This window comes from Cricetulus griseus, unplaced genomic scaffold, assembly GCF_003668045.3.
Source record: "Cricetulus griseus strain 17A/GY unplaced genomic scaffold, alternate assembly CriGri-PICRH-1.0 unplaced_scaffold_38, whole genome shotgun sequence".
In the NCBI taxonomy this organism is placed as follows: Eukaryota; Metazoa; Chordata; class Mammalia; order Rodentia; family Cricetidae; genus Cricetulus; species Cricetulus griseus.
Window position 1 is genome coordinate 49,502 of NW_023277119.1, and position 57,259 is coordinate 106,760.

The window sequence follows — 57,259 nt, forward strand, 5'->3', positions numbered from 1 at the left end:
AGAAGTAAAATAACATCTTTTTGCAAGTGTTACAGGTATGGAAGGAAAGGTTTCCCAACTGTCATAAGTCAGTCTATATCTACAGCTTTGATGGAAAGATGTCCAGGATACATGCAGCTCTGGAGAGAAAGGTATCCTGACTGTTGGGAAGTCATGCTATTCCTGAAACTTTGCAGGCAATATTTCCTGGATACCTAAGGCCCTGAAGAAAAATGTAACCTAAGTGTCCAATGTCAGGTACATTTGCCTCTGAGGAGGCAAGGTATCCTGTAATCACACACATGTGAGAAAAAAGGTATCCTGACTGTAAGAAAGTCAGGTTACTCATGAAGTAATTTGTGTTACAGTGGGGAGTGTTCTCCATGCAGGATGAAGCACTCCTGCTTCTTCAGAGAGAGAGAATTGTTAAAACAGATTTGCCCCACTATGCTAAGAGAGTTTACCACCAGATGTGTCCATTGCCTCTCTCCCTCTCTCCAATAGGAAGTTTCCAAGCAATGATAACCATTTCTTCTAAGCTGTTGCCCAAATTGTCACTTCATTGCTTCATGCAACTATGAGGGAAACAGCTCCAGAAATGTAGCAGTCTGCTACAGCACAAGTGAAAATATTTTTCTTTTGCTTCTCTGCTCCACTTCACTTTGGAGTTTTATCTTCCCTTTGCCATTGTATATCATTGTATATCATTGTATATCATTGAACAGAATTATTTGGGAGTGAGGAATCCAGGAAAATGGCAGCCACTACGAGTGTGGAAAATGCCAGCTGACAACTGAACAAGCATAGGGTTTATATATGTCTTCTTAGGAGGATAGGTTATTTTCAGGGAAAAATTTTCAGCCTGTTAATTGGTAAAATTTCAATCACCAAGATTGAAAATCCTTTGAGATTGACTGGATTCCTGCTTGGGGATTGGTTGATTTTGAGCTCAGGTATTGGTTGGATTTTTCCCCAGGTGCTCAGGGATACAGTTTGTTTCTTTGCCTTTGGTTTCAGGGCCAAAGTGTGTTTCTTTCACTGGCTCTTTTTTAACCATTTTGCTCTTATTTCGGAGTGTGTTTCTTAGGCTAAGGTTTCAGGGACACATCTTGTTTCTTTCACTGGATCTGCTTCCTGGGTCAGGGTGTGTTTATTTTCTGGCCCTTTTACACTACACATAAGGTTTCATAAGTTTATAAATTCCTTTTTTCCATGAGTGTGCTGGACCAACAATATAAAAATGGACATCACAATGCTTGAATATATTGTTGTCACTATCAATTTTCTTCTTCAAAATAATTACTATTGTATAACTGATTGGGAGTGTGATGGCTAAAGATCCGACCAAATACTTGATCATGAGAAGCCCTCATTATCTTTATCAGGTACTGAAAAATGATTGTAACTTGTAAAGGCTTGAACAGATTGATAGTGCACAGTTTTCTCTTTTAAAAGGTGTAAAATTAAACCAAACTGACTGCATTTATAGTTTCAATGCTTAATGGTTTTTGTAATGATTCCAAAAACTCCTGATACACACAAAAGCTTTACCTTACTGATTACATTAAAACACTTTGTCACAAGTATGTATTCTTTTATGTGTTTGAAGAATAATTTGACTTGCAAAAGCCTTTCCACACTGATTACATTCATAGGGTTTCTTTCCGGTATGTGTTGGTTCATGCATTTGAAGATGACTGCTGAGCAAATGCTTTACCACACTGATTATATTCATAGGGTTTCTCTCCAGTATGAATTATTTTATGTCTTTGAAGATGACTAGGCTGTGCAAATGCTTTACCACACCAATTACATTCATAAGGTTTCTCTCCACTATGTGTTCTTTTATGGCATTTAAGATGACTGTGACACATGAAGGCTTTACCACACTGAGTACATTCATAGGGTTTCTCTCCAGTATGTGTTCTTTTATGCACATGAAGGGCACCAGAATCAGCAAAGCCTTTACCACAGTAATTGCATTCATATGGTTTCTCCCCAGTATGTCTTCTTTTGTGTCTTTGAAGATGACTGTGCTGTGCAAAAGCTTTACCACACTGATTACATTCATAGGGTTTCTCTCCACTATGTGTTCTTTTATGCACACGAAGGGAACTGAGATCAGCAAAGCCTTTACCACACTGATTACATTTATAAGGTTTCTCTCCTGTATGTGTTCTTTTATGGCTTTGAAGATGACTGTGACTCATGAAAGCTTTACCACACTGAGTACATTCATAGGGTTTCTCTCCAGTATGTATTCTTTTATGTCTTTGAAGATGACTGTGCTGTGCAAAAGCTTTACCACACTGATTACATTCATAGGGTTTCTCTCCAGTATGTGTTCTTTTATGTCTTTGAAGATGATTGTGAAACATGAACGCTTTATCACACTGATTACATTCATAGGGTTTCTCTCCAGTATGTGTTATTTTATGTCTTTGAAGATGACTGTGCTGAGTAAAGGTTTTCCCACATTGGCTACATTCATAGGGTTTCTCTCCAGTATGTGTTATTTTATGTCTTTGAAGATGAATGTGCTGAGCAAAGGCTTTACCACACTGATTACATTCATAGGGTTTCTCTCCAGTATGTGTTCTTTTATGTACACGAAGGGTGCTTGGATCAGCAAAGCCTTTACCACAGTGATTGCATTCATATGGTTTCTCCCCAGTATGTGTTATTTTGTGCCTTAGAAGACAGCTGTGATATGTAAAGGCTTTACCACACTGATTACATTCATAGGGTTTCTCTCCAGTATGTGTTTTTTTATGCATATGAAGAGAACTAGCATCAGCAAAGCCTTTATCACACTGCATACATTCATGGGGTTTCTCTCCAGTATGTGTTCTTTTACAGCCTTCAATTTGAATGTGCTTAGTAAAGATTTTACCACATTGAATACTTTCATAGTTTTTCTCCCCAGTATGTGGTCTTTTATGTTTTTGAAAATTACTGTGTGTAGCTAAGACTTTACAACAGTGAATACATTCATAGGGTTTCTCTCCAGTGCATATTTGTTTATGCCTTTGAAGATTACTATTATATGCAAAGGATTTAACATATTCTGTATATACAGAAGACTTCTCTTCAATTTGGTTGGTTTCATGCCTGAAAGGAAAATGGGCATATGTAAATGCTTTAACCATATTCAACATGATGTTGAATCTTGGTCCCTGTGTGAAGTATTATCACATTTTTTCAATTGTAAAGAAGAATCAGATATTACAATCTTATCATTGTGTATACACTCAAGTTTTCCCCCACTTTAAGGGTTGTTTTGTGTCTTTGAAGATACTTGTGAAGGTTTAATCTTTTATTGTATGGTTCTCATTTTCAGAACCTTTTTTCTACAGGAGATTTTTCACATTTTGAAGAGAACTGGAAAAATTCAGAGCTTTATCACATTGTATATTTTAATTTTCCTACACTTTGAGTCATACAATATTTGATAATAAACTAGAAAAAAACAGAAGTATTTACACAGTCATAGAGTCATACGGCTTTTCTGCAGAGTGAGCTTGGTGTCTTATGAATGAAGTTGGAACACAAATTACTTGTACACTTGAATCAAATTCCACAAGTATGATCAAAATGGGGACTACTACATGACTTTGAAATATTCTGCAAGAGAGGTATACAATGTTCTACATATACTTTTGCTAATATGGCTTGTATCCTGCCTAATACATCATACACCTAATAATGTAAAGACTACAAAGAAGAGTCTTCCTCATTTAATTCAGTTTGACTTTCTGTTCCTTATAGACATGTATTAGTGACTTTAGGATTTCCCTGCAATAACTGCCCCTTGACTGCTGACAATTATTGCCCCTGTCACTAAACTTACAAAAGTAACAGCAAGTACATGAGTAAAACTATCTTTTCTGTGAAGTATTTGCCTAATGGAAGGTTTAGAGATATGCTTATCACATCAACCATGTATATACCTTTAGTAATATAGGTCGTATTAGCATAGCTCTCATGGTGTAATGATTCAACTAGTAGTTTCTTTTAAGTCATTGTTTCCTTGTCACCTTTCTTAAAATATTGTCTTGCAAATACAATTCACCTACATGAAATTGTGTTATATTGTCTTCTGAGAATTTAATAATCATCAATACAATTTAAGCTGTTCTTAACTATATTATTGTTTCTGTTTCAAACTTCAGGGAACATTTCAATTTCTTCAGAGACACATTTCTATGAGTTGAAAATGAAAATTACCTTTCATGTCTTTTAGAACTTGCACCATGTTCTTCAATAGTATGGTCTTCCCAAATGTAACCTAAAAATTAGTGAAAGAAAATGGATGTTATATTATTGAAAATGTGCAAAAATTATGTTACTGTATTCAGTGAATTTAGAACTTTGATTTATTTACCACATTCTTTTTGTATCTCAATCAAATTAAAGAAGAACACCAATAACCAAGGAACAGCTGTCCTATAATTTTTAAATGGGAAGGAAAATTAACTCTTACCTATATCATTGAGGTTCTTGTAGGTCTCCAGCATCACATCTTTGTAGAGATTCTTCTGAGAAGTATCCAGCAAAGTCCACTCTTCACAAGTGAAGTCGATATGCATATCATCATAGGTCAGGACATTCTGAAATATCACATATATGTGTTGAACTGAATGCATGATACTGATAATATTGTAAATGTATATTTCTGTAGAACATTAATTTAAAATGTATTAATTTTATGCTATAAAATATTTGTTTAATGAAGTACCTGTATGTTGCTTTTGTTTATGTTGTATTATTTTAATTCTATGAAGATGTGATTCTTGGCCTGAATACAACACCTGATGTTCTGATGAAGAGGTGTTTATCCAGTAGTGAATTAGGAGCAAGGATAGGCTGTGGTATCAGGAAGAAAGTATGCATAGAAGAATAAATCTGGAAGCAATGATGAAGGAGCAGGAGAAGAAGAGGAGGTTGGTAAGGGTCAGCTATCCAGCAACTCAGCAAGTCATGAAGTTTGAGGGAAAGTAAGATATACATAAATGGAGAAAGGTAAAAGTCCAGAGCAAAAGGCAGATGGGATCATTTAAGTTAAGAAAAATTGGCTAGATATAAGCCAAGAACAGGACATGCCTCTTTATATCAATTTATGACCCGGGAAGTGCCCTCACCAAAAGGTCGATAACTAAAATGCTAAAGGAGTAATACACTAAGCAAATCGTTTGTACCCAACATGGGGCCATATTTCTATGTAAGGAATGAGAAAGCTGAAAAAAATTGTCCCCTTAATGAGCTTCTGCCTACTGTTGATCGCTTGAACAGCCAATAGCCTAAGTAGTAATGATGACAACAGTTAAAATGATTGCCACAGCACAATCATGAGAATTCTAGAGCTCTAGGAAGGCACTGTGTAGTTCTTGGTGACCTACCTCTGACTGGGCTCTGAGTTTTAGACTTTGCTTTCATGAACTCAGAAGCAGACATAGACAACTTAGACAGCATGAAGAAGATCCATGTGTAGCTTAGCTGTCTAATGTTTGCTTTGGCAGTAAAAAGGTTAAAATTCATAGAGTAAAATAGGTCCAGATGTAAATGGAATTGAAAGAGGCACTGTTGATGTAAAGGAGTCCATATAGTTTATGAATGCCTTAACTATTAAAAAGTCAAAAATCTTGTCAAATGAAAATCAAAAATGCTTTGTAGAAGCAATTTTGCTTCTGTTTCCCCAGGAAACAAGAGACCATAGATTTGTTCCAGGTTGACATAGATATGTGTTGAGCATGGGAGACTATTGAGACTTGACAGACAATATATATCAAATAAAGTTTCTGATGGTCTTCACAGGACTTGACTATGATCTCAAATTTTCTCAGGGACCGCTAAAGGTTGCCTTCATCCACAAAAATCAGGAAGCATCTGGAGAACACAACTTCTACATTCCCAAAAGTTGGGGGCCGGGAGTCTTTTGATGATTTATTGAATTGTTTATGAATGTTTGTATTTAGGGTAATACAGAAATGAAAAAGGGTAGATTAATGAATATACTATAACATAAAATAATTACTAATCTCAAATATTTTGTGTATTAATAGAAATTTAAGTTAATTTCTGCTACAACACACTGTGTATATGTTTCTACACTTCCTTAAAGAATTTTTGTATATTGATACAAATTTAAGTTGGTTGTTAAAACATATTGTAATTGTTTCCACTCGTGGTTTTTTCGAGTGCTAAAATGAATTGCTAATTTTCATAAAGATAATTGATGGTTATCTCTGAGAAAAATATATATTCCATTCTGAACTGCAACAAAGCAATGATTTCTAAGTTTCCTGCTTTTCAAACAATAATGACCGTAACAATAGTGGCCTGTGAAAATAGAATGGTGAACTTTGGAGTCATGGTGTTGTGCTCCTTCTGCAGAAAAATATTAACAGAGCAGCCCATTCTAGGATAGTCATTGGATGCTTCTATATATTGTCACAGAAAATATTTTGTGATATGTGTATCTCCATCACTCAATGAAAAATCTCATCTTCAAAGACTCTCAGATTTCTTTTATATGATCTGAACTAGTTCAATGAAGTTGTCTTGAAGATTTTTGCTAACTTCTATGTTAACATAGTCATATGTTAATTAAAGTTCCACTATCCTCTTCAAAGACAGAAGAGTCTGCAAGACAACCCTGAATTTTGAAGAGTATGTGTTTACTCATTTTTATTATTATGCATAACATTTTTATAGAGGGTATATAAAAAGTTCATAAAGCTATCTGACAGCTTTAAATAACATTACATGTTCATACACTTTTTCTGAAGTTAGACACCACATTTAAATTACCCACTCAATTGCTGAACATAAAAATTATGTAACCACTGCACATTAATTTTAATTTTAAACAATTATCTGTCTATTTATATATGTGTGTGTATACACAAGTGTGTGTGTGTGTGTGTGTGTGTGTGTGTGTGTGTGTTTGTCATTCAGATGACAACACTGTTTCTCTTTGCCCCAACACGGTCCTACAGATTCAAATTAAGGTAGGAAGATATGGGAGCAACAAACTTTATCCACTCATCCATTTCACACACTTTTTAATATTAGCTTGCGAAAAGGGTTAAATTTAACAGAATAAAAATTAACAGGTCAGACCAGTGGTTCTCAATCTGTGGTTTAAAAATTACAATAATTAAATAGCAATGAAAATAATTTATGTTTAGGCATCAAAACAACATGAAGGTTTATAACTATTGCTCTATGAAAATTGCCCATCAGTTTATCCTTACTTTCCATTGCTAAACCAAAACCCCTTCAGTTTAATCCCTCTTTTAGTTGAAAATACTGATAATTTTTCCAAATTATTTTACCTAGTTGTTTTTGATTTATTTGTTGTTATGCACTATTCATAAGTATCTAAGATATAGACATTGGAATTTGAGCCTTACCCCTATCAGTCCACAAATTTAATGTTTGTGAAGATAATCTCCATTGTGCAGCTTAAATTTAGTTGCAGTATACTCTTCATAATTTAATACAAAATGCATATCTAACATATCTAAGAGTTGAGTAATATATAAATGTAACAAATGCACCCTTTATTTTAATTTACCTCACATTAATTTCACAGCTCTATTTTCCTTTTAAGGATGAGGTCAGAGTCTCCTGTTTGTAATCTTTATATGTGTTTTCAATTTCAGAATATGATATTTTCTTATTATCTTCATTTTTCAAATATTAAGGTCTAGATGTGAGCACAGCTGACATAGTATGGAAGGTTTGTGATAGAACCTATAGGTGATCAAGAGCGGTTACAAAGAATTTCTGAAGGTAAATTACTTCTTCAGACCTCTAGTCCTGGTGAACATAAGGGTTCTACATTACGACGAATAAGATCTTTTCTGTTTCTAATTTTTAAAATTTAAATTAGAAACATTGTTACATAATATACCAGTGCCAATACCATGCCCCTCCCATCTGCCCTTATAAAATATCAAACCTCATCCCATCCCTCTTCAGCTCAATAGTAAAGGGGAGGCTTTCCATGGAGGATTATCAATGTCATAGTTTGTTGCAGGGCCTAGTCCCTCCCCATGTGTCCTGGCTGAGAGTATACACTTCTATAAGGTATGGGCTCCCAATGTCCACTCGTACACTAGTGATAAATACTGTTACACCAATAGAGACCCCATAGACTTCCCAACTCTCCTAACTGACTCCCACGTTCATCGGACCTAATTCTGTCCTATGCTGGTTCTGAACTCTCAGTCTGAATTCCCCCTTGTTCAGGTCACCTGTTTCATACATTGCTCATCACACCTCACTCTCTACACCTGGATTTTAGGCATTCAGCTCACTGCTTAGCTGTGGGTGTCTATTTCTTCTTCCATCAGCTGCTTGACAAAGGCTCTAGGATGGCATACAAGGTAGTTATCAATATCATTATAAGGAAAGGGCATTTAGGATATCCTCTTCACTATTGCTTAGAATCTTATTTGGTGTCACCCTTGTATTTCTCTGGACATTTTTCCAATGCCAGAAAACAGAACATGTCACACAGAATGAACATAATAAGGCTTACAGGGGCTCAGAGAAAGTGAAGCAGCTATCATGGGCACTACACCTCACTGTGGCAGGAACTCTGCAAACATGCTTTGGTTGATTGGCTTGGTTTGTTTGTGGGATTCCACCAGTAGCTATTGTGGTGTCTCTGACTCTAATTCCTGCTCTTGGGACACTTCCTTCTACTGAGTTACCATGGTCTGCTCTGTATGGGGGTTTGTGCATAGTCTTATTGCACCTTGTCATGGTATGTTTGGTAGATATTCCTGGGAAGACTTCTCTTTTCTGAAGGGAAACAGAGTAGAAGTGGATTTGGGAAATAAATATTGGGGAATGGGATGGAAGGAGTAGAGGTACAGGAAGCCATGCATTTTCTCCTCATACCCTGTAACAAACCAAAAAGCTCAAATTTCCAATTTCTCTTCTGATACTCAAGACAATGTCTTGACTGTCATGTTTTGTTTAATCAAGAAACTAATTGGCGCTTTCCAATATACCCAGCAACAGGACATTTTCCCATTCAGGTTAAGAGGAATATGGTTATATTCAAGCACAAACTCAGGCAGACATCCCTGTCTCATATGCCTGTCACACCAGCCAGAATAACATGTAAGGTGGGTCAGCAGCTCATGAAGATTCCACAGTACCTATATTCCCAGAGAGAGTCCTCCAATATCTCATTAGCTGCCACCCCTAAAGCCATGTCACCACCAAAAATTGGATTAATATCCTCTGCTCAAGTGCAGTCCACACAAGTCAGAAGAATAGATAGGCAAACTGAAGCAAAGACACCCTTCTGGACCAGAGTTCATGTCAGCAATCCAAAATACTCATTGGTTCCTCTCCGGTGGATCTTCTGCATTATTTCAATAACCCCCAACACTATTTACAATCCAATTCCCTCCTCATCTCTATATTGTAGCATACAACTTTAAAGGAATCTCTATGCTCAAGCAAAGAATACACTATCTGTCAGAAGTCCATACGGGTCACCTGACCACAGAACTCTACCAGTCTCTCCATGCCCTCTCAACACTATCAACAGGCTCTCTCCTCCCTTCCATTATTACAGCTTCAAACGTTGGCAGATACTCCCTGCTGGAACAAAGACCACACCTACAGCAAGATTTCCCATCCACAAATTAGGGTGAGAAGTCCTATTCAAACATAAACCCTCAGATAAGAAGATCAAAGAGCAAATAGAAGCCAAGGAAAAAACAACATCCTTCCAACAAAGAAAAATTGAGATAGAATCACCTAGACTCACAATCACCTCAAAGCAAGATAACTGGACAGCAGCATAAAAACACAACCAACACACATTATAGCAATAAGTCACTACCAGGTTCAAGAGAATCTACTACAGGCAAGTCATGAATATTCCAACACTGTCGAAGCACAATGAAGAAAAACATTATTAAGAAGACAAAAGTCCTTAAAGGTGAAGTGAATTAATCCCTTAAAGAATTCAGGAAAAGGACACTTGAAATATTAGAGAAAATTTCTAAATCCCTTAAGGAAAGTTAAAAAAGAAACTAATAAACTGCTGATGAAATGAATGAATCCGTTCAAGATCTGATGCCAAAATAGAAGCAGTAAAACAAAATGACAATTTAGGAACTCGGGATATGAAAATCTATGTAATCCAACATCACCTACAGAGGCAAGCCTCACCAAAATTGTACAAGACATAAAACAGAGAATTTCAGGCTTGGCAGGAAAACAAAATAAACCTCACTAAATGAATTTCCCACAAATATAGCACTTTTTGGCATGTACCGCAACTATTTCAAAATAGAACCCACAATGCATTGACCTCCAACATCAGTTCCCACTTTCTGCCTCATTCCACGGCTTAAGGATATGAGTTCTTAGACCCCTGATTTAGGTGCCATGCAAATTTTCATGATGCTCCTGTATCACTCTGGAAACAAGGGCCAAATTAAATCATTTATCAGGTGGCATAGATATATAACAAACAGAAGAGAAAAATAATACAAAATGATTTATGAAATGGACATCCAGGACATCTGCAACTATATGAAAACATCAAACCTAAGAATGACAGGAATAGAATGAGAATGAACTCAGTTCGAAGTCTCAGAAAGTACTTTCAAAAAATGCATAGTCAAGATTTTTCTCAACTAAAGAAGCATATATGAGAACACAGACAACAGAATCATAGAGGCTCACGAGGTTTTGCACCAGGTTTGATGGGGGTGTCCTTCTGTATACATGCTTCTATTATTGGAGGATGAATAAAACACTGTTTGACCAAAGAGGCAGGAAGATATGCAGGACTAGGAGAGGAGGAGAATTTTGGAAATGGTAGACAGAGAGAGCCCACCTGAGACAGACATGATGTAGCTGCAAATTATCAACAGGTCTGGGCATTCTCCAGTATGCCAAGTTCATGTGGAAATACATAGATTTATAGAAATGGGTTAACACTTAAGACAGAGCTAGCCAATAAGTAGCCCTAGCCATCAGCCAACAGTTTAATAACTAATATAGCATTTATGTGCTTGTTGGGTAATGAGAAGGGCAGCAGTACCTGGCGGGACAAGAAAATCCAGCAGCACATAACTTCTGTTATTGTTGATATCTTGGTGTTTTTTGTAACTACTGAAAGTAGAAGTGTGTGTGTGCTCTCTCTTGCCTGCTCTTGGAATCCTTTTCCTCCTGCTTGTTTGTCTCATACAGCTTTGATAGGAATGTTCACATCTTGTCAAATTGCAATACATTATGCAGAGTTTTGGTGATATCTTTGGATAGGTTATTTACTCGCAAGGTAAATAGAGGAGGACCTGGTGGAGAGTGGGGCAGGGGACAGGACTGAGATGAGTGGAGATAGGGGAAACTACAGATGGGATGTATTTTATGAGAGAAGAATAAATTTAAAAAATAAAGAAGGGAATATGTGCACAGCAAGAGAAGATTGAACTAAGGCATTAAAACTCTTCAGGACAAACAACATAATCCTGGAGCTCTGCCATACGCAGGTGGGGTATCACTCTTTTAGGGATAGTTCTATCCCTAAAAATTGTCATATATGTTTATCCTTTGCTATTTACACTCCTGTGTTGAACTTTCCATGTAAGATGCCCATAGTTTGGGTATCTCAACATCCTATTATCTCAAAATTCAACATTGGCTTCATCTTGAAAACTTCATGTAATGAACTCTCACTGCATCTTCACTGGTTTTTTAAATCTACCACCTTTCAACAGTGTTGAACTGAAACCACAAAGGAAGAATCCGTGACCTATAAGTTTTGCAAGTTTCTTTATTCCAGAACAAGTAAAACATGGATCATACAATAAATTTGGATTCTAAGTTGTGATGGACTCTACCACAATTGGACTAGAGTTACAGCATGTTCTGTTTGAAGTTCCTTCTTCAAATTAGGAATCAAGTGGCCTATTCCTTCTGTAAATTGAAGGCCTTCATTCGGGAAGACTTACCATTAAGGAACCTTCCTAATTAAGTGATATATCAAATACCAATGAACCATGATACCAAAAGTGTAAAACATTTTGTGTATGGATTTGCTCCTTTCTCAGATGATTTTTTCTTTACTTTTTCGAGTCAGGGTATCTCTATGGCTTTTGAACTTGTCCTTGAACTAGCTCTTGTAGACCAGGATGGTCTCTCACTTACAGAGTTCCACCTGCCTCAACCTACCAAGTGCTGGGATTAAAGGCATGTGCCACCAACACATGGTCACCTTTCTCAGATGTAAGCAGGAATTTTCTGAGGATTACTTGGCAAAACTGTGAAACTCATGTAGAGTAAGGCATAGTGCTAAAGTCTTCTGACCCATGTTTATACATTATTAAATCAGAATCCCAGTAGTGTCTAAGCAGTAACTGACCTAAGAACATGTTACCCAACAGAGAAATACATAGAGAGACAGAGAACTAATAGATGTATACATTGAGACATACACACACAGAGAGAGAGAGAGAGAGAGAGAGAGAGAGAGAGAGAGGATTCCCTATGTATCCGTTGAAATATAATTTACCAAGGCACCAAAATTGTCATAAGTTTTTGTACTAATACTTAAGTAGGGTTTGCGCCCACAAGATCACACTTTCCCAACATTCATTCTTTCTAGTAATATCTGTACTAAAACTATGATAAAATCTCTTTTTGCTAATGTGTTTTCACATGAGACAGAACAGGTGATCTCTGTAAGTTCCAGGCATAGCATATGTATTACATAATGAGTTCCAGGACAGACAGTGTTAGAAAGAGACTATGTCTCAAAATACTCATTCCATAAATTTCTAAATAATAGAATTTGGAACTGTGAAAATGGTCTAAGAGATAAAGTACTCATCTTACAACTATCCCATCATTTTGCATTCTAAAGAGAGTTGGTATTGTACATGCCTATAGTCCAATGCTTCTGATGACTGATAAAGTGTAGACAGAAAAATCTTGCCCAGGATAAGTACTTGGAATGGCAACCTAAAGACATTGTCTCCAATATGCTAAGTTTAAAAGACAAACACACAAAAGTTTTCTTTGATATTTACACCCAAACCATGACAAACATGCACAACTTCCACACAAAAATAATCACATACATAAAAAGGATATAAGAAAAAAATAATAAAATCATAATAGTATGGTTTGGCATACACCCTTTATTCCAATACCTGGACAACAGAGAAAAGAAAATTCTGTGAATTTGTAGCCAACCTAATCTGCATTCTGTGTTCAAAAACAGCCAAAGATCTGTAGAGAATTCCTGTCTAACTCAGATTATCATTGACTCATTCTGAAATTATTTTCCAAAATGCATTGAAGTGTTCCAGTTTAATCTCACCAGAAGGCCCAAGGTATGAAACATTATGTCTTACATCATATTTGGTGTATGCCAGTGGAGCGTATAAAATTATTGTCAGATACAAATATAGCTGAGTATGGTATCAGAGATAGGCAGATCTTCTTGAATTTAAGCCAATTTGTACTATATATTGAATTTGATAGTAAGACATTTCTCAATTACATAGACACACAAACACACATACACATACACACATTCACGAATATAGTTGAATATAATTTTGCCCTGTTGATTGACAGAAGATCTCATAAGAAAATTATACCTAGGCCTGGTTTTGGTGGAGAAAGCCTTTAATCCCAGAACATAAAAGGCAGAGGCAGGTGGATCTCTGTGAGTTTGAGACCAGGCTGTTATACAAGAGCTATTTCCATGACAGCCTCCAGAGACACAGTGAAACCCTGTCTCAAAAAAAAGGTCTAGCTAGCCTAAAACTCATGCTGTATACTTTAATGAATAATATGTATTCAATATTTTTAAAATACATTCTAGTGAACATGTCATTCTATGCTGAATATTCAAAGCATGACAGTTTTCTACACAAGAGGGACCTTCCAAACAATTGTCTGCATATTTCTTTAAATGTCAAGGACACTGAAAGTGGGAGAAATTTTGCATTGTTGATATTCCTAAGTGGTTTTTGCTCTACCATATCATTCTATGAAACCAGTGTCAATGCTTTCTTCAACACTTTTCTAATTTAGATTTAGGTAGTTATCTCTAAATTGCGGTATTTGCACATTTTGTTTAATACCGTGCCTCCAAATCTGGAAGCTGAAATAATTCCTATTAAAGTAATTTTACAGCTACAAGTAACCCAGTAGATTTTTAACAATGTTTTTTATTAATAGTTATAAATATTTCAAGTATGCTGTTGAAAATTTTGTAATATGACTTCTTTTTAATTTTACATGGGTGAAAAAAAATAAAAGATAGTATTTGATACATGATCATAATATTAATTTGTTGTGCTATCAACACATTGAGTTAAAAAGCTGTCATTGTATGATACATGAAATAAAATGACTATAATTGAATACTAGATTTTGTGTTAATAACACATGATGAGCAAGTACATAAGCCTATGTAAAATATGATCTTCTCAAAAGTAAATTTGTCAGGGTTTCTCTTATTTCCTCTATAAAGGGTAGTGAATCATGTACTGACTTAGGGTTTCTAGAACTTTGAAGAGATACCTAATCTTTTAAAGGAAAAACATTTAATTGGGTGGCTTATATTTTCAGAGGATTTATAAAGTATCACCATGGTGTAAAATGGTAGAATGCAGGCAGACATGCTGCTGTAGAAGGAGCTAGGCATTGTACATCTTGAGCACTGGCAAGGGGATGTGGTCTGTGACATTGTTCATTGCTTGAACATATATAAGATCTCAGTGAACACCTCTGCTTTGACACAATTGTACCCACAAGGTCATATCTACAGCAACAAAGCCACAGGGCCTAAGAATGCCATTTACTATGGGCTTATTTGGGAAAATTACATACAGACTACCACAAGTACAACAAATTAAGTTTCACAAGGAAGAATGATATGTCATTTTGTGAGAGTTAACAATGGACCCATCCAAATGAGAAAGACTAAAAGTATAAGTTTGTTTTCACACCAGAATTTAGTAGACCATGAAATATCTGGTGGGGCACACATAAGGCCCCACAATAAATTACATGAAGTATTCAGCTGCATTTATCTCAGTGTGGGAATAATTAAAAAGGTTGTTCATTATCCTCAAATTGAACAGGGAAGCTAGTGAGGAACTTCTTTATCACCAGTTATATTTTTGAGACTTGGGTTTTAACAACTTTGCTTCCAATAACTTTGACATGTTAAACTTCTATGTTGCCCATTTGTTCATGTGCCTAAATATAATTCACTATTAATTTCAAAGCATTCAGGTACATTTTTGTTATTAATTATCAAACATATATGAGAATCAGAAACCTAATTGTAATGAGAATAGTAAATAAATGTCTTTTAGAGATGTAAAACCAGCTAGTCGGTACCACTGCCACATCCAAAAGTGTCCCAGGAAAGCAGAACCCAGTGACATCACTCACAGGCAGACACAATCCTAGAACCACATGACTCCAGTGGTCTTTACATTCCTTTTTTGGAGGTTTATAGGATTTTGTAAAAATAAAACCCTTTCTCAACATATCTTTGCAGAGTTATATTTTTGGCAAGTTATATTTATCCAAGGAAAAACATCTGTTAGTCTCATGAATTAGTTTAGATTGAATGGTAATGCCATTTGATTAACTATTGTCAATTTTAATGAAGAAATCTTTTTTGTTTGTATATAATCTATATCATTTTTGACGGTTACTGTATTTCCCGCCCTGTGGAAAACAAAGAAAATATCTTAAATGATGTAACAAATATCTTGGTTTTTTTCATTTTGAGTTCTACGTATCTCTAAAGTACACAATTTTAATTTAGCAGCGTATTTTTCATCTAATATCTTCCAATGCTGTTGATTCCTTTTCAGTAGCATTTAAAAATAAAATTAATAATATATTCTTTCATCTATCTCTGGCTGACTTAATTATCCTTTCTTTTTATTAAGCATGTCTTTTAAGGTAACTCATAATGTGTTCATAGAAGTAATCTTCATCAAGAAAAGTATCAGAAGTGAGATATGTGGGTAAGAACCTGAAAGATCAGGGAACCATTTTAGCCACCATCAGTGACTTTTACCTCTTCCATTCCTCAATCTAAAAATGAGCTAGATCCTCTCAGCCCCACCTTACTACTACCAGTCTCCAATCTCTCCATGGTCCATCTTTATTGTTTCCATAATCAGTAAAACATAGGTGATTCTGCCATAATTTGATGGACCCTACCAAGCCTGGATCAAGTTTGCTACAGTTTTTGCATAATATTGTTCCTGAGATAAGTATTTACATTGGATAGTCCTTCAATAACTTAAAGGCTTATCTGGATCGTGTCTTACAGTTGGGCTACCTACCTAGACTTTAAATGCATGACTGGGAATTTTCTTTTATGGTGTTAAAAAGCTTGAAAATTGTGGTCTCTTTTCCATCACTGGACTGCCATCTGAAACTATCTAATGTTATTTTTCCTAACCAGAGACTTTTGATTTGTTCTTACCTTTGACTTTTTCACTGTAGACTTGAAGGACACAACAGTAATCACCATCTAATAGAAGCAGTATTTTGTCTAATACATCAGGCCATTATGCTCAAACTCAGCCTTTCTCATATTTTGGGACATTTAAAGATTAATAAAATTCAGAGCCAAAGTATCACACAAATGAACTTTAGCTAATTTTTTTCAAGAAATGTTCTAAGCACCTGTGCTTACTTAACACAGCAACATCATAATAGAATCAAAAAGGATTGAAGCCAGGCTTGGACTGGATATCCACAGCAAGAAAAAATATGACTGTTTTATTGAGAGGAATAAGATGTTTTATATCTCTAACAGAAACATAAGATAGAGGCAATTTCCAGGATCAAAACAGTTGTAGTTGCCAGGACAACATGAAAATGGTGAGGCACACAAGGTATATGAGGTCAATGTTTAATAACAATTGTCTTGTTATGTTTACATACTACTGTGAATACTGAAGAATCATAGAGACAAATACAAATTGGCCTGAACTTCACTGCCTGATGGAGTGCAACTCTATATCAGGAACTGGAAGGTACAATGTGCCCTAGGGTCCAGGTGATTTAACCTGAATTTCTGTGACAAATGTCTCTCAAGGCAGGTAGGTCAAACCAATTCCATGGCGCCCTGCAAGCCTTTTCGCACTAAAATCCTGACCATGACCTCCACTGGCTGATATTACCCTCAACATTCCTGTCTTTCAAGTCTTACACAAACAGACAATTATTCAATATGGAGAAATTTTATGGCTCTTTCCAACTGAAGTCTCGATATCTTCAACAGTCTTCTAAAAGTCAGCATTCCCGTGTCCATTATGGCAAAAAATTCACCTTTGACATATGATTTATTGTTCCCACTTTCTTTGCTTTTGCTGTGATTACATTTTCTAAGTAAAAGCAACTCTAGTAATGAATGGATTTGGTTGTTAAACCTAGCCCAGTGTCTATTATTGTGGGAAATTAGGAGAAAAATTCAAGCTAGTCACTGAAGATAAACCATGTGGAACCATGGTTTCTTGATTGTCTCTTTAGCTTTGTCACTGCCTTGTGCTCAGCTAGCTCTCTTAAGCAGCCCAGGCCCATTTGTTCGGAGACATTGCCAACTCAGTGGAAGTCATCTTCCCACATCAATAATTAGTCAACACAATCTTTTTCAGGCAGAAATCAGACATTCTGATCTAAGAATACACTCAATTGATGTTTGCTCAGATGATCCTTGATTTTGTCATTTGACACCAAACACTAGTTAGGAGACAGAGACAATAATATATGAGAAGGTTTTAAAATCCAAAGACAATGTCTTAATCATGTAAATCACTTCAGCAATAAAGACAAAATCATAAAGATAGCAACAACTGGAAAACACAGATATACCAGTAGACAAGAAAATGGGAGAGGCGTCAGGTGTTGGTGGCGCACGCCTTTAATCCCAGCACTTGGGAGGCAGAGGCAGGCAGATCTCTGTGAGTTCGAGGCCAGCCTGGTCTCCAAAGCGAGTGCCAGGATAGGCTCCAAAGCTACACAGAGAAACCCTGTCTCGAAAAACCAAAAAAAAGAAAAAAAAAAGAAAATGGGAAGAGGGAAGCATCTAAGACAAAGATGAAAAACACTAAAACTGTTTCTCCAGAGCAAATTCTCCCAAAAACAAAACCTCCAGGAACTGATAATCTATGAAAATTTATGAAGACACATTGGTAAACTCCATCATTAAAAAAAAACAATTATAATTAGGTTACCATTATACATTACAGAAAATCAATACACAGATTCACATAAAATGAGGACTATACTTGTGACACAGATACAATAATCAGAAATATATAAAATATTTTTCAAAAAATTAACAGGTTTTTTAGAAAATGCCAAGAAATAAGGCAGGAAAAATATTGTCAACTTTAAATCAAAAGATCAAAGAAAACATAGGAAAGAAAAGGGTGATGTTGACCAATGTTTCCCAGCTCGATATATGTGTATAAAAGTTAAATAAACACAAACTTCACAACTTTCCCAAAATTACATCAATGTGACCCTTGAAGTTTTGTTTCAGATCCTGGAGATACAAATTTAAAACTGATGAAAAACTGAAGCACAATATTCTAGAGTTTTCACCAGAAGAGAAGCTATCTCTTGATATGGATACACAGATGCTTATACTTCAGTTTGTTTCAGGTAAATACAGCCCCACAGATTCTCTTTCACAAAACAACAAAGAAAATAATTCAAAAGACAGTTATACAATGGAATCAAGTTGAAAAACATTATATGGATGAACACACCTATGAAAACCCGATTTTTGACAATGAAGCTAAAATTATTCAATGGAAAGAAGAAAGCATCTTCAAAGTGTGGTGGCATCCTGGATGCTGACCTGTAGAAGACTACAGATAGATCATTAAGTTGGATCGAAGACCTCAACATAAATTCAGCGACCCTGAAACTCTTAGAAGAGAAATTAGGATGTACTCTCTAACAATTGGTATAGAGGACACCTTCCTGAACATAACACCAGTAGCACAGACCCAGAGATGCACAATTAATAAATAGGAACTCCTGAAACTGAGAAGCTTCTGTAAGGCAAAGAATGAGTCAACAAGACAAAATGGCAGCCCAAAGAATGGCAAAAGATGTTCACCAACCCCATATCTAACAGAGGCCTGGTTAACAAAATATACAAAGAACCTAAGAGGCTAATCACCAAAACATCAAAAAATCCACTAAAAAGTGTGTAACAGAATTAAATAGACAGTATTCAATAGAGGAATCTAGAATGACCAAAAGACACCTGCGAGAGTGCTCAACATACTTAGCCATGAGAGAAATTCAAATCAAGACAACTCTGAGATACCATCTTGCTCCTGCCAGAATGGTTAAAATCATAACCACAATGACAGCTTATGATGGAGAGGCTGTGGAGAAAGGGGAACAGTCCTCTACTGCTGGTGGAAGTGAAAACATATAAAGCCACTTTGAAAATCAATAAGGCAGTTCTTCAGAAAAATAGGAATTAGTCTACCTCAAGATTCAACATTTCCACTCTTAGGCATATACCCAATTGATGCAAACTCATACAACAAAGGCATCTGTTCAACTATGTTCAAAATAGCATTATTTGTAAGAGCCAGAAACTGGAAGCATACTAGATGCCCTTCAACTGAAGAATGTATAAAGAAAATGTGATACATTTACAAAATGGAGTACTACTCAGCAAAATAACAATGGAATCTTAAAATTCACAGGCAAATGGATGGAACTAGAAGAAAACATCATGAGTTTGATAACCCAGTCACAAAAATACAAACATGCTTTGTACTCACTCATATAGTGGTTTTAGATATGGATCAGGGGATGGCTACCCAATAATCCACACTAAAACAGAAAATAGGAAACACGGAGGACCCAAAGAGAGACGTACACCGTACTCCAGAGATTGGAAAAGGGACAAGATCTCTTGAGTTAATTAGAAGCATGAGGGAAAGAGAGGGAGTTATGAAAAAGAGAATGTGAGAAAAGGAGGGGAGAGGAGGACATTAAGGAGCAAAAAGATTGAATCAGGGGAAGAATAGAGGAGAGAAAGAAAAGAGATACCATAATAGAGGGAGCCATTATAGTTTAAAGAGAAATCTAGCACTAAGGAAATGTCCAGAGATCTACAAGGATGACACCAACTAACAATCGAAGCAATAGTGGAGAGGCTACCTCAAATGACATTCTCAGATAATGAATTTGATGACTACCTTATATGCCATCTAAGAGTCTTCCTCCAGTACTTGATGGAAGCAGAAGCAGACACCCACAGCTAAACATTGAGGCAAAATGCTGGAATCTAGATTCAGATAGGTAGGAGTGATGACCAAATGGATCATGACCAGGCTGGAGAAACCCACAAAAACAGTTGACCTGGACAAGGGGGAGCTCATGGACCTCAAAATGATTGGTGGGAAATGACCCTATGACTGATCCAGGTTCCCTGAATGTGGTTGTCAGCTAGGAGGCCTGGGAAATCTATGGGGCCCTAGAACATGAATGGATTTGGGAATCCGTGCTGAATAAAGGACACTTTCTCAGTGTAGGCACACAGGGGAGGGCTTAGGCCCTGCTCCAAATGATGACAGACTTTGAAGATCCTCACCCTCATGAAAGACCTCAACCTTCGTGGGGAGCAGAAAGTGTGTGGAATAGGCGGTTGGTGAGGAACAGGGGAGGGGGGAGGGAAACAGAATTATAATTAAATGTAAAATAAGCATGTTTCCAATTTAAAATAACAATAAATTAATTAATTGATTAATTAATTAATGCTCTGAGAATTAAAAACAAAAGAAAACAAAAAATAATTTTAAAAATGCTTCCATGGATTATGGCAGAAAACATGGGTTCTGCTTTATCTACTTGCTCAACACCATTCACACTTGAGTTATCTCTGCACATAAGGGGCTGCTTCTCTCCCCTGTAACTAAACTTCACTGAATTCAACACTGTTCTTAGTTGCAGCAAAAAGTTACAAGTATTCTAAACATGTATTGGTGAAAGATGACCCACTTCACTATTTTTCTACAAGTTCCTAATCTATTTGCTTTATTTGTCAGACAAACCTGAAAATGGAATGCAAGAATCAAAAGTTCCAGAAAACAGAACTTAAGTTTTATAATCTGACCTCCAACTGCAAACAAAAGCAATGCCTATATGTGAGCACTGGACAGTGACACTGCGATTATTATATCCTCCCATGACAGGGCTGCAGTGTTTCCCATTACCCAGTAAATCCATACTGAGAGGCACAGAGGACAATGGCTGCTGCCCAGGTCACTACATGAATCAACAAAACATCAGTCTTGTTCATCATCCATCTGAATCCATCTGAATCCAACAGAATTGAAACCTCACTGGGTGGTGGTGTTAGTACATGCCTTTAATCCCAGCACATGGCAGTCAAGGGCAGCAAGATTTCTGAGAGTTCAAGACCAGCCTGTTCTACAAGACAGAATAACCCTGTCTTGAAAATGAAACAAACAGACACACAATAATACTATAAATTAATTAATTAATTAGTTAATTAATTAAATGATAGCTGAAGAGAACTGCTCTGAATATCATACACTTACCATTGTACAGTTTGTGATCTTCCTTACAACTCATTTCAGCAAAGGCAGAAGAGAACCACAGAAAGAAGCCACAAAATACCTGCCACTAGTTATCCTGACAACTGACTCCCCAGAACTCCACATGCACCCAGTTGTGACTCACATTAGCAACTTCCTTACTGGATGATCAGAGATCAAATGAATCAGACAGGTCAGACCTTCCAACTCTGCACTTTCAGCCCAGTAGACAGAGACCTAGTCTAGAAAGACTGTGTTTTACTAGACATTCTTCCCCTCATAGACCACATCCTGTTCCTCATCCAAAGCACAGGGTCTTTGTGTGCACAGTCCATTATACAATCAATGTTCCGTGCAGCAAAACCATTGTCACAGAGGTGGGAAACTCTGCAACCAAACACAGGTCATATTCACACAGTAACTGTTGTTACTGTGTAACTGGGATAAAGAAAATCAGGCCAAAGATTATAAAGCAATGGGGTAATGATAGGGCTTGGAGGAAGAAAAGATAAGGTGAATATGATGCATTTATAATCTCAAAAATTATTTTGAAAACTTGAAACAGGCTTTATGGCCAAGTGCTCCAGAGACTTAGAGACTTGTATTAGAGCACATTAAAATTTTTTATACCTTTCCTCTAAAGATGAAAACCATTAACAGAAAAAATACCAGTTTTAGAAGTGGATAGTAGCAGTTAAGTAAAATATAATCACACAGCAAGGATATTCTTAAAATAACTTCTTACAGCAAGGATATTCCTAAAATAACTTCTGAAGTAGACCATTGACTTGAAACAACAGATCACTCATCATCGAGAGGGTCCTGAGGTGAAGGTCATGGGGATATGAAAAATAGGACAAGTAGACAGTGGAAGAAGATAAATGATTGGTTGGGGAGGTATTGCAGAGGACACGTCCAAGACTAACTAAGCTTCTTAAGAATAGCATCTTGTATACTACGTAACTGGGTTGGGAGGATAGAAGGAAATGGGAGAATGATATGAAGCCATCAAAAACTTTTATATAATGAGAGAAATTCAGTAGGAGGCTAATCAAACAGTGCCACGTGAGGGAAACAGTGTATCTCAAGAACATTACTGAATAAAGACTCAGTGCCCTTAGGACACACAATAATAGGTCCATATGGTGAGAAGGGTTGGGTTCTCAGGATTTGAAGCAACCCTTCCAAAAGTCCCTGGCCCTAGACCAATACCAGCTCTCCCCAACATATTGCCGGTTTTAGAGAAGGAGCCCCCGTTTATTGTCAATCCATCAGGCCCTTGGGGATAGATCTGAAGTCCTAGGCCCCAGGCTGTTACTAAATCCTCCCGGCCTGAGAGGGTAAATGAAAGCCTTGTTTGATGATGTGAGTTTTTAATAAAACTGTGTTTTATTTTCAAATACTTGTTACCTGGTATCATATTGCCCACATGACAAAACTATGTTTATTTTCAAAAAAAGAAAAGTTTGATACCAGGGTTTAAGTTTTGGTGTGATCCTGTAATGCCTCCTTAAGCAGCTTGGCAGAGGCCTGTTTTTTGATACAGGGAATGGTCCTAGTGGCTTCCTGTAAATCAGGGATGACATTTTGGAATGGTTTTTGCCAAATGTGCGTACAATCATGGAGAACAAATGTGTATCCTAGCATTCAAAAAAGGCAGAATACCATATACAAAACTTTTGGGTGTTTTCAGGTGCAGTCTTTCTTCAGGTCAATTCTATATTGGTAGACATACTTCTTAAGCATGGGTAAACCCTTTATATCACCAATTCTACTCTCCTACATTAAGACATAATAAGAGACTACTAGCCAACACATGAGATGACTCTGGGCAACCTGCACAAAATTAACAATAAATTATATTACATGTAAATGTTAAATATACAATGTTGAATGTCAAGGAGGTACTGAAAAACTAGGACTCTCTGAGTTAGGCAAGCTGCTTTCCATATATACATCAAGGACGTTCAAGTTCACAAAAACCAGGCTCCTACACAGAGTTCCCTCCTTCCAATGCTCTGATCAGATTAGGTACACAGAACAAAGTTATTGAGAGATCTCACCTTAGGGAAAAGAATTTACATGGATGGCATAGGACTTCACAAGATAGCAGTATTCCCCAGATAGAAGGAAGACCCACCATACTGTGTGCCACACCTTCCCATCTGCAGACAGCATAACCTAGCTCAGCATTTTATGGTTTCCCAGATCACTTAAAGATCTCAGCTCATCTTCCTTTACCAACAACTGCACCACAGCACACAAAACCACTGGCTACTCTTCAAAGTCAAGCCTGAATCATGTTGACAGAAAGAGCCCAGCACTGCTTCTGACTGGCAGGTCACATGGAGGGCCTGATTGGATGGTGAGGCTTGAATGATAAGGGCACCTCCCATAAGGTTAAAGTGTGCTTAAAACACAGGATTAGGGTTCATGGCCATGCCTCCCACACAAGAAAAAAATCTTTCATAAATCTGCAAAAATATGCATTTCAATAGTGAGGAATCAATATTTAAACTTAATAAAAGTTTGAAAACTTATGCCCTGAAAAGGGAACATTTAATGGTAGGGGAAAATTTAACTCCATAAATCAGGAGTACCATGGAAGGCAACTGATCCCCAGCTCTCACTCCTGTTAAAATTGCTTTACTAATTGCTGGTTGTAAATGTGCACTGCTGGTTGTAAAATTCCCCACCCCAGGGGATAATTGACAGATCCTGTGAGCCCCTGTAATCCCTGCAACCCCAAGCCCTGTCTTATCTTACTCAAATGTATCTCACTAAAAATATATAGCTACTGCTTTATTCTGTATGTTGGATGGCCTGAAGTAAGCATGGAAACTCTCTAATTTGTGGCATTCAACCTTATGATCTACCCCTTTAAAAGCTTCACTTATTCACTGGTTGGCATTTCATTTGCCCAGCATGCAGTGGTATCCTAGATTGCCAGATTGAAATTAAAAGAAACCTTTTGCCTTTGAATCAGTGTATTGACTCCATGTGTTAGTCTGTGGAGTACAGAATGATTTCCAGGGCTACTCACATGGACAATTTCTTGAAAACCCACACACAAAGACAACAACAACAATAAAAGTAAACAACCAAACAGAGAGTATGATGTACTTACAACCTGGATCTCACTTTCTGCCAGAGCCAATGTATATAAACAATATTAAACAAAGAAGCTGTGACACTGTGAAAAAGAGATTGTCAATCTTGATGTTTACTCTAAAAGACAAGTGTGCCGAAATAGAACACAAAAACTTGAAGGAAAACTGACCTAATAGCACTGTGTACTCTCCTCTTTGATGAACGATTTTGAGGATTCCTATTAACCTCAGATGAATGCTGCATTTTGCTCTAAGCAGGCTGGCTAGGCAGATAACATCAGCTGTATCCATTGAAGTCCTGAAAGTGTTCATCTTTACTATTCCTGGCTGTTATCTGTCTCAAGCCTGTGATATCACTGTAATGAATTGCATTATTTTCTCTTTTTTAAAGTTTTGTCAAGGCATGGTTACTCTGTGGCTTTGGATGCTGTCTTGGAACTAGCTCTTGTAGAACAGGCTGGTGTCAAACTCACGGAGATCCACATGCCTCTGCCTCACAAGTGCTGGGATTAAAGTTGTGGGCTACCACTACTCCATATTAACCTGCACACAAAAAACGATATAATTTTCTTTGTCAACAGAGAAAATCTTCCTAATTTAGTGATATCTCAAAGGCCAATCAGCCATGTTGGATATCAAAAATATAAAAGCATCTGGGTCCGGATTTACTGGTTTCCCAAATGTAAGCAGCAATTTTCTGCGGGTTACATGGACAGAATTGTGAACCTCATGTAGAGTAACTCATACAGAAGTCTTCTGACCCAAGGTTTTACCTTATTAAATCAGAATCCCAGGCAAGTCTCAGCAGGAACTGACCTACAATCTTTTTACCAAAGACAAGAAGAGAAACAGAAAGATGGACAGAGACAAATAGATGTAGACAGGGAGAAATACACATCAGGAATGAGACACACCCAGACATAAAGAAAGAAAGAGAGAGAGAGAGAGAGAGAGAGAGACAGACAGACAGAGACAGAGACAGAGACAGAGACAGAGACAGAGACAGAGACAGAAAGAGAGGAATTCCTAAGAACACAGTGAAATGTAACTTACAATGTTACCAAAATTGTCACGTCTCTGGATCAATTCTTAAGTGTGGTTCACTCTTTCAAAATCACCCTCTCCCAAAATTCAGTGTTTTTAGTAATATCTGTACTAAATCCATGATAAAAATATTTTTTACTGAGGTGTTTTCATGTGAGGCAGAACCAGTGATCTTTGTAAATTCTAGACCTATTACATAATGAGTTCCAGGTCAGACAAGGTTTAGAAAAAGTCTGTATCTCAAAACACATTCACTCCAAAAATTTCTACTTAATAAACTTATGAACTGTGACAATGTTTAGCAGATAAAGTAAATACCTTACAACTCTCCCTTCACAGCCGGGAGTGGTGGCATATGCCTTTAATCCCAGCACTCAGGAGGCAGAGGGTGGTGGATTTCTGCAAGTTTGGGACCACCCTGTTCTACAAGAGCTAGTTCTAGGACTGCCTCCAAAGACACAGAGAAACCCTGTCTTGACAAAACAAAAAGTAAAATAATCAAACAAAGAAACCAACTATGTCTTCACGTTTGCATTCTCAAGACAGTTGCTACAGTATATGCCTATAATTCAATGCTTTTGATGACAGATAAAATGGAGACAAAAGAAATCCTGCCAAGTCTATTTATGTGGCAGGGCAACCTAGAGACCCTGTCTCAAACATGCTATCTGTAAAAGACAAACACTCAAAAGTGTTGTCTAATATTTACACCAAAACCATGACACATATGCCCTACTTCCACACATAAAGAATCACATAAATACACACAGACATAAGTAAATAACTAATAAATTTATAATAGGATGCTTTGGCGCACACCCTATATTACAATAACTACGCAGCAGAGACAAGCAAATGTCTGTGAATTCATCTTCGTTGTGAGTTCAAAGACAGCATAACATAAGGAGAGAAACCCTGTCTCAACATAAAATTCCAACTCTGATTATCATTGACTCATCCTGAAATCCTTTTCCAAAATACACTGAAGTGGTCCAGCTTAATCTCACCACAGGACCCAGGTAAAGGACAATATATCTTAAAGTCATTTTTGATGTCTGCTAGTGGTCGCTGTCAAAGTATTTTCAGAAATGAATATAGCTGTGTATGGTAGCAGGGAAAGGCAGATCTCCGTCAATTCAAGCTAACTCAGACTACATAGTGAATATGATAGTAAGACTTTTTTTCAATCACACACACACACACACACACACACACACACACACACAAATATACTGATAGCAACAGAGCCAGAGCTCCAAAGAGTGTCATTCCCCATGAACTTATGGAACCAATTACACTAATATTACCAACATTCTTCTCTTTTGTTGTGATAAAATTATTTAAATAAAAGCTAGCCTGTAATGAACAGAGTTGTTTGATACACCTAGGCCAGTGTCTAAAATTGTTTGAATTTAGGAGAGAAACTCAAGTCAGTCACTGAAGGGAAAACATGTGGAATGATTGTGTCTTGATTTTCTCTTTTGCTTTACCACTATCACCTGAGCTAGCTCTCTTAACAAGCCCAGGCCCACTTGCTCACAGACATTGCAACCTCAGAGGATGTCTTCTTCCCATATAAAGCATCAGTCAACACAATCTTTTCCAGGCAGAAATCAGACATTCTGATCTAACAAAACACACTCAATTGGTATCCTCTCAGATGATCTCAGGTTTTTTCATGTTGATACCTGAGCCTATTTAGGAGACAGAGAAAATAATATATGATAAGGTTTTAAAAATCCAAATCCAATGTATTAATCATATCCATCATTTACAAGGCAAAGACTCAAAACATGAAGACAGCACCAACTGGAGAACACAGATATTCCAGTATGTCAGAAAATAGGAAGAGGCAAGCATCTAAGATAAACATGAAAAAAAAGCTAAAACTGTCTCTCCACAGCAACTTTTCCCAGAAACAAAACCTTCAGGAACTGATAACACAAGAAATTTTATGACGACAAATTGGATAAGGTCCAAAATTTTTAAGTAAATGGATATAACTAGGTTAGCATTATACATTACAGAAAATTAGTACACAGATTCACATAATATGAGGCCTAAACTTGTCACAAAGATACAACAATCAAAAATATATAAAATATTTTGGAAAGAGTGAAGGCATTGGTAAGAAAAAGCCAAGAAATAAGGCAGGAAAAAATGTCAACTTTTAAACAAAAGAACAGAGAAAACATAGGAAAGGAAATGGGTAATCTTGACCAACGTTTCCCAGATACCTATAACTCTATGTGTATAAAAATTAAATAAACACAGACTTCACAACTTTCACAAAATTACCTCAAAATGACCCTTGAACTGTTGTTTCTAACCCTTAAGCTAATGACATTAATTCCAACACATAAGCACGATGCTCTGGAGCTCCCACCAGAAGTGGAGTTGACATCTTGCAATAGATCAGCAGCTCTTTATAATTCATTTTGTTTCAGGTAAATACAACCCCACTGATGCTCAATCACAAAACAACATAGAAAGATAATTTGAAAGACAGGTAGACCTTGAAGGGGAGGAGGGGATGGAGAGGGAACTGGGATTGACATGTAAAACAATCTTGTTTCTAATTACAATAAAATAAATTGAGAAAAAAGAGAGCTATACCAATGAAATCAAATTGAACACCATGATATGGACCCACATGCCTACGAACACCTGATGTTGGACAATGAAGATAAAATTATACAATGGATTTGAGAAAGCATCTTCAACAAATAGTGCTGGTGCAACTGGATGCTGGAATATAAAAGACTGCAGACATATACATAACTATCACCATGCACACAACGTAAGTTGAAATGGATCAAAAAGCTGGGTGTTGGTGGTGTGCCCATTTAATCCCAGCACTCTGGAGGCAGAAGCAGGGGGATACCTTCGAGTTCAAAAATAGCCTAGACTACAAGACAGGCTTCAAAGCAATACAGAGAAACCCTGTCTAAAATACCAAACAAAAAACCCCAGCAAAACAATCAAACAAAAAACCAAACCAAAACAAATGGATCTAAGACTTCAACATAAATCCTGCCACACTGAACCTCTTAGAAGAGTAAGTAGGAGGTACCCTCTAGAATTTGTACAGTATACTACTTCCTGAACATAAAAACAGTCGCACTAACACTGAGAGCCACAATTAATAAATGGCACCTCCTGCAACTGAGAAGTTTCTGTAAGGCAAATGACACAGGCAACAAGAGTAAAAGGCAGCCACACAGAATGGGAAAATAAGTTCTTCAACCTTACATTTGATAGAAAGCTGATTTCCAAAATATAGAAAAGAACTCAAAAGCTCATCACTAAAACACCAAAGAACCCAATTAAAAATTTGGGATAAGGAGTTAAATAGAGGCTTCTCAATAGAGGAATCTAAAATGGCTAAAATACTTAAGAAAGTGGTCATTATACTTAGCAATCAAGGAAATGCAAATCAAAACAACTCTGAGGTAGCATACTGCTCTTGTCAGAATAGCTAAAATCAAAAACACCAAAAAAATAAAAAAATACCAGTAACAGTTTATGCTTGAGAGGATTGGGGAAAGGAGAACACTTGTCCACTGCTGATGGGAGTGCAAATTGTACAGACACTTTGATAATAAGTACTCTGGTTCCTCAGGAGAATTGGACTCAGTCTACCACAAGATCCAGCAATTCCAGTCTTAGGCATATAGCCAAATATGAACATTAATACGAAAAGGACATCTGTTCAACTATGTCCATAGCATCACTATTTTTAGACAGAAACTTAGAGCATCCTAGATGTCCCTAAACTAAATGATGGATAGAGAAAATATGGTATATTTACAAAATGGAGTACTATTCAGTGAAAAAAGACAATGGAATATTAAAATTCACAGGCAAATGGATGGAAGAAGAAAGCATTCTGAGTGAGGTAAGCCAGTAACAAAAATACAAACACCGTAGGTATTCACTTATATATGGGATTCTACATGGAACAAAGGATTACCAGCCTACAATCAAAACCACCAGAGAAGCTAGGAAACAAGGAAACTCCTAAGAGAGATATACATAGTCACCCAGAGTACTGGAAAGAGACAAGATCTCCTGAGCTAAGTGGGAGCATGGGGAGAGGGGAGAGGGAGTTAGGAGAAGAAAAGGGAATAAGAGGAGAGGAGAAAAGACATGAGGGAGCAGGAAGATGGAGTTAGGGGAAGAATAGAGGAAAACAAGGAAAAAGATACAATAATAGACAGAACCATTAGGATTCAAGATAAATCTGGGAGTAAGGAAATGTCCAAACATCTACACGGATGACACCATGTAACAATCTAAGCAATAGTTGAGTAGTTAAATGCCCTTCCCCAATAATGAGATTGATGACTGCCTTATATGCCATCCTAGACCCTTCACCTAGTAGCTGATGGAAGCAGAAGCAGGTACACAACAATAAACACTTAGCTGTACTCCTGTAATCTAGTTTCAGTTAGGGAGGACTCATAAGCAAATGGGTCAAGACCAAGCTGGAGAAACACACAGAAACAGCTGACCTGAACAAGGCGGAGCTCATGTACCCCAGCCTTGTAGCTGGGAAACCAGCATAGGATTGATCTGTGCCCCCTGGAATGAGTGTCAGTTAGGAGGCCTGGGCAATCTTTGGAGCCTTTGGTAGTAGGTTAGTAGTTATCACTCATATATGAATGGACTTTTGGAACCCATTACACATAAAGCAACTCTCAGCTTAGAAACACAAAGATGGGCCTAGGACATTCACCACAAGATATGATAGACTTTGAAGATCACTAACAATCCCTTGGGAGCAGAAAGGGGGTCGGTGAGGAGCAGGGGAGGAGCAGGGGGAGGGGGGTGGAAACTGTGATTGACATGTAAACCAAGCTTTTTTTCTAATTTAATTCAAAAAGAAAGAAATGCTCGCCCAAACAACAAAAAAGCAAAGTAAAAGAAAAATGATTTTAAATATGATTTCATGGCCTATGGCACCTAACATGGAATCTGTCCAATCTACCTGGTCAGCACCATGTACACTTGAGAAATCTCTACACACCAGAAACTCCTTTTTTCCCCTGGAACTAAACTTTACTTAATGACATCACTGTGGTTAGTTGAACCACCAAGTTGCAAGGAATTTAATGATCTATTAATGAACGACAATCCACATCACCATTTTTCTACAAGTTCCTAACATATTTGACATATTTATAATACAAAATGAAAATCAAATGCAATATTCAGAACTACTAGAAATCAGACATTCAGTTTTCTAATCTGTCCACCCACTGCAAACAAAAGCAGTTCCCACATGTGACCACTGGACAATGGTAATGCAAGAAATATATCCTCACATGACAGGGCTGCAGAGTCTCCCATTACCCAGGAAATCCATCCTGGGAAGCACAGAGGATAAAAGCCACTGCCCAGATTATCACATGTACCAACAGAACTATACTCTGGCTCATGTTCCATTCAAATCTCAACAGAATTGAAAGCTCCCTAGGTGGTGGTGGCACTTGCCTTTAATACCAGCACTTGGGAGACAGACACAGGCGGATCTCTGTGAGATCAATGCCAGGCTGGTCAACAGAGTGAGTACCAGGATAGCCTCCAAAGCTACACAGAGAAACCCTGTCTCCAAAAATCCAAAAAGAAAAAAGAAAAAAATCAACATTGTTTAAGTTGACTATAAACTTGCTCCTATATCCAGTTCGCTGCTCACAATACTCTGGCCAAATTAAGCCCATAGAGCAAAGATAGTGAGAGACCTCCCCCTATGTCTAATAATTTAAGTGGGCAGAAAGGGATTTCTCAAGACAGGGAATCTGAATACACTCTCCCCATAGATAAAGGGAGGACTCACCACACTGTCTGCCACACCTCACCTCTGTAGACAGCATCCCTTAGCTCACCATTTTGTGGTTTCCCGGATCAAAGAAGCTCTCAGCTCAGCTCCCTGCAGCAGCAACTGCACCACAGCAAACAAAACCGCTGTCTCCTCTTCAAAGTCAAGCCTGGAGCCTGGTGACAGGAAGAGCCCTGTACCTATTCTGACTGGCAGGTTGCATGGAGGACGTGAATGCTTGGTGAGCCTTGAGTGACAAGAGCAACTTCCATAGATTTAGAGTGTGCTTAAGTCACAGTATTGTGGTTCCTGACCACGCCTCCCACACAAGAAAAGAATCTTTACTACCTCTACAGTGATTTGCATTCCAATAGCACTGGCCCCTGGCTCAGATTGCAGAGCCTGATAGCTTCCTAGTCTCCATAGCAACTTCCCCTTGTCCTCCAGGATATAACTGAAAAGTTTCTACAAACCAAAGCCTCTCTGAGGATGCAGCAATCTAAATCAGACCAAATCAAAATGAATTATGAAAAGCTCAAGTGGGAGACACAGCACAGGGATGGAGATTCACAGCCACCCTTTCATCATTACACTATCCTCCCCTCCCTTCCCTCCCCATGTCTTCAATCCCGGGAAAACAATCACAAGAAAGAATCATAACAGTGTCCTAAGGCTTCTAACATCCCATGACGGAATCCAAGAGGTTGGCAGCCAAAAGTGGTGGGGCGGGAGAGCAGGGCAGGCTGGGAAATGCAGTCCCAAGCAAGTTCTCTGTGGGGAGTGGGAAAAGTCTCTAGGAACTGTTGACTGACCCAGCAGGCTTTGCAAGCAAATGAGCCAGTGAATCAGTGACTGACAGAGCTAAGTGATAGACTGAATTGAATGCAGGCAGCAGCCAGGAGGCAGCAGTCAGTGTTGCAGTTTCGGAATGGCTAGCATTTGAGCGTGGTGGCAGTGGGAAATTAATTCATGTGCTTGCCCAAGTGCCTTTGGGCTCCCGCCCGGGAGTCCATGAATGAATAAACAAATGAATAAATGAATAAATCAATAAATGGTTGAATGGATGGATGGATCGGGTGCGACCACAGCGGTGGAGGCAGGCAGGGACCAGGGAAACACAGGAGGGATGAAGGGAGCCCAGTGCGGCTAAGGGGCTGGGTTCTGGGCTCTGAGGCTGTTGGGGCAGGGGTTAAGGAGTTAAATAGCTGTTATTGTGTGTTACATGAAATAGAAATCAGGCACCAGGGAAATGTCTGAAGATCTACAAAGATGACACCAGCTAACAATCTAAGCAACATAGGAGAGGCTACCTTAAATGCCCTCCCATGATAGTGAGATTGATGACTGACTTATATGACACCCAATAGCCCTCATCCAGCAGCTGATGGAAGTAGAAGCAGACACCCACAACTAATCATGGAACTGAACTGGAATCCAGTTACAGAGAAGGATGAGTGATGAGCAAAGGGGGCCAGACCAGACTGGTGAAACCCACAGAAACAGCTGACCTGAGCATCGGGAAACTCTTGCTCCCCAGACCGATAGCTGATACCAGCATGGGACTGATCCAGACTCCAGGAACATGGGTTTCAGTGAGGAAACCTCAGAAAACTACCGGTACCTATCCCTAGCATAGGTGTAGACTTTGGGAGCCCATTCCACATAGAAGGATACTCCCTGACTCAAGACACACAGGGGTGGGCCTAGGCCCTATCCCAAAGGACACAGCAGACACTGATGACACCCTATGGGAGGCCTCATCCTGCTGGGGGGAGCAGAAAGTGTATATGATAGATAGGATTTTAGTTGGGGGGCATTGTAGGGGTGGAGGGGAGGGAGAGGGAACTAGGATTGACATGTAAAAAAGTCTTGATTCTAATTCAAATATAAAAAAAAGAAAAAAAGACAACTCCTGCTCCCACTGTTAGGAGTCCCACAAAAAATAGAAATAAAGAATGGCTATAATTGAATTCTAGATTTTCTATTAATAACATATGATGAGCAAGTTCACAAGCCTATGTATAATATGATCTTGTAAAATGGAAATTTGTCAGGGTTTCTCAAATCTCCTCTATAAAGGGTAATGAATCATGTATTGACCAAGTTTTTGTTTGATTAGCTGTGAAGAGATGCCATGTACATGGCTAATATTTCATTTTACTTTTTAAAACATGTTTTCCCTGTGGCTTTGGAGGCTTCCTGGAACTAGCTCTTGTAGACCAGGATGGTCTCAAACTCACAGAGATCCGCCTGCCTCTGCATCCTGGTTGCTGGGATTAAAAGCATGCACCCTACACTCTGGCTATTGCTAATTTTTAAAGGAAAAATATTTAATTGGGTGGCTTAGATTTTCAGAGGTTTTATCAAGTATCATCATGTTGCCACATCGTAGAATTCAGGCAGACATGGCAGTGTAGAAGGTGCTGGGCATTACACATATTGACCACTCTCAATGGGAAGTGGTCTGGGACACTGTTCATGGCTTGGACATATATGAGATCTCAGTATACACCAACCCAGTGACATTCTTGCTTCAATAACTCCATACCTACAGCAACAAACCAACCTCATAAGAGTGTCATTCCCTATGAGCTTAAAGAATGCAATTACATTCAGACTAGCACAGATAATATGCATGAAGGTTCACAAGGAAGTATGATATGTCCTTTTGTGTGAGTAAACAATGAACCCATCCTACTGAGAAAGACTATATTTTAAGGCTGTTTTCAAACCAGAGTTTATAAGACTATGAAATTTTGTTGGGGCACACCTAAGGCCCCATGATAAATTACATGAAGTATTCAGCTTTCTTTTCACACAATTTGGGAATAATTAACACATTGTTGATTATCCTCAAATTTGACAGAGAAGCTAGTGGGAAACTTTTAAAACACCATATATTTTTTGAGAAGCTTGTTTTAACAACTTTGCTTTCAATGACTTGTACATTTTAAACTTTTATTTTTCCCAATTTTTCATGTGCCTAAATATAGGCCATACCATCACTAATTCCAAAGCTTTCTACTATACTTTTAGTATTAATGGTTAAACACATATTGCATCAGAACTCTGATTGTAATGAGCATAGTAAATAAATGTCTTTTACACATGTAAAAATATGATAGTCATATCACTACTACATCCAAAACTGTCCCAGAAAAGCAGAACGCAGTGACACACATACTCTTGACTTGCAGAAACAGTACTAAAATCCCACCACATCAGTGGTGGGATTCCTTCTTTGGAGAATATTATGCTTTTGAAAGACAAAATAAAACCTACCTCAACATACCTTTGCAGATTTCTAGTTTTGGCAAGTTATATTTAATCCAATGAAAAACCTCTGTTAGTCTTATTAATTAGTTTAGTTTGAATGGCAATGCTGTCTGTTGTACTATTGTCTGTTTTAAAAAATATTTTAGTGTTTGAATATAATCTTTATCCTTTTCTATGTTCACTGGGTTCCCCCCCTGTAGAAACAAAAGCAAAACCTCTTCCCTGATGTAACACATATCTTTGTTTTTATTCCAAGGTCAAAGTATCTCTAAAGTATATAGGTTGCTTTAATTTGAAATTTCTTTTTTTATCTAATATCTCCCAATGCTGTTGTTTACATTTCAGTAGAATTTAAAAAAATATAAAGTTAATAATCTATTATTTAATCTATCTCTGGAAGTCTTAATTATTCCTTTTAGTTTACTAAGCATATCTTTTAAGGAACCTCATGAAGTGTTAATATAAGTAATCTATTATTTTGTTTTCTTTTTTGAGGCAGGGTTTCTCTGTGTCATTGGAGGCTCTCTTGGAAACAGCTCTTGTAAACCAGGCTGGTCTCAGACTCACAAAGACCTACCTACCACTGCTTCCCAAGTGTTGGTATTAAAGAAATGCACCACCACCACCTGGCATGAGTAATCTTTATTAAGAAAACTTCAGAAGTCAGATATGGGGGTAAGAACCTGAAAGATCAGAGAATGAATTGAGCAGACTTTAGTGACTTGTACTTCTTCCATTTCTCAATCAAAAACAGGGAAAGATCCTCTCTCCGCCCCTCCCTACTAATTCCAGTCTCTAATCTATCCAGTTTTCCAAACCAGTTAACTGGTAGCTCTGCTCTCTGATGCCACACAAGCTTCATTATAAAAATATGTTCAAAATATGAGACAATTCCCAGATTTCAATTCCTATCTATCTCACATGTTTGCTACTTGCATTCCTCATATGAAAGTCTCCATGACAGATGTCTCAGATGGGTATCCTGTGGTCTCAAATGCAACTCAGGTTCATCTTCACGGCTTCATGCAATGAACTCTCACAGAATCTGCACTTGGGTTTTGACTGTCCAAAACATGGATGTGTATTATAATGAAGAACTTACCACAGAACAAAAATCCATCATCTTTATATTTTGCATCTTTATTGTTTGCATAGTGACTTAAAAGTTTAGTGAATCTGCCATGATTTTGTGGACCCTACCAAGCTTGAATCAAACTTGCCAGTTTTTTGAATAATGTTGCTCCTGAGACAAGGAATTACTTTGCTTTGAAGGAGTCTTCAATAAGCTAAGGGCATTGCTGGATAGAGTCATAAACTTGGGCTACCTTACAAGGCTTTCAATGAAGAACAGGGCCTGTTCTCTCTTTTTTTCTCCAATTAGAATAAAGCTATATTTTTCCTCTTCCCAACAGTTTAATTATGAGGATAGTAGCAATCTCTTCAGTTTTTAAACACAAGTTAGTCTCCAGAACATTAAAAAAATTGTTTTGGTAATGATGTCTCAACAAAAGCCCTCCATTTATTGTGTCATTAAACTGACTAGTTCAAAAAATTATATACACTGTAATTTTAAAGGCCTTTTTGACTGTGTTTAGTAGTGATCAGGCTGCTGGTTTATCTTGGGAGAGATCAAACATCACTGGGGAAGATGAAAAGAGTTCGAGTTCCATTCCTGTGTGCATGAAACAAACAGCAAAACAGCAAAGTTACTCCAACTGACTTGACTCAGCTGTGCTTTCTGCCAGCAGAAGATCCATGTAATGAGTTTTGAAGATTTGGAGTATTTGAGCTTAGTGAAGGATTTGAGTTTTCCAGCTGAGAACTCCCATTTACTGGGCTATCTTTACCATTCAAAATACCAGTACACTTCCAATTGTCCATGTAATTAGCTTTCCACAACCTCACGCAGCCGTCATCTCCTGTGGATGCTAGCACTGTTCCTGTGATGTTCCAACTCACCCTCCAGACCTGAGAGTTGTGATTATCAAACTGAGCCACCATATGGATTTCAAATTTTCTGGGACCACCAGAAGAAGTAAGTTCTTTACTCACAGGTTTTAATGTGAAAATTCTTACATCTTGAGTGGCTATTGCCAGGATGTGGAAAGATCTCCCCAAATTTGGAGCAAATTCAATATCATGAACAGGATCTGTTACTGTCATAAGAATTTCTGCTTTTGAGTATTTCTTGGTGTTTTCATTGTACTCAAAAATCTGAAACTTGGTCACTGCTTTTTGACTGCTGTCATTACTTCCCACTGCGATCATGGGGTAATGAGCCGGAGAGATGGAAGGGTTCCAAGAAATACAGCTACAGTTCAGCTTACATGAGATCTCGTGCTGTAGAGACCACTGGCTGAGATTCATAACGTCTGGGGCCTCATATATTCTTACTATGCCATCTGCTGAACAGGTTGCTAACATCAGACCCATACGTTTGGGAGCAAATTTCACATCAGTAACAAATGTTCTACTGTCCAGTAGAGTTTTCCTATTCACCCAGTGACTCTGGCCTCGAAGTTTATCGTTTGATTCTACTACTACTTCTTCCCAAACAGCTGCTGTTCGGTCAGCAGAACAGGAAGCCAAAACTTGTCTAAATTCAGGATGAGCCCATGTCACATGCCATACAGATCCACTATGTGTCTTCCAACTAGCAGTACAATGCCAATCCCCACTTTCACTTTTTTCCCATACTTTGATGCTCTGATCACTGGAGCAGGTGGCCATCCGGCGCCCGTGAAAGTCGAAAGTCACATCGTGGATGAGGTCCTTGTGGTCGGCCTTGATGCTATGTGGCAGAAACATGGCCACCCCTGCTGTCTGCCCGGCCTGCCTCCTAAAGGGCGAGAGGTTGGCAGAGGGGCCAGCAGCCCTGGGACTGCTGCAGAGCACCACTGTGCCTTTTCTTTAATGGTGTTTTAACCTTGAAAATTACAGTCTCTTTTCCATCAATGTATTGTTAAAAGAAACTATTAGTGCTCCTTTCTTAAGAAAACAGAGACTTTCATATCTTCCTTGTTGTGTCCTTTTCACTGCAGACCTGAAAGAGTCAACAATAAAAACCATCAACAAAGACAATATTTTGTCTACGTCATCAGCACAATAATCTTAAACTCAGCCTTATTCACTTTTGTGGAACCTGTAGAGATTAACAAAGATTTGGAGCCAAAATGTAACACAAATGAACTCTAGCTAAATTTTTCATGAAATCTTCTAAGAACATGTGCTTACTTAAGAGGCCAAGATCACCCAATATTCAAAAAGGAATGAACCCAGGATCTGCCTAGAGGGCCACAGCAAGACAAGGATATGGACACAGAGTAATACTCAAACTTGTATTTCAAACATCTCTATGAAAAGTGTATCCGTAGGAGGCCTTATAGATGTCCATGAATTAATTTTCAGGTATTTTATTTTGAGTAGCAACCAAGAAAGTGAATTAGTCTCCTTTCTTTTGAATGGATAAAATAAGCTGATTCAAAGTAACTTTAGGGGAAATATTCACATGATTAATAATTTTAAGGTAACCCCTAAAAACAAGATATTTGTCTGCATGGATCTCAAAGTCACATGTTAATCAAATATAAAATGCTTTCAAATTAGAAATTCTACACCTTTTTAAAATTCCAACATTTAAAATGTTTACAGTAGCTTCTGTATAAATTAAGTGAAAAAGGTGAGTAACTGCTCAATATTTTCAAAAGGAGAAAAAAAGGAATATCAAATAATCAATCACTTTTAAGGAAATGAATTCAGGAAACTCTACTTCAGTTTTTAGCAATATTCTGGACAGTCATGGACAAGAAAAGCTCCATGTTTTAGGCTTTACAATCCCTAGAACACACGGCACACAAGAAGAGAAACAGAAAAAGACAGAGACTAATAGATGTAGAGAGTGAGATGTACCACAGGGGGAAAGACATAGAGAGACAAAGAAAGTGGGAGAGAGAGAAAGAGAGAGAGAAGAAGAAGAGAGAGGGGACGAGAAAGAGGATTCTATAAGAACTCAATGAAATATAACTTAGAATATTACAAAAAGTGTCACGTCTTTGTATCAATTCTTAAATGTGGTTTGGTTTCTAAAGATCACACTAACTGAAAATTCAATCTTTCTCATAATATCTTTAGTAAATCCAAGATAAAAATATTTTTACTGATATTTTTTACATGAGGCAGAACAGATGATCTCTGTAAATCACAGGCCTACTGCATAATGAGTTCTAGATCAGACAAGCTTTATAAAGACACTGTGTTTCAAAACAGACTCACTCCAAAAATTTCTATTTAAAATCTTTAGAACACTGAGAATGGTTTACCACATAAAGTAATTACCTTACAACTATCCCTTAACATCCAGGGATGGTGAGAATGGTTTAACAGATAAAGAGCCCACCTTAAAACTATCCCTGTACTGCTTGGGCTGGTGTCACACACCTTTAATCCCAGCACTCAGGAAGCAGAGGGAAGTGGATTTCCATAAGTTTGAGACCAGCCTGGTCTACAAGAGTTAGTTCAACAGAGAAACACTGTGTTGAAAAACAAATGAATAAATAAATAAATAAAACAAAAAATACCAACTATCTCTTCACTTTTGCATTCTCAAGACAGTTGCTACAGTATATGCCTATAATCCAATGCTTTTGATGCCAGATAAAATGGAGACAGAGTAAATCCTGAAAACTCTATTTATGTCTCATGGCAACCTAGAGACCTTGGCTCAAACATGCTAACTGTAAAACACAAACACCCAAATGGGTTCTCTGATATTTACACAAAAGCTATGACATACATGCCCAGCTTCCACACATAAAGAATCACAATAATATAAATAGACATAAATAAATAAATAATAAATTTATAATACCATGTTTTAGCATACAACATATATTCCATTACCTGGGCAGCAGAGACAACCAAATTCATTGAATTTGGATGCAAACTCATCTGCATTCTGAGTTCAAGGACCGTGAAAAATATGGAGAGAAATCCTGTCTCAACTTAAAATTCCAACTCTGATTATAATTGACTCATCATGAAATCCTTTACTAAAATGCACTGAAGTGGTCCAGATAAATCTCACCAGAGGACCCAGGTAAAGGACAATGAAATATAAAGTCATTTTTGGTGTCGGCCAGTGGAGGCTGTCAATTTTTTTTCAGATATGAATATAACTCAGTACTGTAGCAAAGACAGGCAGGTCTCCATGACTCAAGCCAATTTAGTGAATATGGTATTAAGACATTTCTCAATCACACACACACACACACACACACAAATATACATACAGCAACAGTGTCACACCTCTTAATTGAACCCTATGAGCTAATGGATTCAATTACATTCAGACTACCAAAATTCTTTTGTTCTATTGTGATTAATTATCTAAGTAAAAGATACTGCAGTAATGAAAACATTTGGTTGTTACTCCTAGGTCAGTGTCTATAAATGTGTGAGCTTAGGAGATAAACTCAAGACAATCACTGAATATAAAACATGTGGAATCATTGTTTCTCGATTTTCTCTTTTGCTTTGTCACTGTCTTGTGCTCAGCAAGCTCTCTTAACCAGGCCAGGCCCGATTGCTCAGAAACATTGCCAACTCAGTGGGAGTCTTCTTCCTCACCAATCATCATTAAACACAATGTTTTCCAGGCAGAAATCAGACACTATTATTTGAGAACACAGTCAATTGATGTTCACTCAGATGATCCTAGGTTTTGTCATTTGACACTTCAGCCTATTTAGGAGACAATCACTTAAGCATCAAGAACTCAAACACAAAGACAACAACAACTGGAAAACACAGATATTCAAGTATGCCAGGAAATGAGAAGAGGCAGGCATCAAAGATGAAATAGAAGTAAACTAAAACTGTCACTCTGCAGCAAATAACCCCAAAACAAAACCTTAAGGAAATGATAACTTAAGAAATTTTATGAAGACAAAATAGTGAATGTCCCTTACTTTCAACAAACTAAATAACTATATTACGGTTATACATTACAGAAAAAAACTGTACACGATTTCACATCACTTGTGGTCTATACTTGTCACAAAGATACAACAGAAATGTGCAAAATATTTTTGAAAGAATGAAGATATTGTTGAGAAAAAGTCAAGAAACAATACAGGAAAAATAAAATCAACTTTTAATCAATAGACAAATCTAAGGAAAGGGAAAGTGTGATATTCACAACTGTTACCCAACTCCCTATAATTCTATGTGTATAGAAATTAAATGAACACAGATGTCACAACTTCCACAAAATTATCTCAAAGTGACACCTGAACTATTGTTTCTGACCCTTGGGCTACTGATAATTCTTGCAAAAACAGAAGCCCCATGCTCTAGAGCTGTCTCCGGAAATGGAGGTGATCTCTTGCTATGGAGCAGCAGCTCCTTGAAATTCCATGTTTCAGGCAAATGCAGTCCCAATGATGCTCAATCACAAAACAGCATAGAAAAATGATTTAAAGTCTGCTTCCTGCCACATGGATTACAGCATAAAACATGAATTCTGTCCTATCTACCTGCCCAACACCATGTGCAACTGAGAAATCTCTGCAAACCTGAAACTCCTTTTCTTTCGTGGAACTAGAGTTCACTGAATCTCAACATTGTGGTTAGTTACACCACCAAGACACAAGCATTCTAATCATGTATTGGTGAAAGGTGATAACATCACCAATTTTCTTCAAGTTGTTAAGCTATTTGCAATATTTAAGATACAAACCTGAAAATAGAATGCAATGTTCATAATGTCTAGAAACTATAATGCCAGTTTTCTAATCAGTCTTCCCACTGCTACCAAAAGCAGTATCTATAAGTGAACAGTGGACAGTGATACTATATCCACACATTCCAGGGCTGCAGTGTCTTGCATTACCCAGTAAATCCATACTGTTAGGCACAGAGCACAAAGGCCACTGCCCAGGTCAACACATGGACCAACTAAACTACAGTCTCACTCATGGTCCATCTGAATACAACAGAATTGAAAACCCACTGGGTAGTGGTGGAAAATGCTTTTAAACCCAGCACTAGTTAGTCAGAGGCAGTAAGATTCTGAGAGTTCACAACCAGCCTGGTCTACAAGATGAGTCCCAGGATAGAGTAACTCTGTCTTGAAAACCAAACAATCAATAACAATCTAAATAAATAAATGAAATGATAGCTCAAGAGACCTGCTTTGAATTTCATACACTCACCATTGTATTGCTTGTGGTCTGTCATAAAACTCATTTCATCATAGGCAGAAGAGAACCATAGAAAGAACCCACAAAATCCCTGCAACCTCTTATCCTGGCATCTAACTTTTCCCAGAAGCCCACATTGCCTATGGCCACCAAGCTAGTTCTCATATTAGCAGCTTCCTTAATGGGTGATCAGAGATCAAATGACTCAGACAGCACAGACCTTCCAACTCTGAACTTAAAGCACAGAAAACAGAGGCCTAATCTAGAAAGATTGTGTTTTACTAGACATTTTTCCAGTCTCATAGAGCACATCCTGTTCCTCATCCAAAGCACAGGGTCTTTGTGTGCACAGTCCATTACAAACTCAATGTCCAGTGCAGAAAACCCATTGCCTCAGAGCTGGGAAACCCTGCAAACAAACACAAGTTATGTCCATACAGTAACTGTTGCTACCATGTAACTGGGTTAAAGAAAAACAGGCTGCAGATTAGAAAGCAAGGGGGTAGTTATAGGGCTTGGAGGCAGAAAAGACAAGGTGAAATGATGCATTTACAATCTTAAAAATTAGTTTGAAAATGTGAAACAGTCTTTATGGCCAAGTGCTCCAGAGACGTAGAGACTTTTATTAGAGCACATTAAAATTTTTCAGACCATTTGTCTAAAGATGAACACCATAAACTTCAAGAATACCAATCCTTAGAAGTGGATAGTAGCATTTAAGTAAAATACAATCACACACAAATGATATTCTTAAAATAACTTCTTAAATCAAGGATATTCCTAAAATAATTACTGAAGTATACCATTGACTTGAAACAAGAGGTCACTTTTCATCGACAGAGTCCTGAGGTGAAGGTCATGGGGATATGAAAGTTAGGACAAGTAGATGGTAGAAAAAGATAAATGCTGGGTTAGGGAGGTATTGCAGAGGATATGTCCCAGACTAACTAAGCTTCTTAAGAAGAAAAGAATCTTGTATACTACTTAAATGAGATGGGAGGATGGAAGCAAATGGGAGAATAATATGAAGTCGTCAAAAACTGTTATATAATCAGAGAAATTCAAAAAGAGGCTACTCAACCAATGCCATATGAGACAAAGAGGGTATCTCAAGAACATGACTGACAAAAGACACAGTGCATAAAGACAGACAAAAATATCTCCATATGGTGGGAGGAGCTGGGTTCTGAGGATTTGAAGCAACCCTTCCAAAAGTTCTTGGCATTAACACTGAGATCCACAATTAATAAATGGGACCTCCTGAAACTGAGAAGTTTCTGTAAGGCAAATGACACTGTAAACAAGACAAAAGGCAGGCCCAAAGAACTGTGAAACATATTCATCAAGCCTACATTTGACAAAGGGTTGATTTCCAAAATATGCAAAGAACTCAAAAACTCATCACCAAAACACCAAAAAATGCAATTAAAAAGTGGGATAAGGAATTAATTACAGACTTCTCAATAGAGGAATCTAAAATGGTTGAAGACACTTAAGAAAGTGCTCAATATACTTAGCAACCAGGGAAATGCAATCAAAACATATCTGTGGTAGCATACTGCTCTTTTCAGAATAGCTAAAATCAAAACACCAATGACAGTTTATGCTGGAGAGGACTGCAGAAAGGAGAACACTCCTCCACTGCTGGTGGAAGTGCAAGCTTGTACAGCCACTTTGATAATAAGTAAAGTAGTTCCTCAGGAAAACTGGAATCAGTCTACTACAAGATCCAGCAATTCTAATAATAGGCATATAGCCAAATATGAACATTCATACGACAAGGACATACTTTCAACAATGTTCATAGCATCATCATTCATAATAGATAGAAACTGGAAGCATTATACATCCCCCTAAACTCAAAATGGATAGAGAAAATATGTTACATTTACACAATGGCATGCTCTCAGTGGAAAAAAGACAATGGAATCTTAAAATTCACAGGCAAAAGGAAGGAAATAGAAGAAAGGATTCTGAGTGAAGTAACCCAGTCACAAAAAGACAAACATCATATGAATTCACTTAAACATGGGACAAAGGATTACCAGCCTACAATCAAAACCACCAGAGAGACTAGGAACCAAGGGTAAACCTAAGAAAGACATACATTGTGATACAGGGGATTAGAAAGGGACAAGATCTCCTGAGCTAATTGGGAGCATGGGGAGAGGGGAGAGGGAGTTAGGAGAAGAGAAAGGGAGAAGAGGAGGGGAGAGGAGGACATGAGGGAGAAGGAAAATGGAGTCAGCGGAAGAATAAAGAATAGAGGAGAGCATGAAAAGAGATAACATAATAGACAGAGTCACTATAGGATTCAAGAAAAATCTGGCACTAGGGTAATGTCCATAGACCTAAAAGGATGTCACCAAGTAACAATCTATATAATAGTCGAGTAGTTACCTTAAATGCCCTTCCCCAGTAATAAGATTGATGACTTGCATATTTGCCATCCTAGAGCCTTCATCCACTAGCTGATGAAAGCAGAAGCAGACACCCACAGACAAACACTGAGCTTAACTCCTGGAATCTAGTTCTAGCTAGGGAGGAGTGATGAGCAACTGGGTCGAGATTCCAAGCTGGAGAAACACACATAAACAGCTGACCTGAACAAGGAGGCGCTCATGGAGCCCAGACTGATAGCAAGAAAACCAGCTTAGGACTGATCCGGGCCCCCTGGTATGGGTGTCAGTTAGGAGTCCTGGGCAATCTATGGGGCCTCTTGTAGTAGATTAATATTTATAGCTAGTATACAAATGGACTTTGGGAACCCATTCCACATAAAGCAACACTCTCTCAGCTTAGAAACCCAAAAGTGGGCCTATGACATTCATCACCTGATATGATAGACTTTAAAGATCGCTCACCTTCCCTGGGGAGCAGAAAAGGGATTTGCTAGGGGGTCAGTGAGGAGCAGTGGAGAAGAGGGGTGAGGAAATTGTGATTGACATGTAAAAGATGATTGTTCCTAATTTAAATTAAAAAAATAAAGAAATTCTCCCCCACAAAAATAAAGCAATGGAAAATAAAAATGATTTTAAATCTGATTCCATGGCCTATGGCACACATAACATGGAATCTGCCCGATTTCCCTATCAGCACCATGCACACTTGAGAAACCTCTACACATCAGAAACTCCTTTTCTACCCTGAAACTAAACGTCACTGGATCACATCATTGTGGTTATTTGTACCACCAAGTTGCAAGCATTTTAATCATGTATTGGTGAAAGACAATCCACATCACCAGTTTTGTACAAGTTCCTAACTATCTGCAATGTTTATAATACAAACCTGAAAATGGAATGCAATATTCAGAACTTCTAGAAAGCAAATCTATAGTTTTCTAATTTGTTTTCCCACTGCAAAAGCAATGCCCATATGTGAACAGTGGACAGTGATACTGTAAGAATTATATCCCCAATGGCATGGCAGATTCTCGCATTACCCAGTAAATCCATACTGATAGGCACAGAGGAAAAAGTCCACTTCCCAGGTCACCACATGTATCAACAGAACTACAATCTGGATCATGTTCCATTCAGGTCCCAACAGAATTAAAAGCTCACAGGGTGGTGGCCACACATGCCATCTATATCAGCACTTGAGAGGCAGAGGCAGTGAGATCTCTGTAAGTTCACACCAGATGGTATACAATGTGAGTCCCAGTACAGCCATGAGTGTTACACAGGAAACCCTGTCTTAAAAAACAAACAGCCCATAACTAACTAACACAGTAAATGAAATAATAGCTCAACATACCTGCTCTGAACACCATGGTATAGCTTGTGTTATTTCTTACAACTCATTTCAACAAAGGTAAAAGAAACCATGGCAAAAAAAACCCAAAAATTACCTGACACTATTATTCCTGATTGTTAACAATGCCCCACCAAAATGAACCCACATTGGCTAGGGCCACACTATGACTGAAACAGCACCGTCCTTCTAGATTATATTAACACACTAACTGGTGTTATTGTGAAACTGAGTTAAAGAAAAACAGACCACAGATTAGAAACAATGGGGTACTGATTGGGCTTGGAGGTAGAAAATACAATGTGAGTATGATGCATTTATAATCTCAAAAATTATTTTGAAAAGTTGAAACAGGCCTATGGCCATGTGCTCCACAGATTAGAGAATTTTATTAGATTTTAAATGTGATTTCATGGATTATGGTGCATCACTGGAATCTGCCTAATCTACCTGCACAGCACCATGCACTCTTGAGAAGTCTCCACACATCAGAAACTCCTTTTCTCCCCTGGAACTAAACTTGACTGAATCACATCATTGCGGATATTTGCATCACCATGTTACAAGCATTTTAATCATGTATTGGTGAAAGACGATTCACATCACCAGTTTTCTACAAGTTCCTGATCTATTTGCAACTTTTATAATAAAAAACTGATAATGGAAGGCAAAATTCCGAACTTCTAGAAACCAGACCTTCAGTTTTCCCTGCTCCTAATTCTCTCATCAAATTATGCCTATAGATGAAATTTAGTGAGATACTTCCCCCTAGGTAAAAGAATTTACATGGGCCAAATGGGATTTTACAAGAAAGTGAATCAGGTCGCACTCTCCCCACAGATACAGGGATGACTCACTACACTGTCTGCCACACCTCACAATAAAATTGCAGTCTCCTCTTCAAAACAAACTTGAAGCCTGGTGTCAGGAAGAGCCCAGTACCTCATGGAGGGCCTGATTGGATAGTGGGGCTTGAGTGACAAGAGCCCCTCCCATAGGGTTAGAGTGTGCTTAAAGACACAGTATTGTGGTTCCTGGCCATGTCTCCCACACAAGAAAAAAATCCTGTTTGTAGATCTGCAACGATTTGCATTTCAATAGCACTTGCCCCAGGCTCAGATTGCAGACACTGATGACTTCCTGGTCTCCATAGCAACTTCCCCTTTCCCTCCAGGGGAAGTTCAAGAGTTTCTACACATCAAAGAGCCTGTCTAAGGATGCTACAATCTAAGTCAGACCAATTCAAAATGAATTAGAAAAAGTTCACTTGGGAGACACAGCACGGGGATGGAGCAGAGGGCTCCACATCCTCCCTTTCTTCATTACACTATTCTCCTCTCCCCTTCCTCGCCTGTCTTCCACCCCTGGAAAAAAATTACAGGAAAGAATCCTAACAGTGTCCAAAGGTTTCTAACAAGCCAGGATGAAGCCAGAGCTGGGTGGGCAGAAGAGAGTTGGGTCAGGAGTGCAGGGCATGCTGGGAAATGTAGTCCTGAGCGACTTTTCTGCAGGGAGCTAGGGAAACTTCTCTAGGAACCTCTGGCTCCCCTGACTGGCTTTGTAAGTGAATGAACCAGGGAATCAGTGAATCAGTGACTGAGCCAGCTGAGCGAACATGTGAACTGAATGCAGGCAGCAGCCAGGCAGCAGTCAGTGTTGCAGTTTAGGAAGGGCCAGCAGGCTAGCTGGAGAGCAGGGTGGGGTGAGCATGGTGGTGGCTGGGGGTTCATTAATGAGCTCCCCTGCATGCGCTAGCTTGCTCCCGCCCCCAGTCCATGAATGAATAAATGAACAAATAAATAAATGAATGAACAAATGAATGAATAAATTAATAAACGGATGAATGGATGAATCAGGTGCATGCAGCAGGTGGGAATGGGGCAATCCAGGAGGGATGAGCCAAGCGCTGCCAAGCAGCTGGGATCCTGGATCTGAGGGTGTTGGGGGGTTCATGAATTAAATAGCTGTTATTGTACATTACATAAAATAGAAATCAGGCACTAGGGAAATGTCTGGAGATATACAAAGATGACACCAGGTAACAATCTAAGCAAGAAAGGAGAGGCTACCTTAAATGCCCTCCCCTGATAATGAGAGGCCACCGGATATCCCTCACAGACACCCACAACTACTCACTGAACTGAACTGGAATCCAGTTGCAGAGAAGGATGAGTGATGAGCAAATGGGTCCAGACCAGGCTGGTGAAACCCACAGTAACAGCTGACCTGAACATTGGGGAATTCTTGCTCCCTAGACTGATAGCTGGGATACCTGCATGGGACTGATCCAGAACCCAGGAACATGGGTTTCATCGAGAAAACCTCAGAACTCTATGGGAGCTCCAGAAGTAGTTCAGTACTTATACCTAGCATAGGTGTAGACTTTGGGAGCCCATTCCATATAGAGGGATACTCCCTGAGCCAAGACACATAGGGGTGGGCCTAGGAACCCTCACAAAAGAGACAATAGACTCTGATGTCAACCCTGTGGATGGCCTCACCATTCCGGGGGAGCAGAGAGTGTATATGATAATGTTTTATTTGGGGGGAGTTGTAGGAGCTTAGGGGAGGGAGAGGGAACTAGGATTGACATGTAAAACAATCTTGATTCTAATTCAAATAAAAGAAAAAGAAAAAAAGACAACTCCTGCTCCCACTGTTAGGAGTCCTACAAAAAAAGGAAATAAATAATGGCTATAATTGAATACTAGGTTTTCTATTAATAACATGTGATGAGCAATTTCAAAAGCCTACGTATAATATGATCCTATATAATGGAAATTTGTTAGGGTTTCTCAAATTTTCTCTCAAAAGGGTAATGAATCATGGATTGACCAAGTTTTTCTTTGTATAGCTGTGAAGAGACACCATGTAATATTTATTTTACTTTTTAAAACAGGTTTTCCCTGTGGCTTTGGAGACTGTCCTGGAACTAGCTCTTGTAGACCAGGCTGGTCTCAAACTCACAGAGATCCATCTGCCTCTGCCTCCTGAGTGCTGTGATTAAAGGCATGTATCACTACACTCTGGCTATGGATAATTTTTGAAGGAAAAACATTTAATTGGTTGGCTCATATTTTCAGAGTTTTTAATGAAGCAGCATCATGTTGCAACATGAGAGAATGCAGGCAGACGTGGTGGTATAGAAGGAGCTGGGCATTACACATCCTGACCACTGGCAATGGGAAGTGGTCTGGGACACCGTTCATGGCTTTAGCATATATAAGGTCCACCCCCCTAAGTGACACACTTGCTTCAGCAAGTCCATTCCTACAGCAAGAAAACAACCTCATAATAGTGCCATTCTATTTGAGCTCATGGGTGGAAATTACATTCAGACTACCACAGGGACTATGCATTAAGGTTCACAAGGAAGTATGGTATGTCCTTTTGTATGAGTAAACAATGAACCCATCATATGAGAAAGACTGTTATTTTTTTTTGAGACAGGCTTTCCCTGTGTAGCTTTGGAGTCTATCATGTCACTTGCTCTGGAGACCTCGCTGGCCTCGAATTCACAGAGATCTACCTGCCTCTGCCTCCCAAGTGCTGGGAATAAATACATGCACCACCAAGGCCCAGCTGAGAAAGACTAAATTTTAAACTTGTTTTCACACCATAATTTATTAGACTATGAAATTTTTGCTGGGACACATCTAAGGCAGCATGATAAATTACATTAAGTATGCGGCTTTCATTTCAAACAATTTGGGAATAACTAACACATTGTTGATTATCTTGAATTGGACAGAGAGGTTAGTGAAGAACTTCTTTAGCACCAGTTATATTTTTGTGGAAGCGTGTTTGAACAACTTTGCTTCCAATGACTTGTACATGTTAAACTTTTATTTTTCCTGCTTTTTCGTGTGCCTAAAGATAAGCAATACTGTCATCAATTCCAAGGCATTCTACTATATTTTTGGTATTAATTGTCAAACATATTCATGAATCAGAACCCTGATCGTAATGAGCATAGTAAATAAATCTCTTTTAGACATGTAAAAATAGCTTAGTTAGTACCACTACTACACCCAAAACTGTCCCAGAAATGCAGAACCCATTGACACACAAACACTTTACTAGCAGACACAGTCCTAGAACCCCACAACACTAATGGTCATTACATTCCTTCATTGGAAAATATTATGTTTTTGAAAGACAAAACAAAACCTGCCTTAACATACATTTGCAGTTTTCTGGTTTTGGCAAGTTATATTTAATCCAATGGAAAATATCTCTTTGTTTGAATATAATCTTTATCATTTTTATGGTCACTGGGTTCACCCCCACCCCTGTGGAAACAAAAGCAAATATTCTTCCCTGATGTAACACATATCTTGGTATTTATTCTGAGCTCAATGTATCTCTAAAGTATATATCTTGCTTTAATTTAGAAGTTACTTTTTTATCTACTATCTCCCAATGCTGTTGTTTCCTTTTCAGTAGCATTTGAAAAATATAAAGTTAATAATCTATTATTTAATCTATCTCTGGAAGTCTTAATTTTCCCTTTTACTTTACTGAGCATATGTTTTAAGGCACCTCATAAAATGTTAATATAAGTAATCATTTTTTTTCTCCTTTTGGTTTTTGAGGCAGGGTTTCTCTGTGGCTTTGGAGCCTCTCTTGGAAACAGTTCTTTTATACCAGGATGGTCTCAAACACACAAAGACCGCCTACCACTGCTTCCTGAGTGCTGGTTTTACAGGTTTGCTCCACCACCACCTGGCATAAATAATATTTATTAAGAAAAAATCAGAAGTCAGATATGGGGATAAGAACCTGAAAGATGAGAGAACCAGTTGATCAGCCATCAGTGACTCCTACCTCTTCCATTTCTAAATCTAAAACAGAGAACATTCCTCCCTAAGCCCATCCTTACTAATTCTAGTCTCCAATCTCTACACAATACCAGGAGCAAGCAAGGAGACAAGAGACCCTGATATCCAAAGTGACTGAGGCTATGTAAGAATCACAGGATGGGGGAAGGGAATTGGGCCTCCGGGGTTGGAGAGGATAAGAGTAGGGGTACAGCTTGGGAAGTTCTGAGTAGCCAGAACTCTGTTACAAAGGCACAGGTATTAGAAATGCTGAGAAACATTTTGGCCACCATCCCCTTTGGTATGTTAAAAAGGCACTTCAACAATTTATCCTTAATTTGTGATTTCACACATGTGAATTCTGAAGGTATCTGGTGGTTTTTTGTAGGACTGCTTCCACACAAATCAGGTGATATGGGCTACCTTGTTAGAACCAGGAGAATTGTTTCGATTGTACAAGATTCCTAAAGGCCCTTGGAAGTCATGGGGCTTCAGTCAGTCACTGTCCCTACAGGTTGAGGCATGTTCATTAGAATACACACCTTTGGTCTACGAAGACAGTAGTCCCATTTGTAAAGGGACAAATTCCGAGGGAGGGTATGGGGCCAGGATAAAATGCATTGGCAGACACGTCTCAAAAAGCACATGAAACAGCTTATTTTTATCCAGGACTTTAATATTAGGAAGAACTGCAATAATTACTCACAACTTAGTAATGATATCATGTCAGAAGATGAGCAAAAAGATTCATGGGAAAGAAGTTATTTGAAAGAAACAGAGACAAATTTCTGCAAAGTGCCAGTATTTAGAATGTATTAGTTTTGACAAGTATTAATTTTTTTCCTCAAGAACAATAGAAGTACCATTGAAATTTTCTTTATTGAACAAAGAAGTATGTCCACTTTCAGTACACAGTGATTTAGAAAATAATATTTTTATATTACTAATGTTACATGGGGTTTTATATTACTGGGCTTGAAGTGCAAGATAACACAAGAAAACAGATGATTGTTTTTATGGAATTTTGAGCATATAATTAGAGATAGAGAGATCAAGCTTCACTTTGTGAAAAGCTTCAATAGTCCATAAAGGAAGTGATGTATATTTATAACTGAAGAGAAGCAAAAAATCCTGGGCTTGAATATTTTCTTGCAAATTTCAACTTTGCAAATGTATTCATAATCATATTGGGTCCTACAAATCCTATTTTTGTGTTTTCTCTTTTGAGAGCTCTCTTGATGTTGATTAAACATGCAAGCATGGTTTATAAGTTAAAAAAAGAATTTTTATTAGAGATGACTCTCATAGAATAACTAAATATTGTGTGTGTATGTATGTGTGTGTGTGTGTGTGTGTGTGTGTGTGTGTGTGTCCACTTCAACATTTACACCATTATTTTATCAGGCAAAGTGAGAGAAGACTGTGATGCGAGCAATGACATAGTAGATCAATAAATTGTGATTAGGAATCAACGGCCATCCTGAATCATATGACAACATCTCTCAAAAAAATCCAACAATTATTAATCAAATAAATAAGGATCCTATGACTATTATATTTAACTTTATGATATTATGTTTATATATTTTGAAGCAGTATCTCAGATACCCTGACTGAGCTAAAATTAAGTTTATACTTAAGCATGTCCATCACATATTTTTGCCTCTTATATGACATTTGGATTACAGGCCTCAACTACAAAGTATAGCTAATGCACTATGATGATTGAACCCAGGACTTCTTGCATTCTAGTCAATTAGAAAATTTGCTGAGCTTCATTCTATTAGTAGCTAAGATTAAGAGCTTTTCCTTCTTCACACAGCTATAATTCTACAATACCAATATCCTAAGACAACCAAAAAATCATAATTCAGATTGACCATCAGAATTGTGGCATGTGTCCTATACTTGCTTTTACTAAGACCAAAGCAGGATTCATTTGAAACTCTAAATACACACTATATAGCCTTTCGAAATTCTTGAAAGAAATTGAAAATGAAATGGAAAAATTAAAAAGAATCCTTGCATACTTATATCATCATCCTTAACTAGACACTTATCACTTTGTGACCTCTGTATGAGAAGGGGGTGGTTACATATGAAGTTGCCTTTTTCACTCCGGAAATGCTTTTTGTAATTCAACTGATCCCCTCTCCACCAACAACTGTGAAGACCTAGCCTACAGGAACTATCTCCTCTCTCTTGAGATAATTGTTGATGTATCTAATTTTTCTCTTTAACTTGGAGATATCCTATTCTCACTTTCTACCAATAGAATCAAGGCTAACCTGTTGCTGACTACTTAGTTCCTTCTGCACACAGAGGCAGAATGATATTGTATACTAGGGGATTATAGGTGACAGTGGATGATAAGTACATTGCTAGACAGAGAGGTAGGAATAAATAATCTTAAAGATGGATGTGTCTGTTCCACATGGTTCCAATTCCACTTTGCCCCAAACAAACACACAGATGTTACATTAGTTATTAAACTATTGACCAATTGGTAAGAGCTTCTTATTGGCTAGCTCTGTTTCAATTATTAACCGATTTCTATTAATCTATGTATTGCCATGTGACTATGGCTTACCCATTTTCTGGCATGTTACTCCTTTGGAAGCATGGCATCTCTTCTCAGCCTCTATTTCCCTTCTTCTCCCAAGCCTTCTCCTGATGGCACTGCCTATATTCCTACCTGGCGACTCGATCATCAGTGTTTAGTTCATTAACCACTATGAGAAATATGGACATAACCCACCATCACATCTTATCTGTCTAAAAAAGTTTTTTTTGTTTTCTTTCCTTTTATATGAATTTTTATTTAAATTAGAAACAATCTATTTTTACATAACAATCCCATTCTTTCTCCCTTCCATACTCACATGCCCACCAAAACCCCCATCCCATCCATACCCCTCTCCACAGAGATGGTGAGGACTTTCAAGGGGATCATCAAAGTCTGTCACATCCTTTGGGGAAAGGCCTAGGCACTCCCCAGAGTATCTTGAATGACAGAGTAGCCATCCATAGGAAAGGGACTCCCAAAGTCCATTTGTGTGATAGGAATAAATACTGTTTACACTACCAGAGGCCCATAGAGTACCCACATCTCCCAAGGACATGCACATTAAAAATGGCTGACTTGGTACTATGATGCCTCACAAGTTTTCAGAATGGGGTCTTTGAGCTCCAATGTGGTCAGATCAGCTGTTTCTGTGGGTTTCTCCAGCCTGGTAATGACCCATTTCCTCATCATTCTTCCCTTTCTGCAACTGGATTCCAGGAGTTCAGGTCACTGTTTAGCTTTGCATGTATTATTCTGCTTCCATCAGCTACTGGATGAAGGCTCTAGAATGGCTTATAAGGTAGTCATCAATCACAATATAGGGGAAGTGAATTTAAGGTAGCCTCTCCACTATTGCTTAGATTGTTCGCTGGGGTTTTCCTTGTGGATCCCTGGTCATTTGCATAGTGCCATATTCTCATTAAACCTATAATTTATGTCTCTATTAGGGTATCTCTTTTCTTGCTCTCATCTATTCTTCCACCTAATCAATCTTCCTGATCCCTCATGTTCTCCTATCCGCTCCTTTTCTCCTCTCCTCTTTCTCATACCAACCACCTCCTTCCCCATGCTCCAAAATTATTCAGGATATCTGTGCCTTTCCCCTAATCTGAGAAAGGATGTATGTCTTAATTAGGGTCCTACTTATTTCAAGCTTCTCTGGAGTTGTGGATAATAGGCTATTTATCATTTTATCTGTGTCTAAAATCCATACATTACTGACTACATACCATGTTTGTCTTTGGATGTATGGGTTACCTAATTCAGGATGCTTTCTTCTAGTTCCATCCATTTGTTTCATTGTTTTTTCCATTGAGTGCTACTCTATTGATTAATTGTATCACATTTTCTTTATCCATTTTTTGTCAAGAAACATCTTTGTTATTTCCTGGTTCTTGCTCTTACAAATACTCCTTTTATGAACATGGATGTACAGATCACCATGTTCATAAATTTACGTCCTTTGAGTATATGCCAAAGAGTGTAATTGCTAGATGATGAAGTAGACTGATAACCAATATGCAGAAAAACTGCTATACTGACTGCCAAAATGATTGTACAAGTTTTCACTCCCAGCAGCATCAGAGTGACATTCCCCTTTCTCCAGCGTAAACTAGCCTTGGTGTTTATTTATGTAGCCATTCTGGCAAGTTTAAGATGATACCTCCAATTTGTGATTTACATTTCCCAGATGGCAATGGATATTTAGTGTCTTTTAGACATTTAAGGCTCCTCTATTGACCACACTACAATTCCATTGGATCAAAGACTTCAATATAAATCTAGCCACACCAACCTCTTAGCAGAGTAATTGGGAGGTAGTTTTGAAAGAATTTGTACAGTAGACCACTTCTTGAATAAAACAGTAGCACAGATACTCAGATCCACAATTCAGTTATGGGACCTCCTGAACCTGAGAGGATTTTGTAAGGCAAAAGATAGAGTTAACAAGACAAGACAGACAGCATCCCACTGAATGGGAAAAGATCTTCACCAACCCCACATGTAGCCCAGGGCTGATTTCTAAAATATACAAAGAACTGAAGAAACTAGTCTCCAAAACACCAAATAAAAAGTGGGGTACAGAACTAAATAGAGAATACACAATAGTGTTTTACTTCTTAGGGGAGAGAAAATATACTAATAAAAGACTTGGAGCAGGTACTTCACAGACTATATTTAATGAGATTAGGTACCCTCTTGTTGTTGAACGGTTCCAGTTGTTTGGAAATGCCCAAACCTTTTGTTATAAGCTCAGTTGGAGAATCATCTCCATTTTATGGTGACAGTAAAAGTTGTACAATGGCACATAACTTAGGATAATAAAATCTCTAAGTGCAAAACTGCATCTCAGGTGCTCCCTGTATCTTGGGCCCATGATATGGGCAGAGAGATTTCTTTCTCAGTTGCCAGGAAACACTTATGATGTATCTGTCACAATCTATTACATCTTCAAATTCTAAACTGACCACACTCATCACCTCACAATATTTCCTCCTGGAGTTAGGTAGGAGGCACAAGACTCTGTGGCTTTAAATATTTTTTTATTCTGCTGTGCCACTGTAACCGACTATGAATTCAGTCCAGTACCCATGTAAGTAAATGCATCATTATACCATTCCACCTTATTGATGACCACTTAGATATATCCCAGATGCTGAAGTTACCAAAATGGAGACAAACCTATGTTTTATGTGCTTGTTTTTGAAGTCCTTCCATGTATATCTGCACACCAGAAGAGGGCACCATATCTCATAACGGATGCTTGTGAGCCACCATGTGGTTGTTGGGAATTGAACTCAGGACCTCTGAAAGGGCGGTCAGTTCCCTTATCCTCTGAGCCATCTTGCCAGTCCATTGTTCGTGAAGTTCTAAGGTATCCTGTTGTTTCACTCATACATTTTGCTAGATTAATTGTTTTACTTTTTATCTTTTTCTTTCTCTATTTTTAATTCAATTTAAAAATAAGATTGTTTTACATGTCAATCCCAGTTTCCTCACCCTCCCATACTCCCCTACCTCCCAATACTGCCCTAACTATCCCATACCATTTCTGCTCCCCAGGGAGAGTGAAGCCTTCCATGGTGGTCTTCAGTGTCAGTCATATCCTTTGGGATAGTCTAGGCCCTCTCTGGTAGTCTAGGCTGAGGGAGTATCTCCCTATGTGGAATGGTCTCCCAAAATCCATTCGTATGGTAGGGATAAGTACTGATCTACTGCAAGAGGCCACATGGATTTCTGAGGCCTCCTCACTGACACCCACATTCACGGGGTCTGGATCAGTTCAATACTGGTTTCCGAGTGAATACTCTGGGTTCCAACCGCCCCCCCAGTTCAGGTGATCTGTTTCTGTGGGTTTCACCATCATGATATTCTTGACGACTTTGCTCATCACTCCTTCTAAGCAACTGGATTCCTATTCAGTTCATTGTTTAGCAGTGGGTGTCTGCTTCCACTTCCACCAGCTGCTGAGTGAAGGCTCTAGGATGGCATATACGTCAGGCATCAATCTCATTATCAGGGGAGGGCATTAAAGGTAGACTCTACTCTGTGGCTTAGACTGTACATTGGTGTCATCTTTGTAGATGTACAGGCATTTCCCTAGTGCCTGATTTCTCTTTAAACCTATAATAGTATCTCTTATATTTCTCTCCTCTACACTTCCCCCAACTCAAACTTCCTGCTGCCTCAAGTCCTCCTCACCCTTCAGCTTCTACCATTCTCAATCTCCAAGCTCCCTCTCCCCTCCCCCATACTCCCAATTTTCTCAGGAGATCTAGTCCCTTTCCACTTATCCAGGGGACCATGTATGTCTCTCTTAGGTTCTTCCTTGTTTACTAGCTTCTCTGGAAGTGTGGATTGTAGGCTGGTAATTTTTACCCTATGTCTAAAATCCACATATGTGTGAGTACATACCATATTTGTCTTTTTGTGATTTGGTTACCTCCCACAGTATGGTTTCTTCTAGTTCCATCCGTTTTCCTGTAAATTTCAGGATTACATTGTTTTTTTTCCTGCTGAGTAGTAATCCATTTTTTAAATGTACCACATTTTCTCTATCAC

General features: G+C 38.2%; 2 protein-coding genes across 2 annotated transcripts; both read right to left on the reverse strand.

Annotated features, from left to right (window-relative positions):
• Positions 1 to 2,138: 2,138 nt before the first annotated feature.
• Positions 2,139 to 4,625, reverse strand: LOC113838857 (zinc finger protein 120-like; the record flags this gene model as incomplete). Its single annotated transcript, XM_035453846.1, has 3 exons — positions 4,463 to 4,625; positions 4,207 to 4,267; positions 2,139 to 2,502 (listed from the first exon to the last, which is right to left on the reverse strand). Coding segments are annotated over exons 1-3 (588 nt in total), but the record flags the coding sequence as incomplete, so codon positions are not given.
• A 31,956-nt stretch (positions 4,626 to 36,581) lies between these two features.
• LOC100770516 (nucleoporin SEH1) lies at positions 36,582 to 37,664 on the reverse strand. Its single transcript, XM_027434370.2, has one exon. The coding sequence runs from the start codon at positions 37,662 to 37,664 to the stop codon at positions 36,582 to 36,584; it is 1,083 nt and encodes a 360-aa protein (XP_027290171.1).
• Between the last annotated feature and the right edge of the window lie 19,595 nt (positions 37,665 to 57,259).

Bases quoted from the DNA above. Each gene is read 5' to 3' on its own strand.
- LOC100770516 (XM_027434370.2), bottom strand. From the start codon at position 37,664: ATGTTTCTGCCACATAGCATCAAGGCCGACCACAAGGACCTCATCCAC.